Raw genomic sequence first — 63,752 nt, forward strand, 5'->3', positions numbered from 1 at the left:
GTCAATCATAACAACTAAGCACACTAAATCACCTAATTCTCGGTGTCAATCATAACAACACGCTAAGTCACCCAATTCTCTGTGTCAAGCATAAGATATCCATTGTAACTACTCTCTCAATATTTGTTCATATTTGATATATATATATATATATATATATATATATATATATATATATATATATATATATATATATATATATATATATATATGAATGATTGTCTTTCCTGCCTGTAGTGAATGCCACCACTGTACACCAGAGGGAGCTTTTGGACAGACACACACACGCGCACACACACACGTGCAAACACACACACACACACACACACACACACACACACACACACACACACACACACACACACACACACACACACACGCAGCAGTGGAGAACCCCCTAAGATTTACTGTGTGGTCTAGATGGTCTTAACGATTTAAACTGTTTAAAGTTTGGTGGATAATGTAATGTGATCTGCTGTCTCCCTTTGGGTAGCATACACACACACACAAACACACACACATACACACACACACACACACACACACACACACACACACACACACACAGACACACACACTGAGATTGAGCTCTATCTTGCAGCACCTGCACCCTGTCTCAGAGCAGTTTTAGAGAGATGAGAGAGGATTCCTCTGCTTTGAAGCTTGGTTAGGCCACTAGAGGACACACTGCCACCAGCTGCCTGCTCTCCCCCATGACCCCAAGCCCTGCAATCACAAGAGGGATTTAGTTGGAGAGGTGGGATTTGAAGTTTAATTTGTAGCACTTGTACCTTTACTAGATTAAATCTGTATTTGTGTATGCTTGAGTGACCAGACATTAGGATGCAGGGAGTAATGTGTATTCCAAGGTAAAGAAAAGATCTCGATACTAGTTTTGGAAAGATATCTGTGTGTGTGTGTGTGTGTGTGTTTGTGTGTGTGTGCATGTGTGACTGCCATTCAAAATGCTGGCTTAGAGGTCACCTCGCGCAAAAGGCTTCCCACTATAGCACTGATGCGACCGCTGTAATCTGGAGTTCACATTATGCTGACCGTGTTCCCATATCTCATGGGGCATTGGTCAAAGGTCACAAATTCTGTTTGCACCCAAAAGCACTCTTGTGTCGTTCAACCCCCACCGCCCAACCTCATCCTATAAACCTTACAGCTGCGTAAACAGTAGGAAGGGACAGCTAGAAGGCAATGGAGCTGGAAATCAAAGTCAGACCAGGGATTAAATATGCCCTCATTAACCTTTGACCTCTCACAGAACTACTTCTAATCCAGGCTCACAGATGCACTAACAATCTAATGTCTGTTAGTACAAAATAGATTATGAATTTAAGAAAAACTAAAATAGCCTGATTATACATACACCAAATCTATTCCTTATATTTAGAGGTCCTGAGCCTATTTTGCACTGTAAAATAACATAATTGTTGTGTGATTTTGGGAACTAGGAACTATTTTGCTCCATGATTTCATATTGCTTAGAATTACTACTGCTGCTACTATAGGAATAGTACAATAACAATCAAAGAGAGTTCACTGAGAGACTGAATAATGTGTTTATCTCAGTGTGTGCCAAAACTATCAGGTCTAGCGAGCCATGTCTAGTGATCTTGCTTTAGCATCGAAATGTTGTACTGCATGCTGGTTGAATTGCTCCTCCACTGAGACGTACTTGAATGCAATCAAAAGCAGCTTGAATGATCAGCTGTTATGGTCTTTTATTGGTAAAAAGATGGATCCCAATAGTGTGGAGATAGGAATCATGTTGGCATACAGCATGCACAAGCAGGCACATGCCAAATTCAGCCGCACGGCTGCCAAAGACAGCGCCTGCCAAGTGAGTTTGGGAAACCCCAGCAGACAGGGGGCAGTAGAGAGGGGACAGTTACTAAATATGTTTAAACGGTAGTGCCTGGGTTGTTCGGTCCAAGCACTCGCCCACGGTTTCTTACAAGAACCTTAGATCGCCAAAGGGCCTTCGGAGTTCTAGAAATGTACGAACTTGTAAATATGCTTCATCAACTGCAAGGTGACTTCAGCACAGCTGACACACGGCTGAAAATGGAAATTGTGGTTTTGGAAATGAACTTTTGCAGCCAACAAGGACCACGTGCATTTCTTACAGGGCAGTCATCTGTTCTGGAGCCACTACAGTCTGCTAATAAAGGCCCGTGACACCACCCTCTGTGCTCGATTGACACATGCACACATTGCTGTTGTTAGATTCTCGCCAGCAGTTATTTGAGTTCGCAATGTTGGGTTCTGTGCTGGTATTCAGTCAGAGGCCTGCAGCTCAGAGCTTGCCCATTAAATCGGTGCACATTTCCATTTGACTGGGATGTAGAGTATTTACACTCTCCACTGTAAATCAGTCACTTTTTTCCCCTTACTGGCTCCGTGTGTGGGAATGCAATAAACCACATCACCAAGCATCGGGCGTCTGGTCTGGCCAAGATAGCCATACCGTATATTAAATGGAGAATGCGGAGTTGGAGATAATCACGCACGTGTGCACCCCCCCCCCCAACACACACACATACACAAACAGGCATTCTGAGACATGCTAACACACCACGAGGTGGTGGCTTTATGTGGTCTAAAAGGTACTGAGGAGTATCGAGTAGATGTATACATGTCTTCGTATAGCCCAGGATGAGAGTTATATGAGAGCTTGTTAATTGAATTTGCCTTTAACTGTAGTGTTCAGGATACTGCAAGGAACGTTACTTTCTGTGCTGTACCGAGAGGGAAATTATGTTGGTTATATCGCCCTGGTTTATCAGCTTGGGCCAGAAAACCTGTATGTGCTCCATGGAGACAGAGAAAGCTACTCTTTTTAAAATATGCATTTTCAATTAGTCTGTACAGGTTTCTAGTCCACATTGCAGCTGGAGTTTGGGAGGACTGGCCTGGGAATCACTGGGAATTATTGTACCCTCAGTGGAGTTTTGATTTATTTGGAATTCTATTATTGTCTAGCAGTACTTAAAAAAACTAACTAGATAAGCACTTACAGCTGTGTTTGAAATGAAGCATAAAAAACTAACAAACATGAAGATAAAATTTCCAATGCAGCTAATATGTTTTGTGAAATGCCCTAATCAAATCCCTGCTCACACACTCTCCCTCCACTTCCACACCCACCTTTTCCATCACCCCTCAAACAATAAATTGAAAAACACCATCAAACCAGAAAATCTCTCGGCACACAAAATGGCTCTTCAACTGCACAATGGCTTTGCATTAAACAGGTGACATTTACAGCCTATTACAATGGCTGCCTCTGCTTTGTTTACCACCAGCCCCTATTAGAACACCAACCATAATGCAAAAGTGTGTGTGTGTGTGTGTGTGTGTGTGTGTGTGTGTGTGTATGTGTGTGCGCGCACGCGCGCGTGCTCGCGCGACTTTTGGATAAAAGCGTCTGCTAAATGCCGTAAATGTAAATGTGTGTGTGCCCAGCAGATGGCGCCAAGGAGCTCGGTTGCAGCACCAAGGGGTGACGGTCTGGAGGGGGCCCTGTTTATGGTCACTGAGTGAAGCGGTGGCTGCAGGGTTGATTTGGGTGGGTGGGGGTTGAGACGAAGGCTGGACTGCAGGTTAAGGAGTGAAAAGAAGGCTGGGGTGGAAGTGAGGGGTGAATAGAGGGTTTGGGGTGGGTGGGGTAGAGGCTGGGGTCAGTGGGGGGTGGAGATGAGGTATTGGAATTAGAGAGATCTTTATTGTATTCAGCATTAGTATTTTGTGTGAACTCTCCAAAATGTAGCCCACATCACCATGACGGCGATGAACCGATCACGGGCCGTCATTATCAGAGACAGTGCTTCAAAGCAGATGCTCATCACATGACATGGCACAGACCTAAACCTCCCTCACATAAAACAAGCAGAGAGACTGTGGCAAAGACGATCCTGATGTGTGTCATTTCCTGCATTCATATTATTACCCGTTCTACGCTTTTCATTGTGGTTATGTGTCAGCACAGGGAGTGAGTGCTGGCCCTTTAAAAGACCCTCCTGTGAGCGTGGCAACCTAATGGATGCACTAGTAGTTGCTAATGGATGGCAAACCTGAAAAATGGCCTTATCTGAAAAGGTCCAGGACAGCTATAAATGAAATGATCGCACAGAGCACATTTATTTGTGTCCTGGCCAAAGGGAAGACCTTAGAGAAACCATTTGATCAGGGCCCCTTCTCTCTCTCTCTCTCTCTCACTCACTCTCTCTCTCTCTCTCTCTCTCTCTCTCTCTCTCTCTCTCTCTCTCTCGCTCTCTCTCTCTCTCTCTCCATCCCTCCATCTTGTTGCACAGATGCAACTATGTAGTTCCCTCAACAAGAGGAAAATCAAACAAAAAAAAAAAAAGGACAGAGAAGAGGATAGTGAGGGATGGGGTGGAAAAAAAGGAAATGAAAAACAGGAGTCACAGCCGCAGTACGGGGTGATATTTCTCCGGACTGACGACCACCATGTTTTTCCTGTGAGCACCACACAGATCCCAAACACTCTCCCAGCCTTGTAATAGTGCTTCTCCCAACATCAGTGGTGGGAGACGCCTCTCGTCTAGTCAAGTCCACAGTGAGAAAAGTTCAGCTTCATCCCTCTTCTCTAAGAACATCTTATATGAAAGCAAACCGAAAGATACTAGCCATCCCCAAGCTCTCATGATGATCAGACATTTGAATACGTATACATGGTGTGTGTCAATTAATAGACGACGACAACGATTTACCCTAAGTGATCAAACAGGTACTTTCAGTTTATACTGTGAAGGAAACGCTTCCGCGATATATCTGACTAATAGTGGTGCTCCGTAGCTGAGTGATGTCGCTGACGGTCAGCGTCTGAATAAACAAGTCAAACTGTCATTTGCACAGTTGCTGTCACCCTCTGACATTTATTAGCGTTGTTTAAGGTATGGCAACGTGACCACACCTGTCACTCAAAGCACGCTTCCTGTCATTGAGGACCGCCTCTTCCTGGCTTGTCCGCAAGCGCTGGGGTAGGATGTGTTGATTACAATGGTAGGCGATTGATATAGTGCAGGAAAGGCCCCAAAGTACCTAATGTGGGTGTTGAAACCATGTGATTTTATTTGTGAATAAAGTATCTGTTGCCTTAAAAATAGGTATGTAAATGCAGTGGCACTGTCCTACACGGAGCTTGCTTTCTTGATTCATCGTTTCGGAACAGGATTAATTTTATCATCGCTTTAACGTGAAACTAAGCTTAAAAAAAGTTACAAAAGTAAAAATGCTGTTTCATGCTGTGGCGTGGTACATTTTCGATAGTGTATTAATTCCATACTCATAGTTCACATTGTTGTACAAATATTTTTTATTCCAGATATACATTTAAGATTATTTTAAAATGTATTCTTAGAGTCCCATTCTTAGACACAAGTTCGCTTTACTTATCTTAAAATCCTGTTTCAAATTGGGTTCTTTTCAGACTTTGTTTTGCGTGCGTCCTAACCTGTCTAAAGTATTTTACCTCTTTTTAATTTCCATAAAGTTATTCTTCTCCTAATTGAGGCTGGGGTTTGCTGCATTTCGGTTTGCAGACTCTGGTGCCATCGAGTGGCCAAAAGAACACACGGCAGACAGATAAATAGCTTCAGCTGCAGATCTCTAATGGTACCGTCAGTGATGTCTTGAATGAAAGTTGAAAGGACAAAAAAAACAAATTCTCCTCAAAATAAAATGCCATAGCAAAATGCCTGACACACTTATCAAGTACATTTCTACAATAAGCCTTTTTTTTTGCAAAGAATATGCTGTTTTTTTGCATTAGACTAGAGACAAATGTACTTGATAAATTATTTGAAATATTATTCTTCATATTTCAAACACTGTTTGCATTCATCACACTGTGCATAGTTGCTAGATATGCATCTGTGTATGTAGAGAACACTGAGTCATACAGTCCTTTACAATACATCAGACAACTATAACCAGCTAAGGCTGTTATTTAAGCGAAGTAGGACATTTTCAATTGCAGGCTAATTTTCATTTGTAACCTCCTTGGACAAATCCTTTATCCTCATCCTCTAACTCCACACACACACTAAATCCTTAATTCCACCCTCATACATTTATGGCATTTAGCTGACACTTTTATCCAAAGCTACTTACAATTATGACTGAGTACAACTTGAGCAATTGTTGCTCAGAGGCCCCAACAGTGGCAAGTTGGTAGTGGTAGGGCTTGAACCAGCAACCTTTTTCTACCTCTAACTCCATCCTGTTCTCATCCTCTACCTCTAACTCTACATCCTTAACCTCTAACTTTGCCTTCTACTGTTCCTCTACCTCTAACTCCACTCTCTCTTTATCCTCTCCCATTTACTGGATGAGCACTGGTCATTAAGTCTAGACAATATTTAAGTAATTTTATCCCATTAGTCTAATGTTTAGCACTGATACAGAAGTGTAGAAAGAAATTATTTCATGTGTAACGGTAAGCGGTTAGGAGGCAGACACGTGCAGAGAAGAGCGAGTTTTATTATTGGAAAATCCATATTCTGTCATTAGAACAGTCCAGGGTCAATTTACCAACACATAGAGTCACGGAATTCATGATTAACTAAACAAAACAGCAGAAGGGAAGCTGGATAAAACAAAGGCTAGGAATAAATGAAGGCTAGGAAACATGAACAACTAGGAATTACAAACAAGGGAGAGAGGGGATTGGATTAATGCAGTGACCAGCAAACACACAGGAAACAAGGCAGGGTTTACATACCAAGGGTAATGAGGACTAACGATGCACAGATGATACAAATGAGGTGAAAACCAAAACTGGAATGGAGAAAATAAACCAATGACATGAGACAGGGAAACCATGGAGACAGGATGTTAGGGATGGTCAATCGTGACATCATGTTTGTCCTGCTGAGGTCATAGTTCTGACACTGATTCCTAAATTCATGTATTTTCTGTCTTAATTCTTACCAAGAATGAGAATCAGTCATGACAATTTTACTTAGAGACTAAATATTGTATGTTTTGACAAATGTGTAAGTTTGTAATGAGAATCAGGTCAAGTAAAATATGTTTAGTGTCATGACAAGTAGAACAAAGTAACCCAATCACAAGGCATGGATTTATTTTGGCAGCATAACTAAAATGTTTTTAAAGAATCAAAATGTGCAAGTGCAGGCTAACTCAAATGCCAGAAAGTCAGAAGGCTGAGTTACATAACGCTCTCCAAAGAGGCAAAGAGTTAAACAACACAAATGGTTCAGGACTAGAGTAAGCAGTAACAGACAAGAGACTGTTTAGTATGCAGGTGCAGCATAAACAATACTTCACAAGAAGTAACACATAGTAGATATAGGGAGGTAATCAGTAGTCAAGAGGTGGAGAGGGTTAGAATTCTGGAGAAATCATTTGGGGGAACAAGGTCTGTTGACTGGTGGTGATTGGCTGGCTGTCTCGGGGAAGGAGCGTCAGACGTGGCATTTAAAGTTTTCCAACAGTGACACAGGCAAAAGAAACCTGATCTTCAGTATCTGAGAACCGTGGGCCAGTATTCAGTAATGAAGTGCAAAGGAAAAATAAATAATAAAAGGTAAAATATATAAAACAGCTGTATGACCTCTGCTTTTCACTACACTAGAGTAGACTTGTGGTTCGCCTGGCTGAGGTCAGCCTGAGCAATCCAGGGAAGAGGTTTGGGGATCAGGAGACCTGCAGGTCTTCTGCCAGTTGGAGCAGTGGGCCAGGGTTGAACAGGCGATTCACATGGAGTAGCTTTGGTCAGCCATCTCAGTCTTCTGGAGATTAGAGACCCAGAGATCTTGAGGTTTTTGGTTTTTTTTGCACTTTAGCCATAGGTTTTGATACTGGAATACATTCTACTCTTTGTGTCCTATAATTCCAAAATTGCAGAATGGGAATAGATTTCAGATTGGCTGAGCCATATGGCATTTTGCCTATCGAAAGAAGTTTGAAGTGGTCTGTGAGAGAGACAGAATAAGAGCGTTAGGGGCTGGACACGTGGAAAACTTGAGGTTCTATGCAGGTATGAAACCAGAATGCAATACTGCAATGGATGAGAACACCGCTCTGATATGCTGGATACTGTTCCCTTCACCTGTGATAAAGTATTCTTGCTAGCCAGTATTTCTTAACCCAGTATTTAAGACCCACCAAACTGTTCACATATTTGCCGTCTCCTACCCCCTATTTTGCCTGAGCCATGCCGTTATTAACAGTGCACACATGGTACAGGTGTGCTGGGATCTGGAGGAGAGCCAAACTCATAGGCTTGTGGACAGGGTTGAGAAACACTGTCAGACACTGCTTTCAAAAGGGAGCAAATTAAAGTCATCACCTTTAATTCATCTGCTCTGACTGTAAATGAACATGTTATAGGTGTTCCAGGCCTGACAGAGAAACGTTTGAGTTGGCCGTATCCTCAGACTTGGTAGTGAAGTTACTATAACATCACGATAGGAGAGCACTGGTTTAAACATCTGTCCATTCCCCAGCATGACCTAATTGCTAAATTGTTCCAATATTGACATTAATCAGTTGTGCAATGGAGCTATTTTTTAGCTTGCTATTGTAACAAAAAAAGAAAGACTGCACATAGGTATTCCCCTATGAATAAAGTCAAAGCCACCCCTAGCCACACAATCCACACACACACACACACACACACATACCTCTGAAGTGTCAGAAAGGCAAAATTACATGGCAGTCTCAAATACATAATGCTATAATTGATGATGAATTATAAGGTAAATGGAGATACTAGATAATGGAGAAGAGATCATGAACATGAACAGATCTTGATGTGCAGGATACATGTTTGTTCCTTCAGAGAGAATGTTTTAGCATATGCGTCCATAACATCATAACATCCTTGGCCAACAAAAGGTCTGTTACAGTCAGTTACAGCTTCAATAAATATGAAAGCTTTTTTACACAAAGATGGCACCAATGTCTACAAGATTTCTGTAATAGAAATCAACCATAATTTAATAATTTCACATTATTCATTAATTATTTGACATACGTACCTAAACTTTAACCATCAATATATTTTCATTTTATTATTATTTTATTTTTAAATCAGGTCTACTTGAAGATAATCTGATTGTAAAGGGTTAATGGACCTTTTAGCATTCAAAATGCTCTGCGTGCAGTAATCCACCGCTGTAAGCAGCACTCTGATGTCACTTAACTGACTGTACCAGTGCCCTGTACAAACTCTCCTTCATGAACATCCTGATTTCAATCAAAGTTTTTAGTTACATGCCATTACAATGGATTTGTAAATACTGTTTAAGCAAACATTTATAAATACAGTATAAACTTATATATGAAGGCATATAGAATGGAGTTAGACATCACCTGCCTTTTGTAAAGAAAAAGATCACTTCTAAAAGAGGCCATTGGAAAGGGGGCACAGTCAGTTGTTACCATCAGACAAGTTACTAGCCATCTATTATCTTCTGAATACATAGAACCAACTAAAAAAGTATTGGCAACCATTGGTTACAGCCAGGGTTAGAGTTAAACTAAACTGACAACTGGCAACAATAAATTAATATAAAAGAGGACATTACTGTGTATTACAGACTGAATGAAAGGTTAAATTTCCTGTTTCTCATGCCTGTCTCATGCTGGTTGAGTAGAAACAGCAGCCACTGTCCTTCCATGAGGGTGTGGTGCTCATTCAGTGCTTGTTTGGTCTCCTCAGTTGTTTTAACCCATCTCTCACGGAGCAAAGATTTCAGTAAACTTTGAAATGCGAAGTTTTTGCAGATCCTGAAAAGTGTGGAGAGAACATAAAAAGTGTCACCTAGGCCATCTTCGGCCACCGACAGGAAGCACTGAACCGTCTCAGAGTAGTCAGAGGCAAACACCTGTCACCCAGCTGCCTTAAGAGCAGCTCACGGGCTCTCTGGTGCTCAGTTTTTGTTCAGAGGTCTGGCAAAGATAAAGCTAGCAAACCAAGTAAAGACCTCAAGGGCTCACTTGGGTCTCCTTTCTTCTTCCTTTTTACAATCTTGACTTGTACCTTTCCTTTCTTGAGATCTTTCTCTTTCCTTAGATGGGAAAGCCATTTTGAGCAGTTTGTTTGCTTTTGCTCTCCCTGTTTGAATGTGTCAGTCCTTTCCTCTGACAGCCTTAGCTGTTTAAGTTCTTTGCTCCTGCTGGTAGCATGCTGGCCAGATCACACTGAGGGTGGTGGTTTGATCCCTTCCTTGGGCATCCTCTTTTGGGAAGCACCTCTAATCTTTCCCCAGGCCCAGTGGGCCTAAGCTTCCTGGTGAGCCTGATGTTTTGTTTCTTTTTGGTTTGTTTATCAAGCTCTCTAAGTTCAAATCCAGCTCAGAGTGAGTCTTCCCATTACAAAAAGAACTAAGACAAGTTTTCCTCTTAAATCTGCCTAAGGTGATCTTAAAAGTGTTTCCCACTTCTCCACAAGACCACCTTTCCCATCAGATTTCTTAAAATGTTGCACAGCATATAGAAGTCAAGCATCCCCTTTAACATTTGAAAACATTTACAGTCATTTATGAAAGAATTACAATCTGTACACAAAACATTGGAAAATACCCAAAACGTACTCCAACATACTCCAACATACAATAGCTGTCCACAATTTCTTTAAATAATAAAAAGCTGGGAACAACTCTATTAAGTTTGTGAAGGAAAGGAAGCGTGCCCTTGGTCAAACACAAGTTAGCAGTAGCAGTAGATGGATTCAACAAGAAACTGGAAATTGGTAGTGGATGTCGAGAGAACTTCAAGACTTCCATAGTGTAGTGCAGCCTTTGCAAAGGTCAAACATAGTGTTGTATTTGGAGAGTGAGTGAATAGTTAATTTTATTGACACTTCTACTTGAGGGTGTAATTGAGGAAATCTTTGAAAGAAAGCTGAAATATGCAGACTTGGTGGCTGAGGTGAGGGACACGGTTTGCAGGCGTATATTAGGCGAGAAGAGATTTGTAGCCAAGTTAACCACTTTGCTACTTGTTGAGTTTAGTGGGTGTTCACTAAGAGTAAAAGAGTTATCATAAGTAGCTGTAAGGGTGGCTGTGCTTCAGGAGGTTCCAAATTAGGGGGTGCATCATAATATAGTCATGTGACTGGTGGAATGGTTGAACCAGTGGCATTGAGCATGCTTTATTGGTGCCAGTGGGACTAGATACGGCCTTAGTCACTAGGTTGGTCATGCACCCCTGGTTGCTTAACTTTGTGGAAGTGATGACAAGGAGTGAACATCATCAGTGCCAGAGGGACTAGACACGGCTAATGTCACTGGGGAGGCCACTTTTGTGTCAGTTGGGGAGTGAGGTAATAATGGTTTTAGGCAAAAGAGAATTAAAATACTAAGTTAAATATTATCCAGTATTCTCATAAAATGATCTGTGATCTCAATGTAGTGGCCTTTGAAGGTCTCTGTACTAGGTGCCGAGTAATGTAAAACTGTGTTTGAAAGCATAAAGATTTATCCATTCAGTTAGATTCCGAGGACACAGTGCAGAGAACTTCAAAGCCACTGAGCAGGAGCAAGAGAGATTATTCTGGTTTATTCTAGCACCAGGAACCAGGTGGTACAGGAAACACTGTTATAAATGGAAGGTGAGCAAAATGAGATCTTTTTTTTTTTTTTTTTTTTTAAAAAAAGGAAAATGCTGTCAAACCTCAATTTAAATAATGTTGAATAATGAATATTTTACATATAGTGGTGGTAACTTCAAAGACTGGAATGTATAAAAAGGAGGGGCAATTATGTCATCACACCTGAAAAATTGTATAAAAATTTAAGCTGTTAGACATTTGCCAGAGGATGCCTCAAATGCATGTCATTAAGAATGGGACCAGCTATTCTCTTCACGTTATTTCTTGACTCTGCATCTTTTTTCAATGTTTGGATTAATAACTTTAATCCAGACTAATTTGGGTTTAGGAATGACAGGAGTAAACTTATTACAAAGTGGACTAGGAGCAGAATGGATTTGACTGTGCTGTACCCTTAATTCAGTGAAACACCAGAGAAGGAGAGTGACTACTCAACAAAAAGCTTATGATGGGATGGCCTCCAAGGTGGTTTATCTATTGTTATGGAAACTTTATGTAATGCCTAATGAATTGGCACATGTAAGGACCATCTTAATGTGTATAATTGTATTATATGGTCTTCAAAATACTGCTGATAGTCAGGATAATGTTAACATTATGGTAGTTTCTTTGTGCATTCCCTTTGTGTTTGAGACTTGTCTTGAACTTTACCAACAAGTTTATACAACAACCCAGGGACATCTGAGACAGATTACCAAGTCTGGAAATCTTTGCAACATAATACAATTTCAGAATTATCTTTTTTAGAGATGTACTTCAGCACAGAAGTACTATTTGTCCAAAAGACAGAATTCTGGCATATCAGCCACAACTCTCTTTTCACCATTACCCATCAGTGCATACCTCACTGTTGGTCATTGTTTGTTAGCACCTGAGTATAATCTTAATATCCATGTTTGTTACAGTCTTTATTGTTAATGTTAAGTGTGTTGATGTTCATTGTTAATATCATGTGTGAGTGCCACCACTGTCTTTTACATTCCATGTTATTAAATGTTTCACAAAGTCAAGGGACTCTGTGTCCTGTTCCATGCCCTGTGGCGGCCATCTTAGTTTCCATTGTATTTCTGTGCCATGTCCTTTTGTTTTGATTTTAGAGGGGGATTTGTTACTGTATGTACTTACCACTTCCCTGCTTTCATGCAACCAATGATGGAGATGTTGGCAAAGGTTTAATGTACAACTTAACACATTTATCTGATTCCAAATTATACTGAACAAATGTGCTGGGAGGGTGAAAGCCCAAGGATGAGATTTTTGTTCCCAACTTCAGTAGAGCAGCTCATCCCCACCTCCACTCCAAAAACCCTTCACTCCTCCAGCCAGACTTCCTTCAGTCTTCTCTTGACAAAGACAAGAGGTTGCCACCACTGACCAATCACCACACCCCTGACAGCACCTACAGGAAGTGGCAGCTGTTACAACACTCATTTACAGTCCAGAATAACAGTTGACCATTTGTTCTTGAGCAACAGCACAGTGATATGGCCATCCTTACCTTTGTGAGACCACATTGGCACCTCTCCCCCATCATGTTTACAGCATTGAGAAGACACTCCTTATGTAGATCAACTTACAAAAGTGCTTTGTCATAGAATAGATCATAGTACAGTAGGGTAGAGGCCCAAGTACTATAAAACAATAAGTGCTAGAGTTTGCTAAACAACAAATACCCTACAATGAGTACAATAATGTAATAAGTACATTATTGTACAATAAGGGAGGAGTGTCAGTCATCCTTTAAACATTCTGCAAACAGATGGGTCATCAGGCTGCCTTTGAAGACTGCAAGGAACTGTTGTCCAGACAGCAAGTGGGAGTTCATTCCAACATCTTGGAGCCACTACAGAAAATAAGCAGTGAGACTGTTGTCTATGAGACCTGATACAAGGTATTTCAAGCTGAATCATACTGTAAGGTTGGAAGGATAAATTGGGCTTTGACCATTGACCTTATATATGAAGGGGCTGGACCATTTTTGGCTTTGTAGGAAAAACATCAAGGTTTTAAGTCTAATGTGTGCAGCTATAGGAAGCACAGCAGCAGAGTAACATGTGAACTGGGGAAGATTGAAGACCAGTCATGCTGCTGCTGCTGCTGCTTTCTGGACAAGTTGTAGAGGTTTGATGGCTCTTGGAGGAAGACCAGGAAGTAGTAGTCTAGCTTTGAGATCACAAGAGACTGCACAAGCACCTGGGTAGCTTCCTGCAAAAGAAAGGATTGAATCCTTTATGTTACAGAGCAGGAATCTGCAAGACTGGGTTAGATTAGAAACACGAGTTGAGAACGACAACTGGTTGCCAAAGTTACGCCCAGGCTAGGGGCAGCTGCAGATGGTGATACCAGGGAGTTCTCAAAGGAAACAGTGAAGTCATGGTAAGGGTTGAGTTTCAAGTGGTGGGCTGTCATCCATGACACAATGATGTCAGTCAAGCATGCTGACATGTTGGTCTCCAGATGCATGTCAGAGGGTGGAAGAGGAAGAAGTAATTGTGTCGTCGGCATAGCAGTGGTAGAAGAAACCATGAGAAGATATCACCAAGAGAACGAGTATACAAAAGAGAAGAGGGCGCCCCCCCCCCCCAATACTGAGCCTTGTGGAACACCAGTAGAGAGTCTACATGGTTTGGATGTGGATTGTCTCCGTGTCACCTGATGGGACTGAAAGCATCTCCAAGCAGAGCCAGTCACATCAAGCCTGGAGAGAACAGAGAAGAATGTTGTGGTTCACTGTCAAAGGCTGCCAAAAGGCCTAGAAGAATCTCAACAGATGACCAACAGTTTCTCAGTCACTGCCATGAGGGTCGCTTCTGTAGCCAGACTGAATGGGTTCATGCAGCTGGTTCTGGGTGAGAATTGATTAAACTGCTCAAAGGCTTTTGAGAGGAAAGAGGTGATACCAGTCTGTAGTTGGTAACGCTGGAGCTGTCGAGTGTAGCTTTCTTGAGAATTGGTACCACCCTGGCAGTTTTGAATGCAGTAGGCATGTATCCAGAAGATAAGGTTTTGTTGATGATCACAGAGATGAAAGGAAGCAGATCTCTTGCGATTGTCTGGAACAGAGCAGAAGGAATTGGATTCAGCAGACATGTAGTTGGATTGCTGGAAGTCAGGAGTTGAAGAATTTCATCTGTGGAGAGAGGAGAAAAAGAAGTCAGAGTTGGATGTTGGGGAATGCACATAGTTGGAGGAGTGGGAACAGAGGAAAAGGACTGGTGGATTGCTGCAACCTTCTCCTCAAAGAAAGTTATAATCCTTACTCTGGAAGATTTTAAGGAAAAGAAAGTGAAGAGCTTGCCTGAAATCAGATGATTTGTATTTCTTTGTAGTAGGATTACTGTTACTTCACTGTTACTTCCAGTGAGAACTTGGAAAGGAGAGACTTGTATGAGCTAAGATCTGAATTTATGCAAGATTTCCTCCAGCTCCTCTCTGCAGTCCTTAGTTCTCTCCTGTGGCAGCGAAGTGTTTGTTAGCCAGGGGGCAGGTGAGGAGGACTTAGCAGATCTAGAGGAGAGAGGGCGGAGAAGATGGAGAGTGTAGAAGTGAAAGCATTTGTAACTGTACCCAAAGAGGATAGAGAGTCAGGGTAAGGAAGGGTGGACAAAATAGAAGTAAGGGGAGTTATCGAGTGCAGATTGCAATAAAGGAACATGTTGGAGAGGACTGGATGGAAAGAGATGGAAGAGAGAGAAGGATAGAAAGTGATGGTCCGAGAGGTGGAAGGGGTGACTGCGATGTCCGATGGGTGTGGTGGTACGGGTGATCAGGTCCAGAACAATGCCCGCTTTGTGAGTCGGAGGAGAGTGCTTGTGGGGGAGGTCAAATACTGTCAACAGCAGAAGGATGCAGGAGGAATGCAGCTTGTCTGATGGAAGGTTGAAGTCACCAAGGAGAATGAGTGAATTTCCTTCACTGGGGAATTGACTCAGAAGGATGTCGAGCTCAATGACGAACTAGGGAGCCTGGAGGGCAGTAGATGATATGAAGTTTGGTGGGGAAAGACACTAATGGCATGAAATTCAAGAGGAGATGGAAAGTGGAGCAAGACATTATATCTGTGCCACCACCATTGCCGAGATGCCTCAGAGAATGGGAAAATAAGAAGGCAGAGGACAGGGCAGCCAGCGTCACCAAGTTCTCAGGGGTGATCCATGTTTGTTAGAGCCAGGAAGTGTAGGGATGCTAGTGCTGAGATGAAGCCAGCCTTCTGGACAGCAGATTGGCAGTTCCAGAGCCCTCCTGCCACCACGATATGTGATGGTGCCAAGCATTGAGAGTCAGTGAGGTAGCAACATTTATGATTGTGTCAAGGAGATCTGTGGACAAGAATTGTGAAACATTTCAGAAACTTGAGATAATGAGAAGATACTTAACTGATCTTGTGAAATCCTGTAGGTGAGATGTAGATGAACTGATTGAGAGCAGCACCAAACCTTCTCCAAATGTTGATTACTGCTACAGAGTCCTCTGAATTTATCTCAGTTCAATAAGTGCTGAGCCTGCACCTCACTTCATACCTTAACCAAGCATATGATAATCCAACAAGACAAACCAAAGCATACTGAACCTGGCGTTAGAGTCGTCCTAATTTAACTCAGTTCAATAAATGCTGAGCCTGCCCCTCAATTCACACCTAAGGCCAGGGAGAAACTACACCTGTAGTGAGTAATTACAGCTAACAAGCAACTAACAACTAGGTTTAGACAACAAGCCTTGAATTTCACAGTATCTAAGGCAAAAGTAAGTGAACTCAGAGGCTACTTTAACCAACCAGATGATAATCCAACAAGACAAACCAACACACACTATCATGCACCTCACCTGTGTCTTGTTTCTAACACCTCCCATCAACTGTGACCAGGTGTTCCTCAGTTGTTTTCCAGTTCGTGTATGCCTGTGTGTGTGTTTATGTGTGTGTGTGTGCGCGTATATATATATATATATATATATATATATATATATATATATATATATATATATATATATATATATATTCTATTTTAGTATTGGTGTGTGAATCTGTTCACAGAATTAGCCAAATCAATGTGGCTTTTTTGTGAACTGTTTAATCAAATCAAATCAAAATTTATTTGTATAGTGCTTTTTAAAACAGATGTTGTCACAAAGCAGCTTTACAAGTGTCCAAGTCTAAGCCTCCAGTGAGCAAGCCAAGTGACAGTGGCAAGGAAAAACTCCCTAGAGCTGGCTTGCTGAAGTCTTTTAAGCCACTGGTCTTACAGAACAAAGTCTATTCAACACGTGGTTGAGAGCAAATCACAATCAAACTGCCCCACAGCAAAGTGCCTCCCACCTAAATGCCCGCATCAGCCAAATACCCCTCATCCACAACTGCTGCTACAGTGTGTGGGGGTGGGGCTGTTTGCAGACCTGCTGTTTCACTTGGACAGGGGTGGTGCCAGTTGAGCATCCATCCATCCATCTCATCCTCCCTCCCAGCTCTCATGCAGAGCTGTGGGTGTAATCCATAGTCATTTGGGTGAGAGGGGCATGGCTGTGAAAGATAGGCTGTTTCCCATGGGCCATTCGGAGCTTGATGTAGAGCGATGAAGACATTCACATGTTTGATGGTGTACTGGTCGTACTTCACTACCACATCGCTGCATTGCATGAGTCATATGAAGCTTCTGATTATAACATTCTATGTGTGTACTTGTTACCAGAACAGCGACTTGAAGCATCCAGTATAATTTTAATGACAAAAAGGTTATTATTTTACTAACATACACTGAGTGGAATTAGTAATAGCCACTGGCGCTTTTCATAGGATGCAATGGCAGTTTCAAACCACTAGAGGTCAAAATAAACCTTTGTATTAGATGCAATTTCCAACACTGCTGAAGGAGAAAATATATTGCCAGTTTATGATGCTTTTCTAGTTTATCCATGAAGCCTGTTCTTCCTGAATAAAAATGAGATGTATGCTTTTATACTTTACAACAGACACATAATAGTTATGAGGCATTTTATGGAATTAAACTATATTGCATGGCAAAGATTGCAGCAGTCGGGAAGATTTGGAACTCAGCCAAGCCAGGTCTTTGCAAAAAATACAGAAGAGAATGCTGCATTCATTACTTGCTTTCCAACCCAAGCCGAATGCAGTCAATACTTATCTGCTCATATTCACTCTTCTGTCTCCTCTCCACATGCAGAGACCTGGTATTCCTAAATCCATTACTGATTTTTATGCCAACATGCTACTCAGAGGGGAAGAAATATGCATAATAATTCCAACTCCAACGCATCAGGTTACAGACATCGAGTTGCCAATAATGGAAACAAGAACACCTCCATCATCTCATCCTGCTGGTCACCAGTTCGTCTGCTGGTCACCAGATTTGATCATGATCGTGTAACTGCCCCAACAGGGCAGTTATTGATGACTAGGGCAGTCCCACTTCTTTGCTATTTAGGCTATAGTAGGATCTGTATAAACATAAATGAGTATACGCATGGTTCGTAAATGTCATGTAGGCCATAGTAGGTAATGAATAAACATGCGTATATAGTTCATAAAATGGTATATAGGGTATATTAGGCTATGAATAAACATGAGTGTGCACATGGTTCTTAAATGCCACTGATTCCCACAACCAGTAAACTTTATATTTTGCCTGCTTAATTATTAAATATTTAATTTTAAAAAGCAATTTTTTCCACTTCTATGTTGCCAACTGTTTGATTAAATGTAGACAGATGTTAGGATATTAAGCATAAACAAAAATAGGTGGTCTTTGTATTTAGAGTAAGTAATGTATAACCTGTGATATGGGTCTCTCAGCCTGTATATCTAAAGAAAGCAGAAATGCATTACCTTATAAAATAATTGAGATATAAAATAAGTGATACTCACCTTAGTTCTGTAAAAAGTCTCTTCATAAATGGTTGAAAGGATTAGACAACTCAATCATTTTAGATCCCAGAAATGAGTAAATTATTCTATGGACATCTGTCGTTAGATATAAAAAATTAAAAAATTTATATATATATATATATATATATATATATATATATATATATATATATATATATATATATATATATATATAAAACATTTGCAATGTTACACTTACATTTACATTTACATTTATAAAGTTATAAACTATAGCAGGAATAGGATAAGCGCATCAATATTGCTAAAACTACCCCTAAATATGATTAAGACCTTTGGTTTGGTATTGCTGCTACTACCTTAAATATACATTTCTGGCATTGCCCACCCCTCTTCAGTTTGATTGGATGTTCTTTTTGCCACACACACAGTAAAGCCCGCCCCTTGGTGATTCCCATCAAATATCGGCATTTTCTTTTAAAACGGAAGTCAAATGGATGATCACTAATGTTTAATCACCAAGACAAAAATGACATCACGTAGAAAGCCACATGTCAACAGTGTCATGAATTAAAACTGGTTTAAAATTGCACACAAGATTTGCAGACATCTTCAGCAACAAAAATTAATCTCCTGTCTCCCTCATTAAATTTCCATGGTTGTAAAAAAAGGCTCAATTCACTGCATTGTGTTAGTGGAGCGGATTAAATGTGCCGATTATGTAACAGGTTAAGTCCACTATTTTAAATACCCTTTATGACGGGTTTATGTACTGACCTTAGGTATGTGGGCAGCAGTTTAGACATGCAAGGAATAGGTTCAGTCTAACTGGTGGTCTGATGGAATTCTGTGAGGACCCACAGTTCTGTTCTGTGAAGATCTAGGGTTTAGTCTACTATTGTAGACAATAAAAATAATAACAATAAAAGGAAGAAATAAAAATGGCAGTATGGATGGTAGGATGATTGGCATTATAGATGGCATTAGGAATGGCTGGCATCAAAGATGACAGTATGAAGTGGATTTTAATGGCATTGCAGGTGGCATTATGGGTGGCAGTATTAACACCATTATGAATGGCAGTATGGATCGCAGCATAAGGCAATATGAATTGCAGTATGAACTGCATTATAGCTGGTTGTATGGATGGCTGTATCAATAGCAGTATGAATGGCATAATGTATGGCAGTATGAATGGCATTATGGATGGCATTATGAATGGCATCAGTGACAGTATAGATGGCAGTGTGAATGGTAGTATGAAAGTACGCTCCAGCACTGTCAGTAAAATTAGGTATAAATATCAAATGGTACATGATACCAAGATAATGATTCACTGATGGGTTTAGGGCTTTCAGCTGCATGGCATGCAGTTTAAGAAACGTTCTCCACCACATATAAGATGTTTGGTTAGAGCAGGTTAAACTTCACTCCACACTCATCATTTCACCTTGGCCTACTCACAGACCCTCTCTCCTTCTGCATACTACACCCTTTTAAAATGTATTTCCTTATGTGTTGTCTAGTGTGCTTTATGATCCCTCCCACCTGTAATTTTGTAGAAAGGTGCAAGAAAATATAATGTATAATCATCATCATCATCATCATCATCATTGTCATCATCAGCAGCAGCAGCAGCATCGTTATTATTATTATTATTATTATTATTATTATTATTATTATTATTATTATTACCCTTGATCTAGTTATTTAATGCCATTCAATGTTAATCTTTGAATGCAGTGATGTCCCTGAGGTCACATGACTTCTCTCCACTACACCTGGCAGAGGATTAGGAGATGAAAACACCCCTAGGTGGTCTGGGACTTCAATGGTAATACCCTCTGACATCCTCCAAAGGGCACATGTAACCGGGAAAGGTCCCTTGAAAGGTGAATGCACCTAATCTCTGGCAGGCGGGAAGGTTGCTTGCTGTCATTTATTCTTTTTTTAATCTCAAGGAATCTGAATTTTATGTTTTCAGGATTTCCTTAATGAGCTTCTGCTAACAGCAGAAAGTCCAAAGAGTGAAGCAAGTGATGTTCATAGAGTAGAAGTGAGATGGGTGAGGGGTTGGGAAGGGATCTCACTTCCTCCCCTCTCTGTCTTAATGATTTAAAGAATCATATTTGCTTGGCAAATAAGGATGGCAGGCAAACACAGGAAACAGCGAGCCTTGTGGAAAGATACTGACATATATGGCAAAAAGGTTCTACCTGCCAAGAAAAAAATGTCAAAGCAGTCAAAGTGGATGTAAATTTGGGACATCTGTAGGAAAAAACTAAACCCTTTGACAAAAGTGAACAGATGTTTGTGTAGCTAGGAAAGGGCATCTATATTTATGAAGAGAGGGTCAATTAACTTTTGAAAATCAGGTGATATTTAATCTGCACAATAAACCTTTTGCCTGGTCTTATTAAAGGAGGAAGCGACATGAGACAACGGACCTCTTACTCAGCACAAGGATCTCTGTGACAGCAAAAGATCATGCAAAACAGGAGAAAGAAAATGAACACAAGTCAGCTGGAAAGAGGGTGTGTAGAAAGAGAACAGAAGTCTAGAAGGAGATGGGAGACATAGGAGTGGACATAGCCTTGTGGTTTGTGATGTCAGATTTTTGTTGGATTGAGGAGTGATGTGCTGTTGATTTTAATCTTGGTAGATTAGGGAGTAGACATCAGACAGAATTCCAAAAGATTCCAGAAAAATGGTGGGAAAGTGATTCCCATTAATGAGCAGAGGACAGGGTTAGCCTGGAACCTGAGGAGTTTCAACAGGAATTCATTTTAACGTCTAAGAAGAGTTTGCAGCCTTCCCAACATCAAACTGTAATCTACCTGATCATAATGGCCACCAACGGAATAAGCAAGGCTTTAAAACTTCAGTTTGGGCTCATAAACCATGATAACCGCTACCTCACAGCTGAGTCCTTCGGCTTTAAGGTGAATGCCTCCAGCTCCAGCATGAAGAAGAAACAGCTCTGGACACTGGAGCAAGACAAACGGGACGGACAGGTGGTTCTCCTGCGCAGCCACCTTGGCCGCTACCTGTCCGCGGACAAGGACGGCAGGGTGAACTGTGCGGCGGAGGCGCCCAACTCTGACTGCCGCTTCCTGATCGCGGCGCAGCTGGACGGCCGCTGGGCCTTACTGTCCGAGCCCCACCAGCGCTACTTCGGCGGCTCAGAGGACTTCCTGTCCTGCTTTGCTCAGGCCATCGGCGAGGCCGAGCTGTGGGCCATCCATCTGGCCCTCCACCCTCAGGCCAACCTGCTGAGTGTGGCGCGCAAACGCTACGCCCGTTTGTCTGCCACAGCCGGCGAAATCACCATGGACAGCGACATCCCCTGGGGTGTGGACTCCCTGATCACTCTGGTCTACACGGATGGAAAGTACTGCCTGAAAACCTGCGACAACCGCTTCCTGAGCAGCGAGGGCATATTGCTGAAGGAGTATGAGCCACACGCCAGTTTCACGCTGGAGCTCAGATTGGGCAAGCTGGCTTTCAAAAATATTAAGGGCATGTACCTCGCCCCAGTGGGGCCGGCAGGTACCCTGAAGTCGGGGAGGTGTACAAAGCCAGGCAAACACGAGCTTTTTGATCTGGAGGAGAGTCATCCACAAGTGGTGATCCAGGCAGCCAACAAAAGATACGTCTCTATCCGTCAAGGTAAATTTCTGCCTTTCAGCAAACATGTATTTAGGCTGTCCAGGTCTAAATGGCTTTCGAATCCTTTGAGGCTACATTTTCCTGAAACTGACAGTGTGTTCTAGTGCCATTTTTCTTAGATTACAGCTTCTTTTTTTTGTGAATTGTGAACCAGAAAACAATAAAGTTTCATTTGGCCATTATGGAGTGCTACTGGTCAATACTGTGGGCAAGAGAACGACATGACTCCACAGAATCTCAGGCAGACATTTACAGCAATCTAGTCACTGTGATTTGACACATTCATGAGAAGGGCTTTCTCAAAATCTCTATATTTTTATTTTGCCCTAATGTATATTTTAAGCAAGCAAAACATGCTTTATTTTAAATAGCTATAATGAATAGCTATATTCTCTCCGATGGGAGAATAAAAGTTTCATATGCAAATTGATGCCAACAGTGGCTGAGAGGCCAGTGAAGAGGTAAGATGTTTAGGAGAACTCTGCTTCTACAGTGCTGATGGGAGGTTTGATGGAAATTATAGCTATAAATATCTAGTTGAAACTCTTGCTCTGAACCTGTGCTGTTATTCACTAAACAAAAACGTATGCCAGATATGTCATATACATCAGCCCAGCTAGAGAAGAATGGTCTAAGAACATTATATGAAGATTCTCACAGATAGGAAGGAATAGGATAGGAAGGAAGATAGGAAGGAATGTAAAAAGCACTATGTAAATAAACTTAAAAAAAACTTTTAAAAATAAATGAATATTTTCTGTTCTTGATAAAAGTTCTCAGGTTGGTGCAGTTAAAGAATCTGTTTGCAGTGTTATTTAAACACCCTTTTAAACATTATTTTTTAAAATAAAACTGCTCGCCAAGAATGTCCCAGAACATTTGAACTATAACATTCTGACAAAAATGGAAAAAAGCATTCTGTGAAGGTTAAGAAAGTGTTGATTTGACACCATAAACTTCTATAAAATATAAAAATTACTAGTGTTCCCATAAACTAAAAGCAACATTAGAGGAACTCTGTTGGGTCATAAATTTGTTAGCTAGAAAGCTGCAGGTGAAGTCATCAGTCATCATCAGAGTGACATTCACAACCTCTATGGGAAGCATGTCCAGTTAATGGGCTGTCATTCTGTGTGTTCAGTGATGATTAAAGGAGTTGCAGCAGACGTGTCCTATTGTCTGACTTAATTCCTGTCAGCGAGCCAAAACACTTATTAGAACAAACCTCTGGCACACACCCACACCTCACTGAGTAAGTGTCAGGAACATGAACGTGGAGTCCTGGAGTTGTGTTCTATGAAGAAGTGTCCATCTGGTGAGGTAGCCTGATATCCTCTGGCTCACCCAATCTTCGATAAGACCAGGGAGGGAGATGAAACAGGGAAACAGATCTAGAGCTCACAAAAGGATCCAGACATTCCTGTATCATTCCACTTAGAGGAAAAATGAGGAAGAATGATTGCTAAGCTTAACCTTTTATTTTCATAAGTGTGTGTGGAATCTTTTTTTATATTTCAACCTACGGACAAGAGTACCAGAGAATAGAAATATCATCATGCCCTTATCTGTTGTAGGATAAGTATAACTGAAGCATCAAAATATCAATTGAAATTGACATTCTTTTTTTGTCGTATTCGATAGCTCTGTTTAGTAAAAGTTCTTTAAAATAATCTACTATATGAATAGCAACCAACACACCTTGAATTGGTTAAACTGCTCCGGGACTCATTATGGAAATGACCTCTGCAGAAAATGACCTCTGCAGAATCTCTGTTCAGAGTCTGGCTGCACCCATAAGTTATGGTACATTTTGGCAGAATACAGATGAAAATAGCTTTAATTGTTACACATTGCAATGGTTGAAATTGCATTTACTATGTACTCTACTGGCACACAGTATGTTTCTCACCCCCAGTCAGACTCCCTTTATGCTGATTGAGGCCCTTCATCACAGATTTGCATTGCACCACAGAGGGAAATGCAGCGGCATGCAAATTACCTGCACTGGAGGCTAAAAGGCTAGTGGGCTGCTGGATGATTCTGAAGAGTCTTTATGGAACCTTAGCATTCATAGTCTGCACATACAGATTTAATGGTATTGTTATTTAAATCACAGAGTTCTTTAAACACAGAGGCATATAAAGTACCTTTAGCAGTTTCACAGTGCTGCAATGTTTTGATTGAATGTCATGCAGTAACTGGGCATTTAGATAACCAATGGACACATAAATAAACAATGGATTTAACACTGGATTCCATAATATTTGTAGCATTTTTGATTGGAATACATATTTATAACTTTACATATTGATTAGTTGTTATCATATTAATTAGCTAAGTAACAGTAATTAAAGCTTTTCAACTTAATAATACATGCTAAAAGGCTTGCAAATGAGGTCATGTTAACCACTCCCCCAATACCTTTCATAAATTGAAAGTTATCTCAGGGATTTCATTTGGCTGAGGTGGAATTGAGGGCATTAACATTAACAGCCAATTCAAAGCCCTCTCAGCTTCACAGACAGCACAAACCATTAGCCAGGACTGAACATGCTGGAAAAGAAACAGAAATAGTGAAATGTGCAGTTGTGCTAGTTTATGGGCTGGGTTTTAGGCCACAGTTGTGTCTAGTGAGGTTGCCCTGTGTGTATCACCACAGTGTACCTGTGTTTATCACCACAGTGTACCTGTGTTTATCACCACAGAGTACTTCAGGCTGTACTGTGTTTATCACCACAGTGTACCTGTGCATCACCAGAGTGTACCTGAGGCTGCCCTGCGTTTATCACCATAGTGTATGTGGGTTTATCACCAGAGTGTACCTGAGGCTGCTCTGGGTTTATCACAACAGTGTACCTGAGGCTGCCCTGCGTTTATCACCACAGTGTATTTGAGGCTTTCTTTTATCACAGCAGTATACCTGTCTTCATCGAAACAGAATACCATGACTCCCCAGGTTGTTGTAGGCATTTTCGGTTTTGTTTGAGCTACTAACCAATCACAATAATCAGACAACTGTTTACTATTTTTTCCAGGGGTCAACATCTCAGCCAATCAGGACATGGAAACAGACCTGGAGACTTTTCAGATGGAAATCGATAAGGAGACAAGGAAATGCATGTTTAAAACTAACGAGGGAAGTTACTGGACCCTCGTTAGTCATGGAGGCATCCAATCCACAGCCACAGACATGTAAAGAACAGGCTCTGTAAACACTCACCATTTCTGAACTATGCAAAACACATACTCTTTAAACAATCATCTCTGAACTGTGTAAAATACAGGCTCCATAAACATTCACCATATCTGAACTACATTCAGCATATTCTCCTGACACACTCACCATCACTGTACGATGTAAAACACAGGCTCCTTACACAATCACCTCTGATCTATCTTGAACATGAGAGAAGTAACAGGGACATGAAAGTGGGCCATTGCCATCATGTGCTCTGTAATATCTTTTGAACTGATGCATTGTTTTTTCACTGCCCAACAGCGAAGCCAATGCAATGTTCCACATTGAATGGCTCGGCCGGGCAGTGGCTTTAAAGGCAAGTAACAGAAAGTACATCTCCACCAAAGGAAACGGACAGCTGGCAGCTGTGGGCGACACTGTGGGTGAGTGTATGGAGCTGGGATGAAAGACTCCCTGTGTTTATCTCTTTATCTCGTTTCTATGTTGTTGTTGATGTCACAGCCTTGAAGGTAGTCTGACCCACGGCATTGAAGGCGGTGTGAGCCGCAGCCTGGACGACAGACTGACCCACCGCGTTGAAGGCAGTGTGGGCCCCAGTCTTGAAGGCGATGTGAGCCACAGACTTGAAGGCTGTTTGAACATAGCTGTGAGGGCAATCTGACCCACATGCTCTGCCCTCCACCAGGTGACAGCGAGCTCTTCCAGCTGAAGCTGATTAACCGGCCAATCCTTATCCTGCGTGGCGAGAACGGCTTCGTGTGTCATCACAGGAGTTCAAACACACTGGATGTCAACCGCACTGCTTATGACATCTTCTCCTTGCTCTTCAGTGACGGAGCATACCACATTAAAAGTAAGCTCATTGAGCAAGACCAGAGGTGCATCCAGCGGCTTTGGTAACCATGGTAACTGCTGTTCTATGACATCACACTTTTACATGATCTAAGGAGCTTCTTTCTTCTGTGTCTTGTAGTGACTCTGTGTTCTGTTTAAAAGCCATTTACCATTTGGCTTCCCCTGCAGGTGGAGATGGAAAGTTCTGGTATGTGTCGAGCAGTGACCTGGTTTGCTCGGACGGGGATGAGCCTGAGGACTTCACCCTACAGCTCCAGGAGCACGGCCGGCTGGCCATCAGGGGAAATAACGGCCTCTATCTCCATGGCGACAATGATGGCACGTTGAAGTGTGATGCAGCTTGCGTGGACAGTGCATCTCTGTGGGAATACTGAACCCCACAAAGCTCCACATAATGACAGATAAAGCAAACGTTCATGTTAATAGTAGCTCATGGCAGGCTGATACTTTTCTTCTCAAGCTTTCTGAGAAAACAACAGAACACTATTAGTTGCTTAGTTACTATTACTGTCATTTTGACATTGTAGTTGAGGGTTACCTGTAGGTGGATGTACAACTCAATGCAGACCGTGTTTTGACAAAAGTGGTGCACTGGTACTGACTGTTGTTCAAAAAGGAAAAAAATACCATAGAAGTGGAAATGCATAAGACCAAAAAAGACTGATGATGGAGAGGTCCATTAAAACACTGAGTCTTCTATTTTTTCACTTTTAAAAACTCTCAGCAACCCCTTATTTGTCTGCTCACAGCTTCCATTGTTCATTTGGCTCGTGCCAAATATCCTAAAGTGTCTGTGTTTCTGTGATTATGCTCCAGCTCCAGGGATTTATTATGTCAATAGTACAACTAACAAGAATATAGACATTTCACTCATTGTGTATTTATCATGTCCATTAATTTAATATGATTAAAAAAATTTTGCATAGCATGTGAAATTTCCACAGTTTATTAACCATTTTCTTTAAATCAACCATTCACACTGCTTTATTTTATTTATTTTTTTACCATTAGCAATATGTGAGTTGGTTTGGATGTCATTATTACAAACATTTACATTTACAGAATTGGGAGATGCTCTTATCTTGAGCAATTTACACATTTATTAATATGTGAGCTCCCTAGGAGTCAAACCCATGACATTGCTGTTACTAGCATCAAAAATACCTGCTCTCCCTGTGAGCTAGGGGACAAACCCCTCTTCAGCTGTACATCACTTTAATAGGGGAACTGGGGTCTGGACACTGGAGAGTCAGTACTGGGGGCTGGACATTGCACACTGGAGACTCATGACTGGGGCTGGGCACTGGAGACTCAGGACTAGGGCTGGATACTGGAGACTCAGGACTGGGGGCTGGACACTGAACACTGGGGACTGGGGCTGGACACTGGACATTGGAGACTCAGGACTGGTGACTGGACACTGAGGACTTGGGACTGGACACTCAGGACTGGACACTTCACACTGGAGACTCAGGACTTGGGGCTGGGCACTTGGAGACTCAGCACTGGGTTTGAGAACCTCTGTCCTCTGCACACACAGGTAGATTTTATTTATTTGTTCTACCACTTTCAGTCTGATGTTGGCACCTTTGTGGCACCTCAGGGAGCTTAGAAATGCTGCTCATTTATTGTGTTTACATTTATATACACATTAGGATCCACATGTCTGAACATTTACATATACACTAGGATCCAAATTTGAGAGTCCAACACCAAGAACTGTTTTTATCTCATCATTCATCAGTAGCAAACACAATATTTTTCTGTATGAAATGTATTAATCAAGAATTATCTAAAAGTGTGGGATTTGGTTGGAACTTTAGAAAATCTTGTATGAAACTGAAATAGATATGAATATTTGGCTTGAGCACCATTGCACCGATTGTTGTGACACCGCGTATTTAATTAAAATGTGAACACATAAGGTTAAATGTTGTTATCTCATATCAATTTACACCTGAAACTGACTCAACTAGACATAAAACTCATGAAAATTCTGTTTTGGAAAATGATGCAAAATACCTGGGGAAATCATCATGGAACTCAAAGGTGATAACAATTTCTTCTTTTGCTTTAAATGGGTAGTCAGTGGTCCACTGAACCAATTAGAATTTAGTGAAGAGCTAATTAAGAATTCTGAGAGCCTCAGAATTAATTTGTGTTTCTTTAACCCTTTTAAATACATTTTAGTTGCACTTTTCATACAGTAGTCAGTATTATTACTCCTTGTGTGAGCACAAATCTCACTGATTTCTGGCATTTTATCTGCAGTAGTTATTTAGATGCACCTGATGTTGCTGCTGCCTGTGCATGCCTGAAGCTGCAGCCCTCTGCTGGGCGTGAAGGGAAAGCCAGGTATCTGACCAACCGTGCCTGTTTTTCCTCTCTGCATACCTAACCTTACTGACCCTGTAAATCCACATATCAGTGCTCTCTCTTTCTCTCTCTCTCTCTCTCTCTCTCTCTCTCTCTCTCTCTCTCTCTCTCTCACACACACACACACACACACACACACACACACACACACACACACACAAACACAGGCAATTTCTGCTTTATATTACACCTCAGTAAAAGATTCGATACATTTAGCAGTCTCTGACATAGTGTCTGTCAGCTAGCAGCAAATAATGACACACAGAACAAACCCTGCATTATTTAGGTCATACCCTGATCAGAGGAAATGCAACCATTGTTATCCAGCTGTGTAGAGAGAGTGTGTTTTGGTGCTGTCGATTGGTGATGGTGCTACTATTGTCTAGGTACAAAGGGTTCAAAAGGAACAAAAGATTATGCTTGCATGATAAGCCTACCTGTACCAAATGAATACTATAAGATCTCATTTAACATTGTACCAGTGACTGGGGTTTCAACTGTGCATGAGGAGTGCAGGAGTAGAAGCAGAGATGTGAATCATTCTTATAATGTTGTTCTGATTTCTAGTCAGAACCAGGAAGACGTGCTACCAATAAGCCACGCCTCTGTGTTTTTCAGTACAAATCAAAGTAAAAGTTGTTTTTTGCCACTGATGTTCATGTGAGAGAGCGTGTGTGAGAGAGTGCGTATAATGGCAAGCAGTAACCGGTGTTCCTTCAGCTGTCCGACCTGTCTGGAACTGCTGAAGGATCCTGTGACTATTCCCTGTGGCCACAGCTCCTGTATGGGATGCATCAGTTCCTACTGGGACCATGATCACGACCACAAGAAGAACCTCTATAAGTGCCGGCAGTGCAGGAGAACCTTCTCATATTGGCTTGCTCTGTACAAGAGCACCACCAGAGTTGAAATGATGGAAAAACTAAAGAATGCAGGAATCCTAGTCACACCAATGGCTCGCGACGGATCTGGGGAGATGATGTGTGACGTGTGTAGCGGAGAGAAGCTCGAGGCCGTCAGGTCGTGCCTGCTGTGTTTGGCCTCTTACTGTGAACTTCACCTTTAGCCTCACTATCAGTCTCCTACCTTAAAGAAGCACAAGCTGGTTAAATCCACGTGACTGCAAGAGAAGATCTTCTTGGAGCATGGGAAGCTACTGGAGGCTATCTGCTGCAACAACCACCAATGCGTTTGCATGCAAGGCATGCTGGATAAACACTAAGGGCATGACATCATTTCTGCAGATACAGACAGGGGCGAGAAACAGACAAGTGGGCTTCACTGTGTGGTACTTCCTGTCTCCCAGCCTACCCTTGGCTACTTCCTGTCTCACAGTATATCCCTGGTTTCATGGGTCATTTCCACATAAATGTTTTCAGCTGGTAAAATGTGGAAAGAACCTTTCTTAACTGCTGATTATTGTTGCATGTTGGTGATTTGCTGGACATTTGCATGAATTGCATATAATATGTTTTTCTTTCACTATACTCAGTTCCATCAATAATAATGTAATAAATGATGAATTATAAACAATTTTTCTAATCTCATGTGCAACCTCTTAACTGTCCATGTCCATCAAATATTAAAGCTGCATTCTAGTTTTGATAGTTTGTGCTCATAAACAGCAATCATTGAGATCACAAGTCTCATAGCATTTTATATGGGCCACATTCTAAGCCATTCAAAAAATGTAGCTGATGTCCAAGCCAGTCAAAAATGAGCTAACTCATAAGCTAACATTACCTTTTCTGGCAGACGCCTTAGTCAGACTTAGTTGGTTCACTAATGAACTGTGGACCTTTAAAAGCTGTCTAGACTGAGGCAATGGATAAAAGCAAGAACAAGTGAAATGGTGCATTTGCTAAACCTGAAGGAGCAGTCTACATGGATTTCCCATTTTGCTACAAAATGCAGTAAAGAGTCAAAAACAGACATTTTGAATACAGTCCAATTTATTTGCATGGGGTTTTATAAAACAGCTGTATAAAATATTGGGGCTAGAATTGTTGTAGGAGCTAGAACAGTGGGAGCAGGCAGACTCTAAAGGGAACCCCCTCTTCTCTGAAACTGAGCACAGAATACTTGAAATGAAAATAAATGTTTTTTGAAGGGAGGGGGGTCATAAAGAGGAAAGACACATGAGAAAAGAAAATGACCAATATAAAAAACTTTTAAAACATTTAGACTACAACAATGCTAATCAGACTATTGATTGTGTTAAAAATTTACATTTAAGGTATTTAGCTGATGCTTTTATCCAACTTAGAATTATGAATGAATACGATTGGAGGGATAAGGGTCTTCATCAGGGGATCAACACTAGTAGGGCTTGAACTGGAAACCTTCTGATTACAAGTCAAGCACCTTAGCCATGCAACTACCACTGCCCTGTCATATTAGCCACCCAGCTTATGTTGTGTGGACTACAATATCTTAAACTACACAACTGCTCTACATGCTTGGTAGTCTAGAGTTAAAGAATTATGTTTTTGTATGGCTTTTATATTGCATTGTTGAATAAAATAAACCATTTATCATTAAAAAACACATCATGTGCTATATATAAGCATGACTGTTATATCTGGCTGCCCTGTATATGTTGAAACGGATGATACAAAATATAATACGAAAACATTTTACTGTCATTTACAGAAACACCTGGAAGAAATGGAAAAAACATTCAAGCAGAGAATCCAAGAGAGAGAGAAGGAGTTTCAGGAACTGAGAAGTCAGATGAATACTTACAAGATGAGTTTGGAGCAAATAATACGAATCAGACCTGTCTGGAGGAAGTATTTCAGCTATAATCATAGATCTACTCCATCAGCCGGTAAGGACTCCGCTAAAAGGAGTCCACTTCAGGATAACAGAAATGGGCTGTCTAGAGTAAGAGCTCATCAGCGCTTTCTAACGGACCATATCTGTGTCATTATTCCTAACAGCTCTCCGCACAGGCAGCGGTGGAGGACAGCGAGAGGATCTTTACCGTGCTGATCCGCTCCACTGAGAGAAGGCATGCTGAGGTGACGGAGCTGATCAGAGCTCAGGAGAAGGCTGCAGTGGGACGAGCTGAAGGGGATCTTAGGCAAGTGGAGCAGGAGATCACGGAGCTGAAGAAGAGAGACACTGAGCTGATGCAGCTCTCACAAACAGAGGATCACATCCAATTCCTCCAGGTACAGCCTCAGCTTTGCCTCTGAGAAAGTGCCACGAGGTAAAGTTAAGTTCTGTCCATAGTGCAACACACACTGGTTTATCATATTTAAGCATTGTACCTATACTCCACAGGGAGAACAGGGAGTACACCCCTACTCCTCTAGGAAAGGCTTTTATTTCCAAAATCATGGTGGATATGACATTTGGCATTTGTTAGCTGGGTTGCTCAAGATGTGGCCCTTCAACAGCTTCCCAAATGCCAAGTAAACAAAGTAACAGCGCAAATCATTCTGATGTAACAGTTTCAAATGTCTCTTTGTAAGGGCCAATAAACTGAGGTTAGATCTGAATTAGACCTCATAGTTTTAAGAAATGGTTTAACAGATACCATCTCGACATGCTTAACATGCTTAGCACTTGTGAGTCTGTTTCTTACTGTCTTACTGTTTAGAGATTCCCATCTGCCTCTGCCCCACCTGAGACTACTGAATTACCGAGCACTAATGTCAAACGACTCTACACATTTAAAAACTTGGTGAAATCTATATCTAAACTGAGAGAGAAACTGGAAGAGCTCTCAAAGCAAAATATTTTGAAATTATCCAGAGGCGGTTAGTAGGAGCTATATATCATATTCAGTATTAAGAAACAGTGAAAGATAATTGAGGACACTGTAATTAATTTAGTTATAGAGAAGTGAAACTAAAGTGCAATTTTGATTTTAATGTTTGTGTGTCTTTTTTTCAGTAAAAGCTGTTTATATTACTGAACCTCTTACCAGATAAGACTTCTTGCAATGTGAGCTCTGTAATGTTTTCAGAACACATTAAGAAATGTAATACTACAAGCACACACACACACACACACATACAATCACAACCCCCTCCCACACACACACAAACTCAAAAACACACCCTTATATAATCAGAGCCATTTATACAAGATCACATCTAAAGTATGCACATCTGTTAAGATTTTAAACATTTTAAAATAAGCAAGTGTGGGCATAAATCTTTTGATTAGAAAACTGTGTACTTGTAGCATAAATATTAATTTAAACTCTTTATATAACTGTTACACGGGGTGGCCCGAGTGCCGAAGGGCAAGGGGCAGGACGCACAGGCTCCAACGATGTGGACGAACATTTATTAACATATGACAACAACAGCACTCAAACGTGTTACAAACAAGAGACATGAACATAAAACGGGTTAACATTAAACAAACACGATAAACACAAATAGAGGTAACAATAACGAGAACGAAAACATTTAACATCACCATTTAACATCACCATTTAACATCAACAGGTCACATCAACAATGACCAACAGTCTGCACACTTCGACATGGGTTTATATACATATAAATAAACAAGGTGCAGGTGTGTGCAGGTGTGGCCACAAACAGATCTTCCCACTACACGTGGCTGGTCAAACCACGTGACTCGCGGGAGGCGAGCGTTCCGTGACAATAACCCACATAATGATCATATTTTACTTCCACTGTCATTTCCATTCTCTTCTTCTCGCCTCTAGATGCAGGCCATCTCACATTGAACACAAACACAGCACACAGACATCTCTGTCTGACAGAGGGGAACAAAAAGGCGATGTACAGTGATTCAGCACAGCCATACGCCAACAATCAAAGACAATTCAGCATAACTTCCCAGGTGCTGTACCAAGAGGGTTTGTCCACCTGTCATAACTGGGAAGTGGAGATGAATGGGAGAGATGACTTTTCAATCACAGTTTTGTATGACAGGGTTTGTAGAAAAGGTTGGGGTTGTGAATATGTGTTTGGATGTGATCACCAGTCCTGGAGACTCGACTACTCTTTGAGCGGATTTTCCCTCTGGCAAAAAACAGTAAAACTGAGATCTCTGCTACATGCAGGTCCTCTAGGGTATGGGTGTACGTGGTTCACGGGGCAGGAGTGCTTTTACAGTGCTGGTGACACTTTCATGCTGCTCCTCCAGGTGGGGACTCAGCCCCTCTTCCCTGGCTTTGGTTTTGGGTATTATGGCTCAGCAATAAAAAAAAAAAAAAAGTGATTTATAACTATTGTATACTTCACTATATATTTGCAAGTTGGGACTTGTTTATTAGGTTATTGTGTTAAAATCTTTGTTTACAGCAATACAAAGTTAATGATTTATGAAATGTATTATCATATCTGATTCTTGGCTTTTTGTTTTATTATTGCATTATTTGATCACCTGATAAAATGTAAATCTAAGTGCTATTGTTACCAAACTTACCATATGACAGGAAAAATAAAAGCAAAGGGCTGGAGGTTAATTTTCTTCTATTGGCCTTTGTCATTTGGTTGAGAGTGATCTAACCAACACATACTGAACCTCTTTCTTACACTATTAAGTCTGCTCAGTAAATATGAAGGACAAGTCCCCTTTGTTATTCCAATACCAGTCCTCTTCTCTCCAAGTACTTCCAGAGCAACTGAACAACCATCTGTGTTGCTGTCCTCTGTGTGGTTGTCCTCTGTGTGGTTGTCCTCTGTGTGGGTGTCCTCTGTGTGGTTGTCCTCTGTGTGGGTGTCCTCTGTGTGGTTGTCCTCTGTGTGGGTGTCCTCTGTGTGGTTGTCCTCTGTGGGACTGTTTTCATGGCCATGCTGAGCAGTACTACGGTGGCTCAATGTGCTAAAACTACATGAAACTGGGAGAAAAAGTATAATAATTCATGATATTATACTTGTTCTTAGGTGTTGTTTTAGCATATTTAGCATTTTTGCTTGTTGATTTTCTCACTTGATTGTTCTATTCACTAGCGTTTTTGGTTTCTAATATTTTAGATTTTAGTACCTTTCTTTTCATTTGGTTGAATCAGTAACTACTATGTTAAATATATATATATATATATATATATATATATATATATATATATATATATATATATATATATATATATATATATATATATAGTTAGAGTGATTTAAATTTTCATATTTCCTTTTAATTCCGAACGCTTTTATCATTTATATGAATGTAATTGTTCCGAAAACCTTAATAAAACACTAGGAAAAAAATATTGTGACTATATTTTCATATTATTGTCTTAATGTCCTAACATCTCGGTTTGACAGCTTGTAGTGTTCCATGCAATTTTATCCGCCAAAACTCAAACGCGGTTTTACGTGATGACGTGTAAGTCATCTGCCAATGAACGAAAACGTCGGTCCCGTAGACCAAATTCAAACGGTTAGCTATCTAACACTAGGTAGCTTTCCTGCATTGTTAAACTTATCTGCCACTAAGGCTACTTACATTTTTGCTTTGTTCATTGCGGATACGGAGTATATAAACTAGCTTCTTTGAACAACGTTTTTTCTTTGCAATATGGAGTTCGTGAATGAAGATAATTTAAAAATGTTCTTTTACAAGAACAGACTGGCCACTTATTCGGGTTGGCCGTTTCATGAAGATTGTGCCTGCACGTCCGAAAATGTGAGTGGCTTACCAATAGCCAGCTATCTACGTAGAGTACTTTAACCTAGCTAGTATGGCTAACTACAGATAGCTAATATTTTATTCTTGGCCACAAATTTGGAGTTTTTGCATCGGTTACGCTTTGTTTTAGTGCAGTAGCTGTCTAGCTATTTAGAAATACGGCTATCTTATGCTTCAATTGTAGACGTCTGTCTTACGTGCTGCTATTTTCGGTAGTGGAGAGCTAACTAGTTAGCTTAGTTAACTAAGCTATCTAGCCAGCTAGATCCTGATGCAAGTAGCTATCTAGCTATGATTGTTGACAAAACGGTTTCCATCATACACATAAACTTCCAGATGGCCAAAGCTGGTTTTATCCATGTTCCCACTGAGAACAGTCCAGATGTGGCCCAGTGCTTTTTCTGCTACAAAGAACTGGAGGGCTGGGAGCCTCAAGATGATCCCGTGTAAGTTGCTTGATGAATAACTGTAAATATCAGCAACGTTAGACCTCGTGGCTTAGTGACAGGCAATAAAAATAGGGTATTTTCAATGTTACATGTTATTCCTACAGGAAGGAGCACAAGGCTCACTCTTCAACTTGTCATTTCATTCTGCTCAAGAAAGCCGTGGAAGATCTCACAGTTGAAGAGATTCTCCGACTACAGAAGGAGAGGCAGAAATTTCACCTTGTGAGTAACCTAAAACATTAGCACAATGTATAAAACTGTTGAATCCAAATTCAGTTTTTTTTTGTTGTTGTTTTGGGATTTGTTTGTGGCGAATGTTACCCTTAAGGAAAGTTCAAAGCATCAGCTTCAACCCACTATCTAGCACAACTAGCAGTGCCTTACTCTGATAAATATAGTGCACATGTGAAAGCTCATGGGCCTACCAAGAGATACTATATTGCAGTATTATGGCATTTTATATATAACGCAGATGTTCGTGTACTGTGGAGGGTGTACAGGTCAGTCAGATGACTTCAGAAGTGGTGAATTACAACTTATTGTCAGAATTGACTGTTAAAAATGTTGCAGCCTCTCTGGTTCAGCTATAAAGTAAATGGATTGAAAGAAAGTGATCTGATGGTGTAAAATCACATTTAAGTTAGAGCAGGCTGTAGGATATGAAGGTTCCTGATGATATACAAGTTAATGATATAAGTTAGGATCACACTTAAAATTACAGGGGAACGTGAGTCCCTTTCATCAAATGGGGAGAAGTGTGTGTGTTTGACCAAACTTGTTTTAGAGTAGTTCTTCTGGTGTAAATGCCTTTTTTTTCCAGAGGTATAAATTTGACATGAATATGCACCAATAAATCTGTATTTGCGAAGGGGAGATGCTGACTTAACACCTCTTGGAGAGAGTCTGCAGCAGAGCAGAATTATCTTAAATATTATTACCCAACCCAGCCACAAAATGTTTATTCCTCTCTAATGCAAGAGATGTAAAGCAATCAATTTTTTTTCTTTGAGGTTTTTGAATTCCTCAGTGCATTATAAACAACTGAAGATATGAAGGTATACCCTGGTAGCAATAGGCCTAGCTGTCCCTCTTAATATCTCCCAAAATACTTGCTACTACCATGCCAGTAAAATTCAGTAGTGTAACAGGTTGTCTAACCATAGAACAGATGCAATACTATTTATGTGTATTGTATTGTTTCACGTAGAAACTATAAGGTATGTTGTAAGCAGGGTCTTGCACCCTGCTGGTACTTAAGCAGTTAAATTCCTTTTCATTGAGTTATTATTAAGATGCTGGGCAGATTTATAGTTGTTCATGATTTTGGATGTTGTGATTAGAAAAGGAGACCTTGGGGAACTGAAAGGAAGTAGGGCTATATCAGAAAACTTTTTAATTTAGCATTACGCTCAGGTCAGGTTCTGTTAACTGAACAATATGTTTTGAGAAGAGACATCATGATCTGAAGGGGAAGCCACTAAAATGCACAGATTTGAGAACCTTTGACCACAGTGAGACCCGCAATGTGTAGATTTTGTTTATTTTGTTGTGCCTTTGCATTTAATTATAATGCCTGGAACCTTTATATTGTGAATGCTCACATCTATTTTGTACTTTCCTAAACCTGTATTAAGCCTTGTCTTTGACTAAATTTCGGTATCAGTGGTAATTCACCATTGGAAGATGTGGTGTGTTGTGTTTTTATTTATTTATTCATTTGTTAATTCATTTGTTGTTTGTTTTATTGTTTAGACTTAATCTGGCTCTGGAACACTGGGCCACAACTGTGCCACTTACATATTCCATGTAAACTTCTAAACACCAGACACCACATTTTAAATGGGCTTACAAGTCAGTTACTTTCTTCAAGACAATTGAATGTCCAGTGGCCCATTTAATGCTGCCATCAGGTTCTGAAGGGCATTTGTTGTCTTGAACTAAACTCCAGATGGCTTCATCTGACTGCACTTTTGCCTCTTTTAGATTTAAGCCATCATGAGTCACTAGATGATTTTACTTGATGCATTTTAAAGAATAAGACATTACTGAGCTAAAGATGTAGTTGGTAGTTCAAGGCTGCTGGAATCTGCTGGAATCATGAGTTGCAGGGCACGGTGCTGCCGAGAACATGATGAGGAAAGTAATGGCTCCTACATTATCAGTGTCTAATGGTGCTCCAGCAGCTTCATTCAGTTTAAACTGGATTTTAAAGTACCTTTTACAACTGCTCTTGCGCATGTCTGCTCCATCACTTACATACACACACTCTCTCTCTCCTTCGCATTGTGAGCTGAAATTGGATTTCATTCGATTTATGTTTTGGGTTCTTAAAAATATGTGCTTGGTTATTTTTTACCTAAGACACCACCTGGTTGTGGTCAGCTAGTCAAGAATTTTAATTCCCAGGAGTTGTTTTTGAAGGTTGTTCTTCCGGGTGTATACTGACATTTTTCTTGGTGCATTTCTGTGTGTTTCTTCTCTGCCTCTTTGCTTCATTACTGATGTATTATCGATGTTTTTGTTTTGGGCTTTTTTCCTTTTGACTTTATCAACCTTAGATGCCTTTTTCTTTTCCTCCTTTTTCAGAAAAAGGTTTGCAACCAGACCATTGAAAGATTTGAAGAAGCTTCCAGGTCCCGAAGAGGTGATATTATCAAAATATCCATGGAGGGATAAATTTGACTTTGTGTGTTTCTCTTTGCTAGTCCATGTGTCTCACCCATGTCTTACAGTCCAAAGCTGTGCCTCAGTTACTCCAGTAGTGTAGGCTGAGATTTCTAATTATCTGGGAAACGAAATGATCTTGCATGAGCCCAGTTTTGATGAATTCTCATGTGTTTCTCGACAGCGCCTATTCGCTAGCGTGCACTCGCTGAACACAAACTCCACCCTTTTGTCGTAGGAGTTTTCTTCGAGATCGGCGAGTTCGCACGTCACCGTAGAGCACTGTGGCTAATGGGGTTGAGATCCATGTGTCGGTTCTAATAAGAAAGCTATTAAAAGCACAGTGGTCTCGAAGTACTAGTCTGTTTACCTGGATTGCAGTGCACAACACTACACGTAAGGCATTGTGACTCATCACATTTTTGTTTTTGCTCCAGACTTGGTATTTTTGCATTTCCACGTGGTGGTGTTTTTTCCCCCTTTTATGGTTGCTGTAGCAGTAGGTGCTGCTGTTTCTGAGGTGAGGTATTTTACTGGAGATGCTTTTAGAGGGATTCACTGTGATCTCGTGCTAGCACTTAAGCAGATGTGCACCGTGTTCGACTTTTCCAGATCTTGGGATTAGTGTTTAGCTCAGTGCACAAATGTGTTTCTTCTTGTTATGTCTGATGTTAATGGGTTTTTGTCACTTATTTCTGCAATAAACCTTTAAGCATGATTTTGTTGAGTGAGCTGTTTTGTGGGGTTGCAATCCCTGTTCGGCCTTGTAATGTATAATGAAGCAAATTATTTCCACAATGGAAAACAAAATTACTTTTAGGCTTCCGGCAAAATGAACATGGTTATTATCCTCACAGGCCAACTTTTGTGTGTCTTTTTAAATGCTTTTTTTTCCCATTCAGCACGTCTAGCGCTTTATTTTATCTCGTTAAATAGCGTCTCGTGTTTTTTTATGCGGTGTTTGTGTAATACTCGCACATTTAACACGCTCTACCACTCCAGCGAATTGGTTTGAAATGAGCCATCAAACAGTACTTATGGGCCGAAGGCTAGAATTTACTGTATCCAGCAATACGTTTTGCCACATGTTAACTTATTGATACGTCTTTTAACGTGGTGACACGTTTTCTTCAGGGGAGGATATAAAAATATTTAAATGTGTATTGGAAGCCGAGTTAAGAGGGGAATTTCTTTTTCACCGGGTTTGTATTGTATGTGTAGTTGCGCGTGAATGCGAATCCGCCCGCTTTCAGCGTTGCGCTGAAGAAAGCTGCGACGGTGGCGCTCTGCGGTATGAAGCACTTCAGAACACTCCCGCCCGGACACGAAGGGCTAAAGGACCAATGTGGGCAGGAGTATTACAGCCACAGCGCTCAGTCGCACCGAGCAATAAAGAACTGAAAAGCGTGGTGAACCTTCTGAACCAAAATGAACTTCGGAACACTGGTGATTGCCGCTGGGATCTTTGGATTGCTCAGTTTCACCTGCCTTGCTGTAGCAATTGGGAGCGAATATTGGTACATCATAGATGTGGACGAAGTGTTCAACTCAACTTGGGAATTCACGAGTTCTCACTCAGGATTGTGGAGGATTTATGAAGGTAAAGTGTTATGTGGTCTGTTAAGAACTTTTGCACTTCACCTATCCTATATGAAACTGATGCGGGTTTTGCAGTGCTGTAGTCTGTATTTCTAATGCAGGTTGACTAGCCGTAGTATAATTCCCGTGTACCTGGTTTGCAGCGGACACACTGTTCCCTCGTGTAATATTCCTGTTTCCCCCTGAATTTCAGATGCGTACTGCGAAAAACAGTTTTTCTCTTCTGAAATGTGAACTACGAGAACCCCAACCATTGACTTGCTTTTATTTACCCATTTCACATAGCCTGCAGCCGGGTGATTGCAGTAATATGTGCCTTACTTCAAAATTAGTGTTAACCCGAAGCGCACATGTCGGATGAACAAGGCTGTAATTTCTTCTGTTTAAGCACCGAATCTCAGTGATGATGCGCTTCAGTGGTATAATATTCTGACCTGTGTACATGCAGGCAGTGATAACTAATTACAGTGCTCTTGTTTCTGTGTTAAGGGTTACCCTACACTGAAAATGCAATTAGGTAAAATTGTTGAACATTAATTGTAGCTTCGGCCTTTAGTGTATGGATTTTTTTTATGCTTTGCACCAGTAAAAGGTTATTTTTTGTCACAAGCATGACTTGCTTTTTTGCGCTGTTTGTCATTTTGCGCATTATACAGACTTCAGTCCGTATAGACACTTGAAGAGAAGTGGCTTATCACGCTGAAACTAATGAATTGTCTGCCGCTTTCTCTGATTTTCTTGTCACAGAAAAGAATGGCAACTACCATGATCTCTCCTTCTATATGGATCTCTCAGAGCACTCTGAGCAGGTGCAGCACTTTTTAAGTGAGTAGCCAACACCCCTCCCTCCATTAGCGTTAATGAGAGACGGGGTGAAATTAATCCTGTGAACGGAGCATGCCGGTTTAGCCCACATGAGAGATGCTCGCAGCGTCGCCACACACACCGGCTCCTTGTAGCTGCTGGGATGAATAGGCCCAGTAGCCGGCGCTGTGAGCCCACGGCCTCTTTCGTTCTAGTTTTGCAAAACGGAATCCGCGTCTAACAGTGTAGCCTTTTAGTCTGTATTTTTGTTCTTTTTAAGTGTAACAAAAAGCATCCCTGTTGTTTTGTCTCCCTCTGCAGACCTGCACCGGGTCATCGTGATCATACTACCCATCAGCCTTGTATTGCTGGTGTTTGGGGGTATCTTTGGCCTTGTGGGCTCTCTGTCTCACAGCTACTGCATCCTCACTGCCGTGGCTACCTACTTCCTCATCTGCAGTAAGTATCCCTGGGTTTATCAACACTTGTTTACTGGAACTCGCGCAACACAATGGCACCATAGATAGCTAAGAATGCAGAAGATGGGCTAGAAAGATTTAATTCAAGGTCAGGAAGCAGATGCAACAAATTATCGCTTAATTTTAATATATATAGAACGTGAAATTAGACTCTTAGTGCTACATCTATAAAATAGGAAATGCTAGGTATGAGGGTTTTTTTTTTTCAGATAATAATAATGAGCATGCTGAATAAAATCACATACTTCCAAAAATGTTCCATCGTCTAAAGGTGCTGAGGGTATGAACTTCTCTAGAGAAAGGCTAAAGTATATTGACCAGCTGCTCTTAGAAACACTTACTCACAAACGCACTGACTCACCTCTTAATCCTCATGGGTACATTTTAATCATATGTAGGTCCATTTGATGTCATAGTTTTTTGTTGGTTTTTTTGGGGGTTTTTTTTTTGCTTGTTTTAACCACATCTACAAACGCTCTGACCACAGGACCACTGTTGCCCATATATTATTTGAATAGGGCAAAACATTTTCAGCACAGCAGTGACACTGACATGGTAGTGGGTGTTGCCATGGTAGTGGGTGTAGTGGGTGTTGAATGTGTCAGGCACAAAATTGTTGCTGGAGACATTACATCAGCGTCACTGCTGAGCCCAGATTGCTTCACCACCTACAAATATCGACCCAACATTGTTCCTGTGGTCAGAAATTCCGACCATTAATGAGGGCTAGAATATGGCTAACTCACTGTGATGTGGTACCATACAATTATACAGTCTACATGCTACCAATTTCTAATTATTTGGTTGGAAAGGCAAGGCAATGCGTGGGAGGCTTATATAGTACATTTTGCATGCAGCTGGCTTTACAAATAAAAGAAAAATATAAAATACAACTGATTTTAAATAGAAACAGATAGGTGGAACTGAAACTAAACTAGTCAGAGAGAGAGAGAGAGAGAGAGAGAGAGATTAAGGTTCAAAAACGCATGCAAGTGACGTCTCAGCTATATGGCCCTCATGCAGAACTGGAATCTCATTTGAGTGTTGGAGCATGGACAGTGTCAACTGTGCAATGCTTGGTGTTCCAGTGCTGGCATGTGCAGTGCTGTGTTTGATCCTAGATGTGGTGTTTACTCTGAAACTCTTCCCATTCAAAGCATGTTGTCAGATGACACTGAATGCAGAATCTGGCCAGGATATATCAAGCATCTCAGAACAAGCAATACTTTTCTTTTATATTTGTCAACCTATGAAAGGCATAAGGTTTTTCTGTGAAGTTCCTTACATGACCCCTGAGCTGAACTTTGTGATGTGATGCTTATTTAATGAGTGATGTCAATTCTTTGTCTCTTCTTGTTTCCTGTGGTTTGTTTGAGTGATGGCTCTGACTCAAATTATAATTCCTTTCAAGCAGTCTGAACACAATTAAATATTTGAGCGAAGATCTTCAATCATTGCTTTAGTGAAATAAAGTAAATAGCTACATATGCAAAGGTATTGTGTGAAATGCACCATTTTCTTTTTTGTGAATATGTAATGTTGGCTCTGCATTACTTATTTTGTATTGTAGCCAAATACAGCATACACAAATTATTACATCATATACATGCGTTATCATACATGCATCATACACAAACATTTAGGCATTCTATGCTCAATGTGCTGCAGCTCTGTAGCATAAACACCTAAGCGTGTTTTTGTTTATATTTGAAGATTACTCATGTTTCAACTTCCAGCAACTGATTTGTCACTGGTTGAAAACCCTGTTACAGAGATCAGTTGCACCCTATACTGGCTACTTATAGAGTTTATAAGTTTGCCCTTTATAGTGTATATGATGCTTATAGAGTTAATAAGTATCCTAAACCACACTTCTATTAGAATTAATCAATAGTATGCAAGGGCATAGCTGCCTGTCGTTGCATCTTAATGCCCATGCAAGCACAACTTGTGATTGGCAGGTTCAATAGGAAATAAGCATGGTGGCATGATGCACAGCAGAGGCAGGGCTTCAGCCAAGAGATGCACTGCCCAGCAGCACTGGAAGGGAGGCACTTGCTGTTAATCTGCAGATCAAGGACATCCATAAAATATAACAGCTGGGAAAAGGTGCTCGTGCCCCAGGGTACATTTGTCGTAATAAACATGATTGGTTTGCCCCTGCACTCGTACATTATGGGGGATTTAGCCACATTTATTGGCACATTTATTTGTTTGGTTTATTTTAATAAAGAATGATTAAAAAAAAATAATTATGGGAAGAAATTGCTTGTCAGTAGTGTTCGTTATAAGGAGGTGTGCCATTATTTAGTCAGTTTGTTTAAAAGGCTGATTGGAGTGACTGCCCAGCCCACCTACTTCTGCAGTTGAAACTGTCATTTGATGACTTGTATGACTTGTGATATTGTCTATGTGCATGGGCTTCATGTATATTGTCAGCTGTCATGTCAGTACTAATGTATTTCTAATGGAGTTATTTAACTAGTAAGTGGAATGCTTGTAAAACCCTCCAACCAACTGATTAAATTAAATGATGGAGCCTTTTTCTTTACACACCAAATAAAAGTATTATATCATACAGGCTTGCAAATATTTTCATACAGTTCCAGTGTTTAAACCTTCTGGGTGTGCATCTTAAATATTTATACTGGTGTACTGATGCATTAGACTGAAGTATGTAAAGTAAACAATAATGAATATACACACACAAGCCACTTTATGAGAGAGATCTTGTGGGTGTACATTTGTAGTCTAAGGTCCACCTGTTCCCCCACACACTTTGCATTACCCATCTTTTAACTCTTCAATAACTGCTGATGGCTGGGCACTGACAAAGAAAAGGGTTAAAACATGTCATTTTCCTGTGAATTTTTCATGTAGAATTTGTGCGCCATCATGTCCTATCCCTTCATCGATGGTCAGTTATTGACCATGGGGTGGCTGTCGGCTGAATATTTTTCAATGGTCGACCAGTGTCATCCCAGAAATGACACTACCATTCCTGAAAGCCAACACTAATGAACCTTTACCTGCTCAGCACCTACCAACATGTCACCACTGTTTCAGTTTAAGTACTGTGTTGAGAAAGGTCTGCCACCTAATTCATATGCAGTAAGCACTGGTCCTGTAGTTAGAAACTGACCAGTGGTGATCGGGATAAAGGGCAGCCGATGAACTGTGAATGACAACAGATGGGGAATATCAGAATGCACTTGTGATAAAGAGGTCAGGCGATGTAGGACACAAGCCATGGGTTTACAAATGCATTGTGTGTTGAGTGTAAATTACACACCTGTACACGTCCTGTTATATTTGACTGCAAATCTGCAGTGTCGATGGAGGTAACATTTACTTATTGTATCCAAGATTATGGGCAGATGGATGGAAGGTGTCTGGGAAAGTGCAGACACATGTCTCCTAATGGCAGCTCGCTTTGCACATCTTCCAGCTAACCAGCCTGCTTTTAGTTCCCATTTAGATGGAAATCTGTTCGACAGTGATACGTAATGTTTTCATTAACTTACTAATTGAAAGTACTCCTGTCTTAAGGGAGGGGTGGTGGTGTGCGGTGCAGTTCTGAGAGCCTTCCCGAAGTCCGAGGCAGAGATACTGCTGATGCTGCGGCCCTACTGGCAAAAGAACAGACTGTCTGTTGAAGGACGGCTTGATTGTGATCATTACGGGAGTGAGAGGTAGCCAGACTGCTAGAGGCTAAAGTGCTGGGGGGTCACTGCAGGCCACCACTCTTCATTTCATTCTATCTGGACTTCAACCGTGGAGATGAGAGTCCCCAGCATGGTGTTCTTCTGGGGGCACTGGTTTCTAAAACCATACATTCATGTCTTCCAATTACCAGTGGCTAAAGAAGTCCAAAGGTCTTTATGAAGACCAGAATAATATGGGATTTTTAGAGTGTTAGCTACATCAATTGAAAACTCTCTACCATTTTACATGGAGTAATTGCTGGTCCTCCTCCTTCCATGTGGGGGGATTTAAAACAAATGAGCTGGAGAGTCTCTTTATGTGCACACCAGACTTCCTCTATCATACAATTTCCCTTGATAACCAAACCATTTCTGATGTTAATAAATTACTAATTGTCTTCATACAATTAGAGGAGGGTAGCAGAACCTCCATCACCATCTGTTTCCTAATCCGTGACTGGTTTTTAATGCATGCAATTCACTACATGCATCTTATAATCTTAAAGTGGGACCTTAGACACTCCACCACCAGTCAGTCTGCAGGTAATCTGGAGCTCCTTCCCCAGAAGTTATTTCTTCAAGGCCACTATACATTATTGCATGAAACAATTCTCTTGCCATCTGTTTGCCCAATAAGATGTAGGGGCTTGATCGAAGCACATACCAGTCTCAATGTAATGGATGCTTTGACTATTTAGATATTTGTTGATAAGTGTATTTCTAATTGCTGTGTGTTTACATGTTGTTCCTATATTTCTAAAAGATGTTCCCAATTTGGGATTGAGGCAGAGACTGAGGTTTTTGTAAGGAGGAGGGAAAGGAGTCTTATTTTATTATTTGATATATGGACGAAGGGGGCGATAAGCTCACGAAATATTGCCGCTTTTGTTTACAGTAGATTGGTGTTTTTCTGCCTGCTGTATTCCTTTGATCCTATCTTAATGAAATCACACAATTGGCCTATTAGGGAGACTCTCATCTCATCCTCAACAACCTATCTGCTTTGTTCTCTCTCTCTCCGTTTTTCAGTAAGGTCTTCCTTTGGCTCTCGCTCTCCTCCTCTTTCTACTTGCTTTAGTGATTTACAATGCACCTCATCAGCACAATCAACTGGTGGTTGTCGTAACTGACCTCTTCAAGGCAATTAGCTGAGCTTTATACATAAAAAACGGTGGAAAATGCAGTTGCTGACTCAGTGGATTTTAACAGCTGCATGGTGAGCACTGGTGGAGAACAAGGACACTGGCCTCAAGTTGGGCATTAACCGACTAGCAAAGGCTGAATGACTTTTACTCCTTCTGCACCATCTCCTGCTGTGTATACCACTGAAAGGTCATGGCATCTGGATGATTTTGTCGCCGGGCTGATTATGCAGATATGTACAACGCTGTACGTGTCACTTCCTGCCACCTAGGTGTCTGCGCTCTAGCCCTTCTGGAGTGCAGGATTTTGTGCTATTATTAGGACCTTCTTTTATTTCTTCTGTGGGAGTTAAAAGCAAAAACAGACCAAGAAATGTCATTTTATATAAGTAATGTTCAAATGAATTTCAGTCTCGTTAATTTACTTATTGTGAATACAATTAGAATTATATTTCCAAATGTTAGACTCAGTTGGGCGATTTAAAATTCACATTACTATTAATTCCTTTGCTGATTGAAGTTGCTCAGACTGATTGGTTTTGACGAAGGTCAAACGTCAAGGCTATTCACAGAGCTCTAGATGGTGCAGGAGCAGTCAGCACCTGCAACCAGTAGAGCCTTAATAGCACAGTGGAGCTTTATTATACCTATCTGTCTTTGAAGCTTGGCTTTATAACAAAGCCTGCTCACATTGCAGTGATGGAGAGAAAACAAGCCAGGGGTGGAGGTGGAGGTCTCATTTTTAGCCCAGTTAAAAATGTTGGTCTGAGAAATGGTTATATGACAGCGTTCTATCAAGTCACTGAAAGTGATTAATTGGTTTGAATAATAAAAAGACCATTGGCTGAGCACAGTTGGAAACGTGCTGTGTGTTTCCGCAGGCCTCTTCACCCTCTCTGGAGTGGGCGTGTACGTCAGCTACTCGCAGCAGACTCTGGATGAGCTGCGACGGCTGGAGAGCGCGGAGTTGCTGGCACACGTGCACGTGTCCTACGGCTGGTCCTTGGCCATGGCCTGCCTCTCCTACAGCTTGGAGGTGGCCACTGGTGCCCTGCTTGGCATGGCCGCATGGCTTGCCCATGGGCAGCGCCAACGCGAGTCCGCCGCCACTCCGTCTGTGGCATAGAGTAACTCGGCCCCCGAAGCCAAAAATCTCCACTACGCTTCATTCCAGTCCCGGCTCCGGTCTTCTGTCTTTGGTTCAGCTGCCTGTACAGAGAAAGAAATGTGCAGAATTCATTCAAAGCTGCAGAATTAATTTGTGAGGAATTCATTATTTAACAGGAACGACTGAAGACTGATGATATTTGTCTCCCTCAGAGCCAGCACCAAGAAAATGAAAAGCTATTTTACTATTTTATTTTATATATATATATATATATATATATATATATATATATATATATATATATATATATATATATATATATATGGTAAAAAATTTCATGGTGGTTTTTTTTTGTTTTTTGGTTCAACTGTGGGTAAAAATCCATCTCCAAAAGTAATTCTATGTTATCAAAGGATTGTGATTTTTTTTTTTTTTTAGCATGTGCACTAGACGCGAGTACTGTGTAATGTTAATAGTCATAGCTTGTCCTCAACTGCTTAGTTGTCTGTAATTTCATATTTCTCATTTCGCTGTGGATGTCTGTTCTTGATTACTCTGTAACGTCTGTAAAGAGGCAATATTCTGATCACCGGAGCATGGATATTTTCGCTTGTGTTAGAGGATGCCATTACAGATTACGGTGTAAAGCATGCAATGGGACGTTATAACTTAACTCACGTGGAGCAATGTTTCATACTGGAATTTTACTCGTTACTTATTCCATATGACTAATGCTATGGACAATGGAATTAATAATTACACTGTTGTTTTTTCCTGGGCTTGAGAGATGCTCATCGCAAGCTAAGGTATTGCTGTGTATCAGTAGCTGCTGTCATTTTTAACGTTTCGCGGGGTCTGTACAGAGCGATCCTTTCTCCGTGGTCGCTTGCTTCATTCATTCCTTCGTTCATTCATTGTCGCATTGAGGCACGTTTTGACCTCTTTCTTCTTTGGCCCTACTGATTCGATTTTTAACCTTGTTGTTTTGCTTCTTTGGTGTAAAATCAACCACGAGAGCCTCACGGTAAATTAAACAATTAAACACATTAGCTGCCCCAAAGCTAGCTAGTTTCAGACACACAAGCACTACAACATGTTTTCTTTATGGTGGCAGAGCAGATAGACTGCCTTCTGAAAGTGCAAATGATAGGAATGTTAAATGAATTCAGTCTTCTTTTGTGCCTGCCTTTCCATTTTTATACTTCAGAAACAGTCCTTAAGCACATTTCATACCAGACGCGGATTACCGCGCCACGGCACGCCGTGAGCAATACGCGCCCGTTTTAATCAATAACGCGGCAACGCAGCGGTAGTGGCTGCGGCAAGCGACACAGTACACTCGGCCTCTATTTTTGCCGGTTGACGGCAAACCTGCAGTTTCTACCTAGAATACGATAGTAAGCTACCGTAATGCTCATCCCCATTCCTCTTGTCTCTGCGGGAAACAGCAAGCGTCGCGGAGTAGCTGCGACCTGCCCGTCTCGCCCAAAGCTTCTGGTGTAAAATGACCTTCGTGGCAAATAGAAAAGTGTTGAGTTTGGTAGTCTGTTATTAGTATTGTGAAATTCGCAAAAACATCCAGGATGGCAATCATGTTATGCCCCATTAACTGTTATCAAAACAGAGTTCCATAATAAAGGTATTATAATCTCTGGGTTTTTCTTCAACTCTGTTAGCAATCTTAATCCATCTTAAAGTACAAACGCACACAATCTTTAATGTCACATACTGTGTGAACTTCTCAAAGGTATTCATCTTTTGGATCTAGTTTATCAAATCATCTCTATACGCTTTTGAAATTGAGTAAATTGATATTATTCTTTTTCCTATTTGTGACGGAATGAATATCCTGGACTCCCTGAGGTCTGTTTGATTAAACAAGCTGATGTCCTGCTCCGTTGTGTTAAACACGATTTCTCTGACAAGGTGAAGATCATCTCAAAACAGCAATACATGTGTAGCCTATTGATAATGTCTGAGCACAGCAATTAACTGTAAATGTACAGGTTTTTTTTGTTTTTTTTTCAGTTTGCAGAAGAACACACATGGGTAATGCTGTTAAATTACACTATCAGTAATGTCAAAGGGAACAAAATGTCAGTCACATGATTACACCTTTGAAGATCAAAATTGGCACCATTACGGCCTTGTGGATGTAGAAAAGCCCTAAAGCTTGGATCCAGTGGTAAATATATCAAAGAACATTATAAGTATACAGTATAACTATTAGTAATATTTCAATAATTTGCTCTGACTAAATAGTGGAAATAGTCTGCTTTTAACTAATTCATCCAGAAATCCAGTTAAAAATATGGGAACGCTGATATGTTTTGTTTGCTATGTGTATAGAAACATACAAATACATTCAAATGAAACAAAGTTGTGCTGCCTGGGTTTTTTTTTTGTTTGTTTGTTTTTTTGCTTTTTTATTGATTTTTTTTAAATTATTATTCTGTGCTATGAGGGAATTGAAATGTCAGCTGCTCTTCTCTGAAGCACATGTTCTCTTAAGCACATTTGCAGCCACTTTCACTGGCATTCAATTTTTTGACAGTCAGCTGCAACTAACAGTCAATATAAAGTACTTCTCTACTGACAGTCAGTATTAAGTACTTCTCTAATCACGGTCAGTATTTCGTGTTTCCCTACAGACAGTATTTATTATTTCTCTGCTGACAGTTAATATTAAGTAGTTCTCTTGCTTGATCCTTTTAAAAGGCCATGACTCGAAACATGCATTGTTCGCAGTGATGCTCTTCTGCACCCAGTTTGGCCAGGCTGATTTGTGCAAGCACTCTCCAAACCCTGGACAGCCGACATGATTTTACAGTCCTGCTTCACTGAGGACACGGCTTTCTCTCTGTTGTTTGTTAGTTTGTTTTTGTTGTTTTCTTTTCACATCCATATCCACTTTTAATCAGCAGAAGGTTTTTTGGTTGGTTTAGTTCTTCAAACGATGGAATGAGCTCCAGGTGGAGGCGCTGTGTGTTATGGCAGCTAGGCAGCTATGGATTCAGGCCTGGAGCTCATTAAACTTTTATGGCGCGTAATCCTTCATCCCCCTCTCACCGCATAATGGGCAGGAGCTGGAGGGGCACTGCACTCCTCTCCCATCAGCTCTGCCCGCACCGTGACTGAGCTAAGTAATTTTGGTACTCTGCTCATTTTTCCCCCTCCCCTCAGAACGCCTATCTATTAGGACAGAAGTTCTTTTTCTCAATGTCTGAAGGCAGGTGGCTGGAATTGTCACACTTCCATATCACAAAAAGCTACGGTGCTGACCCGCCCTCAGGCTTATGGAGTAGTACAGAAATAGTGACAGTATTCCCATCTTTCTCTCTCTTTTTCTTCTCCTCTTCTCTTTTTGTGACAGCTTTGGGCATGTGGCTGCCGCTTTTATAGGAACACTTCTTTCAGACGTGCCAGTGTGCTGTTAATCAGGTTGGGGTTTGGGGCAGTTACCGTTATGCTAATGATACCATGGTGCTAGCCTGACACTAGCATCCATTCACTCTTTGCTGTGTTGGCCAGGGTTTGCGGTTATTTCTTTAAATAGTAGTTAGGTATGCGGTCACTACCATCACCGTGAGTGAGAAGCGAAGGAGAAGTCGGAGCAGAGGAGAGGGGCAGGGTTAATTTTGCCAGCATGTGCGTTATAGTGTTTACTCTGCTTTCTGCTCCATTTGATAGTGCACACCTCCCTCACTGCCTGCATCACAGAACACTGCTCTCCACATTGAGAGATTCCAATTTACCCACCAGGACAGCAGTATGGTTCCCTAGGTTTCACTTTTCAACATTAATGCTCAACAATTGAATGGTGTGAGCTTAGAAAAGATTAGTGATTTTTTTCTATGCCCCTCCACGAGTGAGAGAATGTATATTGCTTTAAATTTCAGTTCGCACAATATATGTAAAAATTCCTGATAGAGTTTGCCTGGGTGAGGTCAGGACCCACGTGAAACCCATGTTTTAAAATTTTGAATCAGATCAGAGCAATTGATTATTTTTTTCTTGAATGTTTCAAACAGTTCAAAAAGCATTTGTGGATAGGGCGATCTTCAACAGTTGAAAAACTGTCGTACATGAGCCTCATATGTGATCGCTCATGTAGTGTGCGTAAGTCTAAACAACAGATTACAAATAAACAGTGTTTAGTAGAGAGAGCATTATAGATATTCTGAGATTTAAAAAGTTGTGCAGTGTCCGCTTGGCATAACATAGCCATGTACATAGACATTTTACTAATAATACGCTGTAGCCCCTTTTACAGAATGCTAAAAAGAGCCTCCCTGCTATAGCCCGGTCCCTGGAGTGAAAACCATAAATTTCATCGGTCAGATTTACTGTCATTTTTATAATATACTAGCTTTACAGTGCCCTTCAAAATATAACCAGAAGGGGCACACAGGCACATACACAGCAGTGAGTCTCTGCAGTCACACTAGTAATTAGTTTTGATTAGTACCACTCTAAGATAGAAATGTCTCCTCTAGTAAGCAAGCATATATAAAATAGCCAATATTAACAGGTTGATGTTTTTTATTTTAATTTATTTATGAAATATGTTTATATTATTTATACCTTCCAGTTTCGTGTTACCCTTTCTCTGAATGGTTAGAAGATCCTGACTGCACACCACAGCCTTATGGCTGTCAACAGTTCTTGTATTCAGTACACGCTCATAACTGGAAGATGTGTTTATTCATTTGTGATCTTTAACTTCTTGAGACTGGGATGAGCAATAAGGAGCCTGATTTGGGCCAAGGTTTTAGACTCCTCACAAATATTGACCCAATCTTGATATTTAACAGCTTCAGGGACTGACCTGAATTTGACCAGTATGCTAAAGGTAATTTACCGACCACTTTATTAGTGGGAGTTCAATTGATTTCACTCAGCCTGTGTAATTGATAGTGCAATCACCCTGGTATGCAACCATGCTTCGTGCCTCATATTTGTGAGAGTGATATAAAAAAAGAAGCACTTTGACACACACCAATAACAGAGCTTGGTTGGCGCTGACCAATGAAGAACTCCACTGTGTGTGTGTGTGCCCATGTGTGTGTGTGTCTGAGAGGTGGGCGAGAGAGAGGGAGAGAGAGAGGGAGGGAGAGAGAGGGAGGGAGGGAGAGAGAGAGAGGGAGGGGGGTATTCAAATGTGTGGTGGTGTAGTTTTTTGGAATTATTGTCCAGTGTTCTTTCTGGCGTTTCCCTCACCCTCAGCTTTCTTTTCCTTTTGTTCATATATAAAAATAAAAATAAAAAGTATTATTACTATCATTATTGTTGTTGTTGTTGTTAAGATTTTGCCAATTTTGTGTTGTCTTCTTGCAAAACAGCTGTCTTGATACCTGCTTTTGCTACAGATAGAGGTGGCCTCTCTCTCTCTCTGAAAGAAGGCAGTAGCGCCATATGACGTGTTTGTCCGCTCACATGAAGGTCGTTAAAGGTCACAGTCCACAGGTGTGTACATCCGACACTCGTTCACAGGCTCGTGCAGCGAGGTACATTCAAGGCGAACGAGTTCAACTCCTGTGGCTGAAGTGCGTACCTACACACTGTCCACTTACAGAAGCAGGGGCTCAAGGGCCTGAAGTCAAGGGCCCCATTCAAGACTGGACTTAAATTACCATGCACAAGAACATGCCCTTGTAGGGTGAGCCACACTGTTTACACCTGGGAGACGAATGGGCATAAATTGCCAAAGCCACTATATGCTTCATTTGTTTACCAAATAAAATGAATTTATTTACTGCTTGATTAAGTCATACATATAGTAAAGACATTTCTGCTTCAGTTGGTAAGCACAGATTACCCCCAACCAAACTGGTTTCCTGTACAGTAAAGGAGTTTTTAATTCCTTCTGCTGATTCTGCAGACATGACTGAATACACCCTGAGTTGAGCTGGCCCTTTACCGCTCCACATCTCCCCCTCTTCCCCAGCTTGCAATTTTGGAATTATCCTTCATCCTGACCCCTCATTTGATGCCCATATTAGACCTACTGTTCCAATCTTATTCGTGCTGTCACCTGCAGACATATAGATTATTGCAGCTCCCTCCTAATCATCAGTTCCTTGTCCCTCCGCTCTGCTGTCTGCCTGTTGATTGCCACCTGGTGCAGACACCTGCAGACATCACTTCAAAATTGCATTCACTTCACAGTCCTTCTGCTTGCTTACAAAGCCCTCCACAACCTACCCCCCCCACCACCACCACCACCTGAAATGTCCTGCTTTCTGTTTAATAATCCCTTCTGTGCTCCACGTTCTTTATTTTTATTAGTATTTTTGCATTTTATATTTTAAAATTTTATATTAGTCTTTATATTATGTGTTTGCATTAATACATATTCTCTAAGCAACTCTGGACTGAATAGCACAATAAATAAACATTTATCAAATTCCTTTTGAGCTGGACTTTTTTTTATCTCATTCATACATGGTATTCAATTAAGTGTATGCATGAGAGCTGACAAATGAACAAAAAAAGGAATTCCTAGATAATACATGGAATTCTAACAGAGCAAAGCTTCTTCCGACATGTCCTTGCAGGTCAGAGATGGCAGGGTCAGGACTTGTTCAGGCTGTGAAGACTGACATGTCTACACATATAGACACTGTCTACAATATCTTTGTTCTGAAATGTCCTGTTCTCTGACTCTGGCCATTTGAATGCCTATAATCTCATCTGAGTACCTCATATCGATTGATCAGGCAATTGATTACTTAATCAATGGCCTTCATTGAAGCCATGTCTAATGGACACACTTACTTACCTTGTGTCCATTAGACAGGCAAAAAAGTCACAGGTTGCTGTTCACTGATATAAACAACTTTTGTAAGTAATACAAAGGTTAAGTTTAGGTGGTGCTTTAGGAACACAGTACATAGACAGCAGGTGAAGTTAAGCACACATAGGCCACTAGATGTCACCCTAATATCAGAGATGTTAAGAAATTGGTTGTGGAATCTGCAGCTTTGTATATTGTGTTTAGGGAACTCTTGAGGTCATTTTACTCCCAAACGAACCTTATCCAAATCCATTCAGTGTATCGCCTAAAATTTATTCAAATACAAGATAACGAATAAGCAACTATTTGTCACTGTCTGACCACATGACTGATGAGAAAGGACCATTAAACCTAGCAAAGATGCTTATGTTTCAGCTGTAGCTGAAAACTCAATATAACACCAATGATGCTTCATTGAGAATGGCTCACCACACATTTATGGCATTTAACCAAACTCTTTTGTCCAAACAATTGTGACCGAGTACAATTCAAGTAATTTGCTCAGTATAACTTTTCAGTGGTGGGGCTTGAATGGAAAATCTTCTGATTACTATTCCCGTACTTTAATTCCAGAATTAAAGTGACTGACATTGTGTCAAAGGGCAATAATTGCAGACTTAAAGGTGTACCCAGTAAAAAGCCACAGGTATGAGGTTGCTGATGCCCATGAAGAGATTTATAAGCTCATTTATTACTGTTGCAGAACTCTGAACCATGTCAGGATTTATTATGGATGCAATAGGTAACATTACTATTAATATAAAATATGAAACTGTGCAATAATGCAACCTAGTGGGGCACATTTCACAAACATTGTGTGTATGGCTACTTTGCATTACCAGGGTGAAGTGCCTCAAATCTAATTTTTTGTGATACAGATCGGATCATTCCAGGTCTGTGTGGACACAGAAATGTGATATTTCCAAATCAGGTTTGAGTCACTTTTGTATGTGGTCTTATGATTGGACACTTATCCGATTGTGGCCATGCGACACAAATGAAAATGGTCAGATCATTATTCATGTGGCGTTTTGCCTATGTGCATGTGTATACTTCTCATGGTGCAGCAATATCTGCAATACTTGTGAAAACAGCAAAAGCTGACTGTCAGGCTTTTTTGCCTTTTCAACCTGATCATGTACAGCTAACGACCTGTTTGCCGTCCCCCAAAGCAAAATTTGATGCATGCATGAGCTACTTTTAATACCATAAACCGACTGACAAATATGACATCTTTTGTTGCGAGTGATGCAGGTGACGTTTTTACTTTGTGCAAAAAAGTATAAATGGAGGAGTGATACGTTCACATTAGAGACAGATACAGGTCACTTATGAATGTAGATAGACAAATCCAATCTGAGCACAAACATCGGAATTGAGCAATGAAGCTTGTAATGTGAATATAGTCTATTTTTAGTGTCTGGCCCTAAACAAGGCCGCAGAGCTGGGAATATTATGACTTGTTTATTTTAGTTGTGGGATGAAATGTAGTCAGCACCTGGTATTTTTAGCTAGAGTCAATTTATTGCTAGTCATGCTGCAGTTTTACTGCTGTGGGAGGGCTTTACTTTAATTTCAGTGCCTCCCCTCTTGCTTGTCTCTTCCTCATCCAAGCTTGGGAATTTTAAATGTTTCTTTGTTTTCCTTTGGGAATGGCCGAGGCTGCATTTGAATGCCTGCCACCTTCCGGCCATTTGTCATGGCTTCGAAGTCTTTCTTGGACAGTTTTACGAGAATGAGCTCCGGGCATACTCCCTTGGCTGGAAGCTACACCATATATGCTGATGACCATGCTCTGAGGAACTCACAGCGGGAGGAGGGGCAGATGCAGTCTTGGCTCCTCTGTGACACCTGCTCACGGGTGTTTCCATCAAGAGCGCCCCTGGCCCCAAGAAGCAACTAAATGTGGTCCGTAGACTAGTGTGCCAGCCAGCAGCACCTGGAGCTGTGTGGGAATCCGAGGGACAGTCTGTGAGGGAGCACTCGGAGAATTTGAATCAAGGGGCAGGAGAAAAAGACATAGGACCAGTGGAAATCAAGGGCTCTGGCTTCTTTTGATGACTAGATGAGGGAATGTAGTAGTAAGCTTAAAATTAGTGCATTTCAGGCCAGCTGAGGCCATGCCTCTCACTTCTCCTTTCACCAGGCCTTTATTTTCACGGTTGCTAGGGGACGGTGCCCCAGTGATTAGGCCCTAATCCGAAAGTTCATCTACGATGTAGTAGTCCAGGATGTAGTTTTCAAGTTGTTATGTTCTTTGTTTGAACTGAGATGGGCCAATCTGGCTGATTGTGTCACAACTAAGGGTAATCAGATGGTGAGAGAATTCATGGGAACACAATCTCACAATTATGTCATTGTAAAGGTAGTCCAGTAGGCCACACATGAACTATTATTCACAGTGTATCCTGGAAAATAAGAGCATTTTCAAAAAAAAAGAAAGAAAAAGAAGCTAATAATTTTAAAATGTTGAAAACCAGTGTTAAAAGCTGTAAAAAAGAAAGAGACAAATATGTCTCTATATCTTTTTCTACAGCTGCCCTTTGTTTTAATAGAAGCTTCAAACATGAGGCATTTCAGAATGAAGACATCTGATGTGTTTTTATATTTGTTATGTGATTATAACTCATGTTGATTGTGTCATGCAGACAGTCATGGTCTCCGAATGTTTAACCTGGAGTTTATGTATCTAAAACAGATTTGAGGTTCCAGGCAGCACATCCTACATCTTACATCCTATACCCTGCACCCTGCACCCTCCACTCCACACCCTACACCCTACATGCTGCACACTATATGCTTCACCCTATACACTGTATCCTGCATGCGTGTACATGCTATTTCTGGGAGCTGAACATTTCCAGAAAGGTGATTGCCTGATTCCATGCAGCATTTTTCCCCTGGCTGCCGATCTCACTTATTAAAAGCGGTTCTGAAATGAATGGAATTTATAATGTCACTGGCAGCTTTCATTTATATTTCAAAATGGTGCAAATGATTTAACCAATCCTGAGGCAATAGGAAGATAAACATGAGGTCATTCATCAACATGTAAATGTTCTTTCAGGGTAGGAGCAGCTGTTCCTCAAAACAAAATGTGTGCTACCTAAATCGATGATGCATGGGTCCAGAGGCGATTCCAAAAGGGCAGGGGCTGTTCAGTAATCATAATTCTGAATATATGATGAAAGCTCATTAGTTACTTTACTGAATTGGTAGAACTATCTCTCTCTCTCTCTCTCTCTCTCTCTCTCTCTCTCTCTCTCTCTCTCTCTCCCTCTCTCTCTCTCTCTCTCTCTATATATATAGAGAGAGAGAGAGAGAGAGAGAGAGAGAGAGAGAGAGAGAGAGAGAGAGAGAGAGAAGTGATTAACTGCAGTGTACTGTAGCAAAAGATTGCATTGAAGTCAAAGTCACTGAAGTCAAATTTGCAATGAGCTACAGGACACAAGGTTTCCAGGGAAACAGGAAATTTCAGACAGAGATCCTGTCAGCTGTGCAAGCAAAATGCTTCAGAAGTTCTGAATGCTTCTGAAGGAGGCAGGAAGAGTGCTGTTTGTCTGTAACTTTGTTTCAGCAGACCTCTCTGTTTCAGTTACCAGTACATGACACATTTAGTGGTCACAGTACACACCTGAATTGATCCCAGGGACATGTTTTGAGGTTGTTTTTTTGACTTACTGACTTATAAGACAAAGCGACAAACTATTTTTACTTTTTCTTGGAGAGTTGGTAGGTTGGTAAGTGAATGTGCCTGCCCCTAACAGTTCGAATTCGCCACGGCCCCTGCACGGTCAGCAAGTAGGTGTGTGTTCTCCTGCATCAGCTCTGTTTACCACTGAACCGTGTCAGGTTTTGCTGCTTGGCTACACGATCCTTTCCTGCAACATCGCTGCTTCTTACGAGCGGCTGTCAGTGCTCTCGGCAAGGTCCCCCATTTCCCAGCATTCCCCATTTGGACTGCGTGTCCAAACAGGGGCACTCGGAGCGCCGTCCAATGGATAGCGTGGCGTGCACATCTCAGCGTAGGCCAGCGTAACCAAGCCCGCCGCAAAGCGTAACCCGAAGACTCCGGCTTCTCAGCAGCTAATTCAAAGTGTGTCAGTTCTGGGGCAAAGTGCGGCATTCTTAATCAGCATTTGTATTTAATTTGTGGCGTGTTATCAGGTATGAGTGTCAGCCGTCTGCATTCCATTGTCATTCATTAAATCCCTTGATGTACGTTAGGGTGTTTATGCGGTTATTCAAACATGCTTCTCATATCAAATAACAAGTTCTAAATAAACATATAAAGAAGTGGGCTTTTTTTCTGTGGAGAGTGTTTAGAGAACACTCTGTGTTATTAACACCAGTGTTGTTAATAGGTTTTCACGGACACAGATCATGTTCAAAGGTAGTCATTTTGAGATTATCACATCGTTGCTTCTGGCACCAGTGTTTATACTCTGTGTTTACACTGGTGCCTGAAGTAATGATGTGATGATCACAAAATGACTACCTTTGAACATGATCTGTGTCCGTGAACACCTGTTAACAACACTGATGCCATTTTATTAACGCCAGTGCCGTTTTGCAACACAGCACGCAAGCATTTCTAAATCTGCTTTGTGACAACACATGATGAAAAAGATGAATGAGTTTGACTTGACTTGACCCCCACTGCCATTAATAGACTGACTTGAACAGCCACTGAGTGGACCAGATGTCATTTCAGCGCAGTCTGTAATGGGTCGGGCTGGAGCGAGCTCAACGGTGTGCGGTTGCATTAGCGGAGCAGCTCCTCTCTCAGCCGGGGAGACGTGATCCGCATGAATGGATAGCGGCGGTGGAATTTACGGTTTGCGGTCAGGGTTCCGGAACATAGCGACGTAGAGATAACGGAGACACACAGTGGAGAGGAAGGTGCCAAATCCTCATATGCCAAGAAATGACTGTAACCGACATGGCTACAGGTGACAGGGTTACAAGATCTTAGTAGCAGGCACATATGTAGCTGGCCTGTGCCACCTGAATGTAGCCTTTATATATCCCACCGGCCACCTTATCTTGTAGGCGTATAGAGTCTGTAGTCTGTTGACGCATGGATTGTGTTAGTCTATCCGTTCAACGGATAGACTTTGACCAAGGGATTGCTGTTGGCTGGGAAATCTTTTGATGGCTGACCCGTAGGGGGGTGGTGGAGGGGGGGGGGGGGGGGTGTCAATAGATGGGTAAAGGGATTTTGTCAATAGATGGGTAATGGGAATTGTGGAGCGCAATCCTTTGTTTTTTCTGCCAGATGATCTACTGTAGCTGCACATGCTCACAGCTTTTTTCTGATGTTCTGAAGGCTGATTTATAGATTCCTGGATTGATTCCTTTTGATTGTAGTCTGTGTGATAAGAGCTGACAAATAAAAAAAGATTTTATCTATTTTAATACTACAATTAAAGCCGAGTGGACTATACCGTGGAATACTGTTATGGTATTATAAGTATTGTGCAAATCTTACTATATATAGTAAATCACTGTGAAACTTCTTCATATATATATATATATATATATATATATATATATATATATATATATATATATATATATATATATATATATATATATATATATATATATATATGAGAAGACGTTGCCAGGGATAAACTGCAGTGTAATGTCATTAAAAATGCAGACCTATTCAAAATTGCTGAGAAGTACAAAATGTTTCCAGAGGAAAAGGACATTTCAGACAGAGGTCATTCATCAGCTGTGCAAGCAAAATGCTTCTTAGAGATAAAACCAGTTTATTTCTGGTGAAACCAGAAAAAAAAAGGTGATGTTTAAATCATAACATTAATTGCATGGGTTTCTAAAGTTCTGAGAGTATAGATGAGTTCTTGTTCTTTGTTTCCTAACTTCACTGCCCGCCATATTAACAACTGGAAATGGAAACACATATTCCATCAATGCAGTGAAAATTGTGGTTTAAATACCAGCATCCAGTATAAACCTACAGATTCTCATTCCTATGGGTGATACAGCTCTTCACATTCCAAGGCTTGTAATAACTCCATCCCTTACTTACAGCTATTAAGACTATAGTGCGGTTGAAGATTTCTCCAGAAAAATATGAAAATGTGTGACTATTTTCATAACTGCACATTTCCTAAGGAAGTCATAGATGATTATGGGGTTTTTTTAACTGTATAGAGAACAAATGCATTGACGTAAACATTCTACCATTAAAACAAGAATTTCTTTGGTGCTCACTTTCATCAAACAAATAAAACAGTAAGATATATAGTTAGTTCTGACAAAACAAAGTTTGCACAGTACGCAAGCCAGCTGTTTGATCAGTGACTTTTAAGGCAAGCCATGCAGTCAACAGTCCGTTAGTCTATGCATGCAAACATGTATTAGTTAATCTCCGTATGCACACGTATTCGTTCACAGTATTTTTCTGCCATTGAACCATCCAACTTCTACACAGCCAAGGAAATGTAAGAAACAAATGGGGGGGCGCAGGGGGTGCAGGTGGTGGCAGGTCAAAGGTCAGCGATGGTTGTGGTGTTTGTGGTAGGCCCATGCCTGCCTCTTCTCAGCACTGCTGGGAATTTGAGTCTCCTTGTTTGCCATTTGTGTGTTTGTCCTCCCCAGCAATAATAGGCACAGCGGATGGATGACACTGCACCTGGTTGTCATGTGAGCAGCGAGAGCAAGCCTTTCCCGAAAGGGCTGCAATAACAGATCTATATTCTGCAAGAGGCATTCGCGGAACTGCATGCACACTGACATTGTTTTTTTTTCTCTCTCTCGCTCCCTCTCTCCTTCTCTCTCTCCCTCTCTCTTTCTCTCTCTCTGTCCCTCTCTCTCTTTTTCTCCCTCCCTCATTCACTCAGACACATTCACACTTGTCTTTTTCATTCTCACATGACTCAGTTGTGGGTGGCAAGAGAATTCACTCACCAATGTACGCTTCTCTGTTATACAACATGGACAAAAGTATTTGGACACCCACAGGAGCTTATATGACATCCCATTCTAAATCCATAGACATTAATATAGAGTTGGTCTCCCCTTTGCAATTATAACAGCTTCACTCTTGTGGGAGGCTTTCTGCAAGATTTTGGAATGTGTGGGAATTTTAGCCCCTTCAGCCAAAAGAGCATTTGTGAGGACAGACATTATACACCTCAGCACTCGGTGACCCCACTCTGTAACCTTACATGGTCTGCTACTTCAGCTGAGTTGCTGTGGTTCCTAAACACCTTCACTTTTCAATAACACCACTCACAGTTGATTGTAGAATACCTAGCAGGGAAGAAATAATACAGACTGACTTTTATTACAATACCACACACCAATTCAGTGAGCTCTTTAGAATGACCCACTTTTTCACAAGGCAGACTGCATGGCTCGGTGCTTGATTTTATACACTTGTGGCAATGCGACTGAATGAAACACCTGAATCCAACGATTAAGAGTTGTGTCCAGATACTTTTGTCCATATAGTTTATGTGTCTCTAGATGACTTGACAGCAGCCATTTATTTCCTAGCACTTTACACTACTGGGTACACAGAAATGTGCCAAAAGAAGGTGAGAAGCCGCTTGAGCTTCTGAGGCCCTGCTACAACATGCCGCTCAACCACTTCTTCTGTGGTTGGCACGTGGAAATTACAATGCTGCTTACAAGTTCTTGGAATAAGTTTCACTATCAGCCTCCTGAAACAGGCGATATGAGTCAGTGATCCTGGCTGCTTGCTCTGTGAACTCTGCCTCTCAGTAAAGGCCAGAGTGATGCACTGTTACATTTCCGTTTGCTCAAAGTTGCTCCACTGTCATTTTCACAACTTCATGAGCCTTCATTCCAAGGTGAAGCCAATCTGAGAGCAAGGATCTTTTCTTTTGGTTTTATTTGGGGTTTTGGTGGCCTCTCCTGTTTTTGTTGGGGTTTATTTTGTCATTTTTTTTTATTACAAAGAAACATGTTCATGCAAACTCTTTGGTGAGTCCTTTAATGGAAGCAAGACTTCTGTGATTGTCATCATTGTAGCACCAAGCTCAGAAAATACATGCTGAAAACGATACCTATTCACACCTAGAATTCTGAGGAATCAAGTATTCTTAGAAATGTGTAAAAAGTATTTCACAATGTCCCATATTTTCTAAGAAGCAATTACAGTGAAAGAGCAAACAATAATTTAGTTTTTAGGTCCAGACAATTATGCAAGAACACTGGGCCTACCAGCTTTGTATTTAAGTTCCCAAGCCTCAGTGTCCTGCTAAGTACTTGTAGCAGGAAACTTACAATAAGCTCCATATTTAATAATAAGTTGTCAGTCGTTTTAGCCAAGGTTTCGTCTCCATACTGCACAGATCCTCCAGGATCTGGCATCACAAAGAGAAGCAAAAAAAAAATTCCACACTACCTGTTGCTTAAAATCCAAGCCATGATCACATCCTATGATGGTTTGAAGTGAGGAAAAAAAAACAACAGCTATTCCAAACTGAGACTTTATCATAGCAAAATCAAGCCTCTCATTTACAATCTGTGGCCCCTTTGTCATGAACTTGTATAAAGTCGGTTGCGCATGGCAGCACCCTAGAACACTATACTTGCAGTCACTGAAAGGCACTGGCAGCTGAGTAATGAGCCGATAGGTTGCAACGTCTCCAGGTCTTTGGCAGGTGAAGGAGAGCACTGTGAGTGGCTGTGCTTGAAGTCTCCTGTAGGGGGCGCTGCTTCTGCCTTCCATGCCCCGCATCTGCCCTGCATTGCAGATAGGTGGGATCTTCTGTGGCTATTTCAAGCTGTAATGCAGACTGTATTCTTTTCTCCAGGTTCTGGTACTTTTCCTGTTGTAAGGTCATTGCAGTGGGACTTCCCTGAGGGCAACACGTTACAAAACCTTCGACCTTTGAGCAAGACTTGCATGCTCAAGACAAATTTGATTTACGAAAGGTCTAGCATGTCCAACTTGCCTTGTCATGTGTACCAGGGTTTCATTGTCCCATCTGTGCCTTTATAGGCAGTTTGTTTAACTCAGCTATTCCAAATAATTTTGAGAGCTGCTGGTCTGTGTGGCCTAGCAGAGTGCCTATGTGCACTGCTTCCAAGGAAAAGAATATGAATGGCTGCATATACACAGAAAGGATCATTACCACAGAAATTTGAGGTAAGCGGTTACCAGGAAGAGGCCTGATAAGAAACAATGGACTGATGATTAAAGGGCTTCTTCTGTCATAATTATGCTGAACTGAGTTTGCATAGTGAATTGATAAAATGCTGCACCATGTATTTCAACACATTACAAAACTGATGATACAATTATTTGTATGTGTGTGTGTGTGTGTGTGTGTGTGTCAATTAGCAATATATGTCAGCTATAATATATTTTGTGTGAGTTTTTAAATGTAACATAAGACAGCTAACAGAAATCCAACCCCTATGGTGCAATACCTTTCCTGCATGGCTGGCAAGAGTAATATCACTGTAGAGGGATATTGTCAACATTAGAATCCCAACTCAAAACCCAACTAACTAACTGTAATTCTGAAAATGTAAAAAAGGGAAGAATGTCATCAAATGAGATTAAAAGAGCTGCCATCATATTTTCTGAAAAACAAACACTGAACTTGATTTTGAAATCAGTTTTTTTATGCCAAAAAATGTATTTCCAAACTCAAGACGTTCTGGAGGTCAAAAAGCAATGAATAGTTTCACCTGAAGTAGAAAAGTATCCATTAAATGTTTACATTTGAAGAACAGTATTAAATGACTTATTTCCATTTGTAAGATGAAACCATACCATCCAGTGAATTGTGGTCTTCTTGAGGGG

The 63,752-nt window shown here is 41.0% G+C and overlaps 3 protein-coding genes across 10 annotated transcripts; all 3 read left to right on the top strand.

Annotated features, from left to right (window-relative positions):
- Positions 1–21,316: 21,316 nt before the first annotated feature.
- On the top strand, positions 21,317–26,567 carry fscn2a (fascin actin-bundling protein 2a, retinal). Of its 2 annotated transcripts, none has more exons than XM_027000382.2 (5): positions 21,317–22,139; positions 25,175–25,331; positions 25,639–25,760; positions 26,024–26,191; positions 26,335–26,567. In XM_027000382.2, the coding sequence occupies exons 1-5, from the start codon at positions 21,317–21,319 to the stop codon at positions 26,565–26,567; spliced, it is 1,503 nt and encodes a 500-aa protein (XP_026856183.1). The 2 variants fall into 2 exon arrangements, with proteins under 2 accessions (XP_026856183.1, XP_026856185.1); XM_027000384.2 differs by having other exon boundaries at positions 26,362–26,567.
- An 8,382-nt stretch (positions 26,568–34,949) lies between these two features.
- LOC113571426 (baculoviral IAP repeat-containing protein 5-like) lies at positions 34,950–39,024 on the top strand. Of its 6 annotated transcripts, none has more exons than XM_027000351.2 (5): positions 34,950–35,190; positions 35,530–35,639; positions 35,747–35,864; positions 38,229–38,286; positions 38,545–39,024. In XM_027000351.2, exons 1-5 carry the CDS (start codon positions 35,083–35,085, stop codon positions 38,625–38,627), a joined length of 477 nt encoding a protein of 158 aa, XP_026856152.1. In that variant the 5' UTR covers positions 34,950–35,082; the 3' UTR covers positions 38,628–39,024. The 6 variants fall into 6 exon arrangements, with proteins under 6 accessions (XP_026856152.1, XP_026856157.2, XP_026856156.2 ...); XM_027000356.2 differs by having other exon boundaries at positions 35,796–35,864; XM_027000355.2 differs by having other exon boundaries at positions 35,796–35,864; positions 38,491–38,631.
- Positions 39,025–39,630: 606 nt separating this feature from the next.
- Positions 39,631–47,366, top strand: LOC113571415 (transmembrane protein 235). 2 transcript variants are annotated; one of them, XM_035530986.1, is made up of 4 exons: positions 39,631–39,906; positions 40,653–40,730; positions 41,031–41,168; positions 46,916–47,366. In XM_035530986.1, the coding sequence occupies exons 1-4, from the start codon at positions 39,735–39,737 to the stop codon at positions 47,158–47,160; spliced, it is 633 nt and encodes a 210-aa protein (XP_035386879.1). In that variant the 5' UTR covers positions 39,631–39,734; the 3' UTR covers positions 47,161–47,366. The 2 variants fall into 2 exon arrangements, with proteins under 2 accessions (XP_035386879.1, XP_035386880.1); XM_035530987.1 differs by lacking the exon at positions 40,653–40,730.
- The last annotated feature ends 16,386 nt before the right edge of the window (positions 47,367–63,752 follow it).

This window comes from Electrophorus electricus, chromosome 1 (assembly GCF_013358815.1).
Source record: "Electrophorus electricus isolate fEleEle1 chromosome 1, fEleEle1.pri, whole genome shotgun sequence".
Lineage (NCBI taxonomy): Eukaryota > Metazoa > Chordata > Actinopteri > Gymnotiformes > Gymnotidae > Electrophorus > Electrophorus electricus.

Bases quoted from the DNA above. Each gene is read 5' to 3' on its own strand.
- fscn2a (XM_027000382.2), top strand. From the start codon at position 21,317: ATGGCCACCAACGGAATAAGCAAGGCTTTAAAACTTCAGTTTGGGCTC. The intron at 25,761-26,023 runs GTGAGTGTATGG...GCCCTCCACCAG, and splicing joins AGCTGTGGGCGACACTGTGG to GTGACAGCGAGCTCTTCCAG. The intron at 26,192-26,334 runs GTAAGCTCATTG...TCTGTTTAAAAG, and splicing joins CGGAGCATACCACATTAAAA to CCATTTACCATTTGGCTTCC.
- LOC113571426 (XM_027000351.2), top strand. From the start codon at position 35,083: ATGGAGTTCGTGAATGAAGATAATTTAAAAATGTTCTTTTACAAGAAC. The intron at 35,865-38,228 runs GTGAGTAACCTA...CTCCTTTTTCAG, and splicing joins AGAGGCAGAAATTTCACCTT to AAAAAGGTTTGCAACCAGAC. The intron at 38,287-38,544 runs GTGATATTATCA...CTTTTGTCGTAG, and splicing joins AGCTTCCAGGTCCCGAAGAG to GAGTTTTCTTCGAGATCGGC.
- LOC113571415 (XM_035530986.1), top strand. From the start codon at position 39,735: ATGAACTTCGGAACACTGGTGATTGCCGCTGGGATCTTTGGATTGCTC. The intron at 39,907-40,652 runs GTAAAGTGTTAT...TTCTTGTCACAG, and splicing joins ATTGTGGAGGATTTATGAAG to AAAAGAATGGCAACTACCAT. The intron at 41,169-46,915 runs GTAAGTATCCCT...GTGTTTCCGCAG, and splicing joins TACCTACTTCCTCATCTGCA to GCCTCTTCACCCTCTCTGGA.